The sequence below is a fragment of the Bubalus kerabau genome, chromosome 11, assembly GCF_029407905.1.
Source record: "Bubalus kerabau isolate K-KA32 ecotype Philippines breed swamp buffalo chromosome 11, PCC_UOA_SB_1v2, whole genome shotgun sequence".
Taxonomy (NCBI): Eukaryota; Metazoa; Chordata; class Mammalia; order Artiodactyla; family Bovidae; genus Bubalus; species Bubalus kerabau.
In genome coordinates, this window is record NC_073634.1 from 37521285 (window position 1) to 37593373 (window position 72089).

The 72089-nt window shown below is 37.3% G+C and overlaps 1 long non-coding RNA gene across 1 annotated transcript; it reads right to left on the reverse strand.

Annotated features, from left to right (window-relative positions):
- Positions 1 to 25484: 25484 nt before the first annotated feature.
- Positions 25485 to 33959, reverse strand: LOC129622400 (uncharacterized). The gene is made up of 3 exons (XR_008699961.1): positions 33808 to 33959; positions 26527 to 26654; positions 25485 to 26122 (listed from the first exon to the last, which is right to left on the reverse strand). It is a non-coding gene; the product is annotated as an uncharacterized LOC129622400 (long non-coding RNA).
- Positions 33960 to 72089: the final 38130 nt, after the last annotated feature.

A 72089-nucleotide genomic window follows, 5' to 3' on the forward strand; every position in this document is an offset into this window, starting at 1 on the left:
ATCAGATACTTGTGAAGGCTGTAATAAAAGAATGTGCTGATTTACTTTACAGTAATGATTCAGAATCAATTTTATTTATTGAGTTAATGTCTGGATATTGAGTACTTTCTAGGTGCCAGCCACTGAGCTAGACAATAAGTAAACAGGGTTATGTTTCTGTCTTCATGGACAGGCTAGTGGAGAAGACAGGTGTTAAGTCATTTTAAAATTTGCCTTAGCCAAGGCTTCTGTTTGTTCTCCACTATATTTATTTATTTTTCTTGCCAATGAATTAGTTGGACAAGCAATTGCCAACCTAGGCTACATTCCCCAGCCTGTCTCTCAACTATGTGTGACAAGATAGTTAATGTTTTGTCCAATAGGAAGCAGTAGAAGTAGTGTATATTACACTCTTTGTCTTAGTCTCCCTTCTTTTGCCTTGCCTGTTTTATTTATTTATTTACTTGTGGCTGTGCTGGGTCTTGCTGTGCAGGCTTTTCTCTAGTTGTTGTGAGTAGGGGCTACTCTCTAGCTGCAGTGGGTGGGCTTCTCATTGCGGTGGCTTCTCCTATTGTGGAGCATGGGCTCTAGGCATGCAGCTTCATAATTATGGCATGTGGGCTCAGTAGTGGTTGCTCCCAGGCTCTAGAGCAAAGGTTCAGAAGTTGAAGCACAGGCTTAGATGCTCTGAGGCATGTGGAATCTTCCCAGACCAAGGATTGAACCCATGTCTCTTGCACTGGCAGGCAGATTCTTTACCACTGAGCCACCAGGGAAGCCTGGGTTCATGTTTTTGATATATTTTGTTTGCTTACTAATGGTTTAACTTCTATCCTAATTAATACAAATACACAGGTGTACACTGTGTTAAATATTATGCAGACTAGAACATAGAGCTTCAGGGCAGATAGCAGGTGGCAGCTACATAAGATTAAGTGGTTGGTGATAGCTAGTTGGAGAAAATATATTTAAATTGACATTTGAAGAATAGGAGTCATACTGAGATGAGGAATGGAGTAAGAGGGTGGATGTGCAGAGTTCATGAAATGGAAAGAACTGGAGGAACTTTAGGAATCCCTGCAAGTCCAATACATTTAAAGCACAGAAATAAAGTGCTAGGTTAGTAAGAGCCAAGTTTGGAGAGAGACCATGGACACATTTGATAAGGCATTTACATTTATTCTAAGTGACAGTGGCAAGCAGAGGAATCTCATGGATCTTATTGCTACTTTATAATGTTAAGATATCTTAATATAAAGAGCTCTCTGACTTTTGAACGTTAGAATATGTTTTCATTGGAAACAAAAGGGAAGCAAGAAGATTTGTTAGAGGAGTTTTTCAATCTAGATCAGAAATTTTGGTGACTTTTAAAAAATCTTTATACCAACTTATGTGTGAAAAATCCATATTTGGAAGGCTTGAGTCTTAAAATGCTAGGAAGTATATCGGGGGACTTCTTAAAATCCATTGATTTTGCTTTCTTTTGATCCTTTATAAATGCTACATCCACCTCTAGTTGCTGCTACATGACTTCCCCTGGGTTACTTACCTAACTTTACCAACATTTTAACTTTGCCATTCCAATTTACATTAAATTTCTGGTTTTCCTTATTATTATTATTTCTAAGTCCAGTAGCTCTTTGAGGCCTAAAACTACCATGCACTGAAAATATGCAGGAATAGAAGTGCTCTAGTCTCTTTCTGACCTGGGTTTGATTTCTGGGTCAGGAAGATCTTCTGGAGAAGGAAATGGCAACCCACTCCAGTATTCTTGCCTGGAGAGTCCCATTGACAGAAGAGCCTGGCAGACTACAGTCCCTGGTATTGCGAGAGTCGGACACGACTTAGCGACTAAACCACCACCACAGTCTCTTTCTTATTTTAGAGAATTTAACAGCCATTACTATCAAAAGGGGAAAATAGCTCATTTATTTTATAATTATGTTATAGCTTTCCCTTACGTTTTTCCCCCAATCTAAACCACAGAGTTGAAGAAGGCAATGGCACCCCACTCCAGTACTCTTGCCTGGAGAATCCCATGGATGGAGGAGCCTGGTAGGCTGCAGTCCATGGGGTCGCTGAGGGTCAGACACGACTGAGCGACTTCACTTTCACTTTCACTTTCAAACCACAGAGTAGAAAGCATTCTAATAAAATATGTCCAAAATCTTTGCACTAAGTGTTCCAATGATATTACATTCAATTTTAAGGTCTTCTTAGGCATAGTATCTAGATCCCTGAAAAACTCTGTGGGTGATAATATTTAATTCTGTAATCTATTCAGTTTTACATTAACTATTTTGACTCTGAAGATGATTCATCTTCCCTAATAGCAGATTGATTGTCTGGAAGTTCCAAATTCTCGTATTCAGAGTTTCACATTAAAACTAAGGATATTTTCTCTAGTTCACCAATCTAATTAACATGATCAGTCAGCTGAACAAATCATCACACTAGCAAGTCAATTGTTAGGGTCATTTCAGGTATTTTTAGATTAATGTCTTTAATAACACAGAAACAATGATCCTGATCTTTAGAGAAAGGTAATAAAGAACTGTAACTGAAGAAGAATAGTCCTGTCAGTTCCCCCTTTGCAGTCTATATATGATACGTTTAATCTGGAGTGTCAGCAAATAATTAATGGAACTTTGGCTTCTCAACACCCAGACTAAGCAGAATTTTTCTCCCAATTTTCTCAGATAATTATATTACTAGTATGATGAAACTATTTTTGTAAATATTCTTTTAATGTTTAATTCTGTTGTATGTGAGACAAATTTAAATGGATACTAAACGGTACTAAATGCACAAAGATTGATCTAGAAGTTTAACTCTGTATAGATCTGAACTATTATTTTATCATTTCCTATTATTAGTTCTATGACAAATTTGTACATGATAATTATCTTCATACCAACTGGAGTGGATTAGGTGAGTGAGAGTTATTAAGATAACTAAAATGCACGTTTCAAGATATGCTAAGCAGAGTGAGCCTGAATGTGCATAAATTGCTAAAACTCGGGGTATAAAGATTCTCAATTGACTATTGTTAAAATTTGAACATTTCCCCCTCTGTTCTTTTTTTTTTTCTTTCTTTTTTTTTTTCTTTCTCCCCCTCTGTTCTTCAAGCAAATCTATCAAGGTCCCTATTTCCTATAGCCTCTCTACATATATCTTGTAGCTTATTTATTTTATACATGGTAGTTTGTATCTCTAATCCTTAATTCTATTTTTCCCATTCCACCTTCCTTCTCCCCACTGGAAACTACTAATATCTTCTCTTCACCTGTGAGTCTGTTTCTTTTCTGTTGTATTGTCTAGTTTGTTTTTATTTTTAAATTTCATAATAAGTGAAAATACAGTAGTTGTCTTTCAATTTTATCTCTTATCCTTGTGCTTTGTTATCTCTTATCCTTGTGCTTTGTATAATGTATATTTATGTTAATATAGTGATGCCTGCATATAGTTACTAAAAAGTATAGTGTTTATGCTTTTTATAGTATAGTATAAATAGAGGATATATATCCTATATATATAATAAATATACTATAAATTTATAGTATAAATAGAGAATAGTCTGCTTATTTTTAAAATAAATGAATGAACTAAAATATCGTAAGTTCAGGATGTGAAGAAGAAGAAATAATACCATCAGGGAGAGAAATAGTAGTTTACATTAATTAAGAATCACTATCTTCTCTGAAATCCTCTAATGATTTTGGACCGTTTCCCTCATTTAGGATTTTGTGGGTGTCGTAAAAGTCAGACACTACTTAGTGACTAAATAACAACAAATGGATTTCCTAATATTTTTCTTTACTTTTTATGTTTGTGATCTTGTATTTTTAATGGCTTCCATACCTTTTGAAAGCAAGATATGTATTCTTTTCTTCTGATTAAGGGCTAAACATTTGGATGCTGGCAGTACCACTTAATAACTGAGTATAAGTTATACTGCAGGACAAATGACCTAAAAATTATAGTGGCTCACAACATGAGGCTTATTTCTAGCTCGCACTGAATGTTCGTTGTGGGTGATCTAGGAATATGTTTTATGTAGATTTTGAAAAATAGGGAAAGTATATATGGGAAATCTTTTGCATGCTCTTAAACATTTTGTTCATAGCTGACAATTATTACTTACTTCACATTTCCTTAATCAAGACATATGGTCAAATGTGGTGTCAGTGTGATTGGGAAGTACTATCCACTCTTAGAGACTTAAAGGAGGGAAATAATTGTGTGGAAAAGCCAATACAAGACATCATAAGTAATATGAACTGAAATCAATGACTTAAGTCCTACAATTTGCAGAGTAGCTGTAAGATGTAAATGAAATGACAAACATGAAGACATCTGCCACAATACCTGGTATAATGTGGGTATCAGTAAACATATTATCTCTTCAAAACGTGCTATTCCAAGTAATTTACCTACTTAGGCACTAAAAGTCTGCCACTGTTTCCACTGTTTCCCTACCTATTTCCCATGAAATGATGGGACCAATGCCATGATCTTTGTTTTCTGAGTGTTGAGCTTTAAGCCAACTTTTTCTCTTTTTTCACTTTCGTCAAGAGTCTCTTTAGTTCTTCACTTTCTACCATAAGGGTGATATCATCTGCATATCTGAGGTTATTGATGTTTCTCCTAGCGATCTTGATTCCAGTGTATGCTTCATCCAGCCCAGCGTTTCTCATGATGTACTCTGCACATAAGTGAAATAAGCAGGGTGACAATATACAGCCTTGACGTACTCCTTTTCCTATTTGGAACCAGTCTGTTGTTCCATGTCCAGTTCTAACTGTTGCTTCCTGATGTGCATATAGGTTTCTCAAGGGGCAGGTCAGGTGGTCTGGTATTCCCATCTCTTGAAGAATTTTCCACAGTTTATTGTGATCCACACAGTCAAAGACTTTGGCATAGTCAATAAAGCAGAAATAGATGTTTTACTGGAACTCTCTTGCTTTTTCCATGATCCAGTAGATGTTGGCAATTTGATCTCTGGTTCATCTGCCTTTTCTAAAACCAGCTTGAACAACTGGTAGTTCATGGTTCATGTATTGTTGAAGCTTGGCTTGGAAAATTTTAAGCATTACTTTACTAGTGTGTGAGATGAGTGCAATTGTTCAGTAGTTTGAGCATTCTTTGGCATTGCCTTTCTTGGGGGTTAGAATGAAAACTGATCTTTTCCAGTCCTGTGGCCATTGATGAGTTTTCCAAATTTGCTGGCATATTGAGTGCAGCACTTTCACAGCATCATCTTTCAGGATTTGGAATAGCTCCCCTGGAATTCCATCACTTCCACTAGCTTTGTTCGTAGTGATACTTCCTAAGACCCACTTGTCTTCACATTCCAGGATGTCTGGCTCTAGGTGAGTGGTCACACCATCATGATTATCTGGGTCATGAAGATCTTTTCTGTATAGTTCTTCTGTGTATTCTTGCCACCTCTTCTTAATATCTTCTGCTTCTGTTAGGTCCATACCATTTCTGTCCTTTATTGAGCCCATATTTGCATGAAATGTTCCCTTGGTATCTCTAATTTTCTTGAAGAGATCTATAGTCTTTCCCATTCTATTGTTTTTTTTCTATTGCTTTGCACTGATCACTGAGGAAGGCTTTCTTATCTCTCCTTGCTATTCTTTGGAGCTCTGCATTCAAATGGTTATATCTTTCATTTTCTTCTTTGCTTTTTGCTTCTTTTCTTTTCACAGCTATTTATAAGGTCTCCTCAGACAGCCATTTTGCTTTTGTGCATTTTTCTTCCCCCTGGAGATGGTCTTGATCCCTGTCTCCTGTACTGTCACGAACCTCTGTTCATACTTCATCAGGCACTCTGTCTATCAGATCTAGTCCCTTACAACGATTTCTCACTTCCACTGTATAATCATAAGGAAATTGATTTAGGTCATACCTGAATGGTCTAGTGTTTTTCCCTACTTTCTCGAATTTAAGTCTGAATTTGGCAATAAAGAGTTCATGATCTGAGCCACAGTCACCTCCTGACCTTGTTTTTGCTGACCCTATAGAGAGTGCAAAAGTTGGCTTAAAGCTCAACATTAGAAAATTAAGATCATGGCATCTGGTACCATCACTTCATAGCAAATAGATGGGTAAAGAGTGGAAACAGTGGCTGATTTTATTTCTGGGGGCTCCAAAATCACTGCAGATGGTGACTGCAGCCATGAAATTAAAAGATGCTTACTCCTTAGAAGAAAAGCTATGACCAACCTAGATAGCATATTCAAAAGCAGAGACATTACTTTTCCAACAAAGGTCTGTCTATTCAAGGCTATGGTTTTTCCAGTAGTCATGTATGGATGTGTGAGTTGGACTATAAAGAAAGCTGAGTACTGAAGAATTGATGCCTTTGAACCGTGGTGTTAGAGAAGACTCTTGAGAGTCCCTTGACCAGCAAGGAGATCCAGCCAGTCCATCCTAAAGGAAATCAGTCCTGAATTTCATTGGGAGGACTGATGTTGAAACTGAAACTCCAATACTTTGGCCACTTGATGTGATGTGCTGACTCATTTGAAAAGAGCCTGATGCTGGGAAAGATTGAAGGCAGGAGGAGAAGGGGATGACAGAGGATGAGATGGTTGGATGGCATCACCGGCTCAATGAACATGAGTTTGAGTAAACTCCAGGAGTTGGTGATGGACAGGGAGGCCTGGCATTCTGCCGTCTATGGGGTCACAAAGAGTTGGACAGGACTGAGCGATTGAACTGAACTGAACTGAGTCACTAAAAAACGTTCTGAGTAAAGACCATGATAGTGAAGTTATACCTATTTCATGCTCACAATCCCAAACCCATACACACACACACATACACACATTGTGCATATATATATATATATATATATATATATGAATAAATAAAAGCATTCCTTTGTTTAAAGAGTCATATAAAAATAATTAAGTATTTTATGAGTTTATGCAATCACTTTCCAAGGAGTTACTAACTGCAGTCATATGTATTTCTTAAAAATGCAGAGCCTTAGATATAAAGCTTATATTTTGCTGCTTTATTAGGGAATGAGGCAAAGATTGCTAAGATTTGAGTACTAAATTCACAAAAGCCTACATTTTGCATGGATGCTCTGACATGCCTGACCCTGCAATACCATGGACTGTAGCCCACCGAGCTTCTCTGTCCATGGAATTTTCCAGGCAAGAATACAGGAGTTGGTTGCCATTTCCTATGGCAGGAGATCTTCCAACCCAGGAATCTAACTAGTATCTCTTAGGTCTCCTGCATTGGCAGGTTCTTTACCACTAGCCCCACCTGGGAAGTCCTAGAGCGTTAAATAAAAAGCTTGTATTTTGTTGTTTTATTCAAGAGTGCATCCCAAGGAAGCAGAAGGAAGCAGTAAGGGGAGTTATTGACAAATATTTGGGTTTATTATTAGCTGACTACTGCTTAGAATGAAATTCAAATTATGACTTGATGTCACAGAACTGCCCTCTTTGAAACTGTAAGACTGCTGCTTCATCTAAAGACATCTGTCCCAAAAGTTGGAAAAGGAATAATTTATGCATCTGAACCTCTTCCCTTTAGTCAAAAAATTTTCCCACAAGTACTAATTCTCCTGTCCTTCCATGTTGTTCATCTGCCAGTGTCATTCAGATATTTTGGAATGTTATGCTTCAGCAGCAACAGCAAAACCTCAGTGAAGCAGCTGAGAATCACAGGACAAAAGTTTAAGATGAGATGCTATTGAAATTTGCTCTTTGAAGTTGGTTGATGTAATTTTTTTTTAACATATTAAAAAAATAAGTTTAATGCAGGTGGCTCATTTCATAAAGAATTTCACAGGCACTGAGGACACCAAGCAGCTTGTGTTTACACCACTGTGGACCACCCACCAACCCTGAGCCCCACAGGCACCTGCCCACCTGTCCGGGGACGGGGGGTGGGTGCTCAGGGTAACATGAATCAACTAACACAAAACAAAGCTTTTAGGAAACAGCATGATTTAATGCAAAAGATTCTCTGCAGTGCCAAGAAGTGGGGTCCACGTGGATCGGCTCCTCACCTGCCGTCCAGGTAACTCGGACAGAATCGCTCCACACTCCCTCCGAGGAGCCCACCACTGACCTTGAGTGGAAAATCGCCCAAAAGAAGCGTAGTACAAATAAAAAAGCACGGCTTACAGCCAAGTTATTTTTTGCTTTCTTTACCTGGATTGAGTTTACTCAAACTTGTTGCTACTGTGACAGCTATGCAAAAAAATGACCAAAGGACTCAAAAATTGAGGTTAAAAAGGTCTTAGATAGCATAAATAAGGTTACACTATGATTTGTTCTCCATGAAGACTTTGAGACTAAAACAGGGCACAATTAATACTCACACCTGAGAAACAGACATAAGCCAGGCTCAGTTCAGTTCAGTTCAGTCGCTTAGTTGTGTCCGACTCTTTGCGACCCCATGAATCGCAGCACACCAGCCTCCCTGTCCATCACTAATCCCGAAGTTCACTCAGACTCACATCCATCTAGTCAGTGATGCCATCCAGCCATCTCATCCTCTGTTGTCCCCTTCTCCTCCTGCCCCCAATCCCTCTAGCCTCAGAGTCATTTCCAATGAGTCAACTCTTCCCATGAGGTGGCCAAAGTACTGGAGTTTCAGCTTTAACATCATTCCTTCCAAAGAAATCCCGGGACGGATCTACTTCAGAATGGACTGGTTGGATCTCTTTGCAGTCCAAGGGACTCTCAAGAGTCTTCTTTAACACCACAGTTCAAAAGCATCAATTCTTTGGCACTCAGCTTTCTTCACAGTCCAATTCTCACATCCATACATGACCACTGGAAAAACCATAGCATTGACTAGACAGACCTTTGTTGGCAAAGTAATGTCTCTGCTTTTCAATATGCTATCTAGGTTGGTCATAACTTCCCTTCCAAGGAGTAAGCGTCTTTTAATTTCATGGCTGCAGTCACCATCTGCAGTGATTTTGGAGCCCCCAAAAATAAAGTCTGACACTGTTTCCCCATCTATTTCCCATGAAGTGATGGGATCAGATGCCATGATCTTTGTTTTCTGAATGTTGAGTTTTAAGCCAACTTTTTCACTCTCCTCTTTCACCTTCATCAAGAGGCTTTCCTCTTCACTTTCTGCCATAAGGGTGGTATCATCTGCATATCTGAGGTTATTGACATTTCTCCTGGCAATCTTGATTCCAGCTTGTGCTTCTTCCAGCCCAACATTTCTCATGATGTACTCTGCATAGAAGTTAAATAAGCAGGGTGACAATATACAGCCTTGACATACAGGCTTCACCAAATATAATCTAGTAATTAAGTTATTAAGCCCATTTCCTCTATGTTAATGGCAGTTACCAAAAATGGAATTCTCCATGTATCTTCAAAAAATACAGTCCACTAAGACCACCTGACCTGTCTCTTTAGAAATCTATATGCAGGTCAGGAAGCAACAGTTAGAACTGGACATGGAACAACAGGCTGGTTCCAAATAGGAAAAGGAGTATGTCAAAGCTGCATATTGTCACCCTGCTTATTTAACTTCTATGCAGAGTACATCATGAGAAACGCTGGTCTGGAAGAAGCACAAGCTGGAATCAAGATTGCTGGGAGAAATCAATAACCTCAGATATGCAGATGACATCACCCTTATGGCAGAAAGTGAAGAGGAACTAAAAAGCCTCTTGATGAAAGCAAAAGTGGAGAGTGAAAAAGTTGGCTTAAAGCTCAACATTCAGAAAACGAAGATCATGGCATCCGGTCCCATCCCTTCATGGGAAATAGATGGGGAAACAATGGAAACAGTGTCAGACTTCATTTTTTTGGGCTCCAAAATCACTGCAGATGGTGACTGCAGCCATGAAATTAAAAGACGCTTACTCCTTGGAAGGGAAGTTATGACCAACCTAGATAGCATATTCAAAAGCAGAGATATTACTTTACCAACAAAGGTCCGTCTAGTCAATGCTATGGTTTTTCCTGTAGTCATGTATGGATGTGAGAATTGGACTGTGAAGAAAGCTGAGTGCCAAAGAATTGATGCTTTTGAACTGTGATGTTGGAGAAGACTCTTGAGAGTCCCTTGGACTGCAAAGAGATCCAACCAGTCCATTCTGAAGGAGATCCGTCCTGGGATTTCTTTGGAAGGAATGATGTTAAAGCTGAAACTCCAGTACTTTGGCCACCTCATGGGAAGAGTTGACTCATTGGAAAAGACTCTGATGCTGGAAGGGATTGGGGGCAGGAGGAGAAGGGGACAATAGAGGATGAGATGGCTAGATGGCATCAGTGACTTGATGGACATGAGTCTGAGTGAACTCCGGAGGTTGGGGATGGACAGGGAGGCCTGGCGTGCTGCGATTCATGGGGTCACAAAGAATCAGATACGACTGAGCGACTGAACTGAATTGAAGTGAAGGACAGAAAATAAACCCAATCGCAGCCAACAACTACATCATAACAAGAAGATGGGAAAAGAGATGAAAATCAATGTCTGTGTAAAAAATCAAATAAATATTCCTGAATGGTTATAGTCAACTCTGGATTCCAGTCCAGACCCAGAATCAAATGGGATATGTGGAAATGATGAGAAAACAGTAAAAGCTTAAATAGAGAAAATGTTACCCCAAAATAGATAGTTGAACTCTGAATAGAAAATATTAATAAAAGAGGCATGATAGATCAGAGCTTTTTTTCCTGGGGAATCTAGAAGAGGGAAGTTTAAAAGCCCATGGGACAAAAAGTGGTAGTTTTCGGAAGGCACTGCTTTCGTGTCACTTCGAAGGAGAACAACATATCTCACTCTGTCCTGCATGCCACAGATCAGTTGCCACACTCTCCTCTGATAGCCCCTAAAGCTCTCCTTCTCTCCCAGCTCATCTCCCCACTGGTGACGGGATTCTGTAAATGCCAGAACCTCTTGTCTCACCTCCTTCACTCCCCACCAAGGATAAAGGTCCTATCCCACTTCCTCTTCTCTTCCTTTTTCTACTTTTTTCTTTCATCCTACCCAGTTATATGGGGATCTTTGTTGTACTTTTAGGTGACCAAGACCCTCTGCTAGTGTTCAGTCAGAGCTCTGTGAGAATTGTTCCATTTGTATATGTGTTCTTGATACATTTGTTGAGAGAGATAAACTCCATGTCTTCCTACTCCTCTACCATCTTGCCTTCTCTCCAGTAATGCTATTTAAATAAAAAGCATATTGGTATATATAAAACTTAGCATCTGTTCTACAAAAACAATGTAGTAAAACCAAGTTTTTTATGAACAAAAACTATTTTCTTTCATTAAAAAATTAAACTAAAATTTAGCAAAAATTAAAGTAAGCATAATACAAAATAATTTTTCAATGAAAGTGAAATTTTCATGGGTAAGCTTGCTCGCTCTTAATAAAAAGCAGTGTTGAAAGTTATTTCTGAACCCCAAGAAATATATAAATGCCATGAAAACTGAGACAAACATGAGAAAATAGCTGCATAAAATGAAATATGTTCTTCTAACTATTGCTATTCAATCATAAGCCTTTTTGTTGAAGGTTTCTAAATTCTACCTATGTAGAATCAATCACGAGAGAATATTCTTTCTACAGATCCGATTAGTCTCAAATTGCATCTTGACAGTCTTAGAACTCTTTTCTGTCTTCTTTCTTCTCTTTCAGTGAATTCTCATTCATCCCAATAGACACTGTTAGACCTGATTCATAAAATAATACTTGAATCCAAAATGGTTGAAGATAAAACCAAGCTCAGAATTGGGGAAAGGCAAATCAGAATCTGTCAATCTTCCAGTGAATAAAAATACTGAGAGATAACTGAAGCTAGGAAACCTAAATGATTTTCAGATATATCTATATATCTAAACTGCCAAAACTCATATTGAAACATTTTAATCAAACATTTTAGAAACCATAGCCAGAACCTGTATCCAATAGCACAACTTTGGAAATGAATTAGAGGATTTTCATAAAGCTAATTAAAGAATACAAATTTCTATAAAATAGAGTTCATCATAAAATCATTATTTCACTTTGTAAACTACTCTCACGTTTCTCTAAAGTACAGTATGCTTATTTGGTCAGTCATGTCCAACTCTTTGCAACCCCATGGACTGCAGCCTGCCAGGCTCCTCTGTCCATGGGGATTCTCCAGGCAAGAGTACTGATGTGGGTTGCCATTCCCTCCTCCAGGCTTCCCAAACCAGGGATTGAACCCAGGTTCCTGCATTGCAGGCAGATTTTTTAGTGACTGAACCACCAGGGAAGTCCAAGAATACTGGAGTATCCCTTCTCCATGGGATCTTCCTGACCCAGGAATCGAACTGGGATCTCCTGCACTGCAGGCAGATTCTTTACCAACTAAGCTACCAGGGAAGCATCTGAGGTACAGATGTACTAATACCAGAATATTTTTTCGTACACACAAATTCTCTTTTCTCTCTCTTTATCTTTCTTTCTTCTTCCAGTGCCTTGAGAAGATATTTTATAATTTCGGATCATAATTTTCTGTGAGACAGTTAGACTACATCATTTCCTATTATTATTACAAGATTCTGTGATTCAGTAATTCAACCCTGCTTTTTTTATTGGAGTAAGTTGAAGTGTATGAAAAATAAAATGGACACAAAAACTAGAACACTGATTATCCTAACCAGTTTATTACTCCTTGAGGAATCATTTATTGCACTGCAACCTTAACTTACTAGTATGTTTTCTTCTTTCATGAGAGTCATTACAACTTCTCCCAAATAGAGGAATTCTACCAAAATAGGATTTGTTTTTCTTCCAAATATATTGTGATTCCTGGTGGGTATCCAAGCTTAGACCCCAAAGAGCTCAATACAGAGATTAAAAAGGCACAATTAGATAACTGTGGGTAATTATTTAAAAATCTACCTAAAAAAGAAATAAATATAGACCTGACTGTTAAAGTCGTGTTGTCATAATTATCCAAGATAATTTTTTTTCTTATTCTTGCTTGTTTCTCAATTCATCCATGAATTACTGCCTTTAATTTTAATCCCTGTATGGCAGACTTCATGTTTAGGCATATAGAAAGTTGCTGAATGCTGATCTGGAAAAGTTCCCGATGCTGGGAAAGATTGAGGGCAGAAGAAGAGGACATCACAGGATGAGATGGCTGGATGGCATCATTGATGCAATGGACATGAACTTGAGCAAACTTTGGGAGATGGTGAGGGACAGGGTGGCATGGCGTGCTTCAGTCCATGGATCACAAAGAGTCAGACACAACTTGGTGACTGAACAACAGCAACAAACTTGTTAGAGCTAAGTGAAATTTGGTTTTCCATGAAGAAGTTAATGTCCCTTAAAAAAAAAAACAGAATAATCTTTTTGACTTCTCTAATATTTTAATCCAATTGATCACTTTTGGTATAGTGAAAAGAAATTATCTTCAAATAACTCTAAACTCTGTGCACTAAGATCTATGAATAATTCTAATGCTTATGAACTGTGTGGCATAGGACCCATTATTCAATCTGTCTGGATGCATTCTCCTCATGTGTAAAATAAGTGATCAATCTAAATGATCACTGTAATTTCTCAGCAACCCAAATTTCTGATTTCATGAAAACAAATAGTTATGTCTTTAATCTGCCCAATCTTGGTTCAAATGTATACTTCAGTCAGTTTTTTCAGAATTCTACTGAAGTACAAATTCTTTTTTCTTGAACCAAACTACTGTTTGGTTATGCTATTTGGTATATAAAGAGTAAAAGTAAAATTCCAGTAGATTTTAAAGTAGATATTTCAAGATTTATGTCACATTATTTGTATTAGTAAGCTAGCTAGGTGGACACAATTAGAATTTTAGACTAAAAACAAATATTTGTGGCTTAAAGTTTCATGTGTGAGCACTATTTCACCTTGTAACTAAAAACCAAAATAATAGTAACTTAAAAAAAAAAATAAGGTTTATTTTCTAGGTAAAGATAAGCCCAAAAGGAGATAGTCCAAGAATGTTATTGATATTCATGATTTATGAGAAACCCATGCTCTTTTTAGCTCATAATTATACATTACAGAATATGCTAGAAAGCCATCTATTATATCCATGTCCAGGCTGTGGAATGGATGTAGAACTAAGGCCAAAGTAAATATGTGTGTCAAAGAAGTCTGTCTTCTTTCAGTACTATCTGAGAGTAATTCATAAAATCCTCTTTTATATCTTATAGCTTTGAATTCTGTCATGTAGACATACTAATTATAAGGTAGGCTGAGAATACATATTTTTAGTTTTATTTGTATTAGTAAAAAAATAAGATGAAATATTCATAGGAAAATATTTATTGCACCATCTCATTCATTTACTTTAAATTTCCTGAAATAAAAATACACTTATGTTGGTTTATGTTTTAACTTGCCTAGGATACAGATTGCAGTTATTCAGTCCAGGTGTTGTTATAAAGATATTTTGTAGATATGATTAAAATTCACAGTCAGTTTTCTTTAAGTAAGGGATATTATCCCTGGTAATCACAGTGGATATGATCAGAGTCAATTGAAAGGCCTTAGAAGCAGAACTGAAGCTTTCCAGAAGAAAAAAAATCTGCCTGTGGATTGTAGCTTCAGCTTATGCCATAGACTTCCAGTGTATCCTTCCTGGGTTACAACCACTCATTTATTAGAGTTGAGGAGAAGGATTACATATAAAAGAGAACATGAGCAAATGTTCCCAACTGTGGTGGTACACACAGGACACTGAATTCCCCAAACCCACAGAACTGTATCCCGCAAAGATTGAAATGTAAATTTTAAAAAGGAAATAACAAGGGAGAGAGGAGAATAAAAACTGGAATACAAATTGTAAGAAAGCGGCCTATTTCTCATGATTAATACAACTGCATTGCAAAGGGGGGGGGGGAAGAGAAGAACTAATCTAAGTGAATTTGAAAAACAATGTTTTGCTACCTATCATAAAGCAAACAACAAAATAACTATATATAATTACTGCCTTCGAGTTAGCATTATTTTTTTTTACTCATAGTCATATAAATTAGCAATTCTGAAACTAAATAAACATGGTTGAAGAAATAAGTAAGCATATTGTAAATCATGACAGCAGTGATGCTCAGTGTCAGATAAGGAGAGTTGAGAAGCCAGTATGAACCACATTTTAAAATAAATATATACAGTTAGATACAGAAATAAATATAAATGTGTATGCATGGATCAGTATATATATATCTGTTTTCTAGCTGCATCTTCTGAAAGGGTCAAAAGCAGAAATATCCCTTTTCATGCTACTCCAGTCATACTTCCACCTTCCAGTCACTTGAAATATCCTCTCTTTCTCCCATCCGAGAATCTTTGAATATATTATTCTTTTTACCTGGAGTGTTCTTTGTTCTATTTGTGTGTCCTAAGTTGCTTCAGTTGTGTCCAACTCTTTGCCACCCCATTGTGATGGACAGGGAGGCCTGGCGTGCTGCGATTCATGGGGTCACAAAGAGTTGGACACGACTGAGTGACTGAACTGAACTGAACTGAACTGAGACTGTAGCTCTCCAGACTGCTCTATCCATGAGATTCTCCAAGCAAGAATACTAGAGTGGGTTGCCATGTCCTCCTCCAGGGGAGCTTCCTGACCCAGGAACTGAATCTGCATCTCTTAAGTCTCCTGTGTTGGCATGCAGGATCTTTACCACTAGGGTCACCTGGAAACTGATTGGTCATTCTTCAAATTTATTCACTTACAAATGGAAATCTTTCTTAACCTCCTTGATAAGATCAAATCTCTGTTTAATATACTTACTAAACACCAAGCATGTTTCTGTTAATATAGTTAAAGCAATGCTAAGTTCATAATCTTTTGTCTGATAATATGAATAATGTTCACTTTCCTCAATAATCTATGGGATCTGAGCCATGCCAGCTTTTGCTCAGCCACTAGTACAATCCCTTGTACATCATAAGTCACCAGCTCATATAAGCTGAATGAATGATTTCATTGAGGAGCAAGTACTCAGGCCTCTTTCCAGGCCACGCTCTCCATGTGCATTTCTGGTTCACACTGCATAAGAGGAAGTAGGGTTAGGTGAGTCTGTCAATTGCTAACATGATCTCCTACTATTGAGAATAGTCTCGAAGCAATCCATTTCATAGGCATAAAGATCCCTTGGAGTAGGAAATAGCAACCCACTCTAGTATTCTGGCCTGGAAAATTCCATGGACAGAAGAGCCTGGTGGGCTATAGTCCAGGGGGTCACAAAGAGTCAGACACGACTGAGCACACACATACATACCACTGCAAACTTACTTAGCTTACCAAATCCTGCCTCTGGCTCCTAGGGCATTCTCCAGTACATTCTGTAGTAGGCAGGATAATATATTTCATGTGTTAGACCATTATATTTTATGCAGACCTTTTACTTATAATCACTTCTTTCAGAGGTGAAAGCATGTCAGACAGTTGGAGATTCATCGCTCATCTTTCATATTTGAAATAAGAGTTTTGACCTTGACACCATAATAAGCCTACTGTAATATCTTGGAAGGTCATGACACTTCTCTGTCTCATAGGTTTCATAGTCTTATCTGTTAGAAGAGCTGATTGATTCACACAGTTTGTAGATCTTCACTACAGTATTCTGTGCCAGATGCTAATGAGTGGTAAAGAATTGTTGGTAACTTATTTGTCCCTCAAAACATTGTAATTAGAATGCTATATCACTGACTGTAAAACACTTGCGGCTTTATGAAGAAGTATTCCAGTAATGCAAAGTAGCTCTGAGTTTGTAAAATTTTTATCATTAAAAAAATGAAAGTGCTAGTTTACAGAGTATTGGTAAATATTCTAATTTTAAAAGAAAGATGAATTTTGAAGTAAAAGTATTTCTGTGATATAAAAATTTACTATATTGTTTACTTAATGTGATATCAAATATCTCTCATATGCCCATGATTATAGCAGTTTTTTGTACCAAAAAGGTAGAGCCTATATTTTGCCAGGTACTATTACAGATAGTGGGAATTCATGAGATTTCCCCTCCTGCACTCAGAGCTAACTATAAGCTAATAAACATAAATATATTATATATGCTGATTCAGGTAACCATAGAGTCTTATTAAAGCATGCAAGAGCAGAAAATAGTACAACCTTAGGGGAAATTAAGTTTAAGTTCAAGAAATGCTTTTTGCAAGAAGTTATATCAAGTTGAATCTTAAATAACAAGCCAGATTCTGATCCACAGTTTTTCTGTTTCTCAGATCAACTTGTTTACCCTGATCTACTTTGGGAGAAACTATGTATATAGTAGAAAATTTCCTATTTGTTTGACATTAATTATTATAAAAGAACACTAGAGTGTAGTCTATATTCTCATTGAAGTCTAAATATTGGGGAGGGATGAAATGTAAAACAAAGGAAAGTAGAATATTTAAGTCATGAAAGATAGTTCAGTTCAGTCGCTCAGTCATGTCCGACTCTGCGATCCCATGAATAGCAGCACACCAGGCCTCCTTGTCCATCAACCAACTCCCGGAGTTCACTCAAACTCATGTCCATCGAGTCGGTGATGCCATCCAGCTACCTCATCTTCCGTCGTCCCCTTCTCCTCCTGCCCCCAATCTCTCCCAGCATCAGGGTCTTTTCCAATGAGTCAACTCTTCTCATGAGGTGGCCAAAGTATTGGAGTTTCAGCTTTAGCATCAGTCCTTCCAGTGAACACCCAGGACTGATCTCCCTTAGGATGGACTGGTTGGATCTCCTTGCCATCCAAGGGACTCTCAAGAGTCCTCTCCAACACCACAGTTCAAAAGCATCAATTCATTGGCACTCGGCTTTCTTCACAGTCCAACTCTCACATCCATACATGACCACTGGAAAAACTATAGCCTTGACTAGACAGACCTTTGTTGGCAAAGTAATATCTCTGCTTTTTAATATACTATCTAGGTTGGTCATAACTTTCCTTTCAAGGAGTAAGTGTCTTTTAATTTAATGGCTGCAATCACCATCTGCAGTGATTTGGAAACACCAGAAAATAAAATATGACACTGTTTCCACTGTTTCCCCACCTATTTCCCATGAAGTGATGGGACCAGATGCCATGATCTTAGTTTTCTGAATGCTGAACTTTAAGCCTACTTTGTCACTCTCCTCTTTCACTTTCATCAAGAGGCTTTTTAGTTCCTCTTCACTTTCTGCCATAAGGGTGGTGTCATCTGCATATCTGAGGTTATTAATATTTCTCCCGGCAAGCTTGATTCCAGCCTTTGCTTCTTCCAGCCCAGCGTTTCTCATGATGTACTCTGCATATAAGTTAAATAAGCAGGGTGACAATATACAGCCTTGACGTACTCCTTTTCTCATTCGGAACCAGTCTGTTGTTCCATGTCCAGTTCTAACTGTTGCTTCCTGACCTGCATATAGGTTTCTCAAGAGGCAGGTCAGGTGGTCTGGTATTCCCATCTCTTTCAGAATTTTCCACAGTTTATTGTGATCCACACAGTCAAAGGCTTTGGCATAGTTAATAAGGCAGAAATAGATGTTTTCTGGAACTCTCTTCTTTTTCGATGATCCAGCGGATGTTGGCAATTTGATCTCTGGTTCCTCTGCCTTTTCTAAAACCAACTTGAACATCTAGAAATTCATGGTTCACATATTGCTGAAGCCTGGCCTGGAGAATTTTCAGTGCTACCGCATGAAAGATAACCTGATCAATAATTTCCTGAGCATATAAAAAACTGTGATTACTAGAAGATTTCTATGATTCTTAGGGATTTGTATACCATGTTGAGTAAAAAGAGGAAGGATTCCCAGTGGAAATAAATTAGCGGATAATAAAAAAAGAAATTAATGTGTAAATGTCCATCCCATAGTGAGATGGAATCATATTACATGTTGTAAGTTCTCAAGAATTAATGACCCAGATATTTTATAAACAAAATGTGAAATGTCTCAATAATTTATTATCCTGTTAGGACAAAAAGAGACTATGAAATAAGCACAGAAGATTGTATTGTTCTCTACAGCTTCTCAAAAGGCATTGTTTTGTCATCCTCCTGAATAGAATAGAAAATATCAGTATTTAAATCATACCTCTTTGGCTTCTTATATTCTTGGCATTTGATTCTGTTTATAGGGAATGCTGGTAAAGAATCCACCTGCAATGCGGGAGACCTGGGTTCAATCCCTGGGTTGGAAAGATCCTCTGGAGAAGGGAAAGGCTACCCACTCCAGTATTCTGGCCTGGAGAATTCCACTGACTATACCCTCCATGGGGTGACAGAGTCTGACAAGACTGAGCAACTTTCACTTTCAAGCTTTCACTTTCATAAAGAATGCACTCTTTTAAAAAGAAATTACTCAGGAAAACAAAATAATCACTCTGATTTAACCATTGATGACTTCCCTGGACATAGCTTGTTTTTATTTTTTTTAATTATTTCATTCATTAAGTTAATAATTGTAACTCCCCTATATAAAAACTGGTTTGAAAACTATGAGACCAGATCAGAAGCCAAAAGAGGAAATGGTCATAATAATAATGAAACAATGTCTTGTGATTCATTCCTTACTCCACCCTACCTCCTGGGTTTAGGAAGAGAAACATCACCTGATTCAAGGATCTCCTGCGACTGCTGATTAATCATGGCACTACTTATTGAACCCTAGTATAGTCTCAATACTTTTCAACATAACAGTTTACCATGAGTTGATAAAATTGGTACAAAAGATCAAATTAATGTGTTATTTTTGGTCAAGCTGGAGTTAAAAGGTATGTGCTAGAGAGGAAAATTTCCTCTTGCATAGAAAATTCCACCAATAACTCCAATTAATTACCATAAAATTAATACTTCAAAGGCTCTTGTAATAATTTTGATATTAGATTTAACTCTGGTTTTATAGAACACCCAAAGCATATATATATATATATATATATATATATATATAGTTAGCAAAGGAGATAATTCTCATGGAGTAATGAGAAATAACTAAGTTGTAAATATGTGATACAGATTACCAAAAGTAGATTTAGAGTGGTGGGTTGAGCTAAATTGATCGAGAGATGCATCAACAAACTAGAAGTATGTCTGGGAAGGCATTTAAATCTGAGAAACTTGTGAACAAATCTTTATTTGTTCAAACAAAGCTGTATTTCCAACATGAAAGGCAATCCTGAGAAATGCTTTCATTAAAGAAGTGGCAAAAACTGGTCTTTGGAAGCTTTCCAAGATTGCTACTTAAGATTAAAATTTCAGTCACCTTTGTAGAACCATAATAGAGACTGATTTAGAAATGTAAATCAAATGCAAGACTCCTATCTTTTAAACAGTGATTTCCATCGAGGCTGTACTAAATGTTTTCAAAAAATGTAAATTTTATATTTTTGTGAAAAATATTCCACATTTTCTAAAAAAGTGTATTTGGAAGAATCTCAAGATCAAATATATAAAACAGATTGCTTATTGCTAAGGGAATTTATGCAATGACCTCATATTAGAGAATATGGTGAATGTTAGTTTTTGTCTTTGTTAAAGGGAAAAAAGGAAACTGCTCAAATAACAAACAATACATAGAACTTATTATTCAGAATCTCTAAAAGGCAGGTGAAGAATAAAAAGAAAGGAAAAGACCTACTATATGCCTGGCATCTTGTCTGATATTTTAAATGTATAATCTTGTTTAATTCTAAGTTATAGATATATTTTATAGTAAGCAAGATTCAGATTCCACAGTGCTCTTAATTATGTAAAATCCACTCTTTTAATTTTTTTGGATCATAGATAGCATAGTTACAATTTTTAATTTAGGATCTCCCTGAATTTTAAACAAGATGTGACTCATGGGCACCACATCAGCCACTAACAAAGGATAATTACTATCTTGGTTGCCAATGCCAACATATAGGTACTACTTTACAGAAAGAAGCTGCAAAGAGAAGTCAGAGGAGAGGTCATAAACAGGCAGCAGCTTAGGAAATGGGTGAAGTTTGATGATCATGGATAAGTTGGAAGCTTATGTAATATTTCTGAAAAGTAGTATTCTTTGGTACTAACTTTGCCATATACTAGTTGTTTTCACCGGATGAATTAATTAACCTCTCTGAATCTTAGCGTCCTTATTCATAAAACTCATAAAGTATATAGCCTCAGAGAGTTAGCATAAGAATTAAAGGAGATAATTTTTGAAAAGCTACTACTAGAGTGTTTGCCATGTAAGTAACTGTCACTTTAGATATCCCACTTTTTCTTCACATAGTATAATGAAAGTTAAACTAGTATAATAGGAATATCATTATTTTTTTTAAGATTGGATACCTGAATTCTTGCCTCTGATCAATCACTGATTTCCTGTGTATACAGTTTCATGCATAAAGTAGGAAGACTAGCACTCCCCTTCTATATCCCAAGGGAACATTGTAGGGATTAACAATTTTAAACATCTAGATGTTGTTGTTCAGTTGCAAAGTCATTGAAAAATAGATCAGATTTGTGGTTACCAGAGATGGATAATGGGGGAAGGGAGAACTGAATGAAGAAAGTGAAAATGTAAAAACTTCCAGCTGTAAGATATATAAATACTAGGGATGTGTAATGTATAGCAATGACAAATATAATTAACACTCAAACTGGAAGAAAAAACATTTAAATAGAGAAGTGCTTTAAAAGTATACAGGCCTACACTGATATACTGAGTTAAAACAAAATAATATTTGATTTTATATTTTTACTTTATTTTTCTGCCACACTTATTTAATCAAATACAAAACAAGCTGATCTTCCTGCACACTTTCTATTTCTTAATTCCCAGGAGCAATTCCAAATTATATAGTTGATTCAATTCTATAGCCAGGGCAAAACTTCCAAATAAAAAATGTGAAAAAGAAGAAATAATTTATTTCAAAAGCATTGGAATTTCTCATCATTTGTTAGCAATAAAAATCATGTCCCCCAGATTACCAAGGTATAATTCTGTCTGGCAAATATAGTCCAGAAAAGTAATTTGTAGTAGTATTTTGTCACATTAACTGTCTCCTGCTTTCACCCATGGTAGACATAAGTTGATCTTAATACTCTAGCAGAGTATGAATGAAGCCTCAGAAAACTTCTTATGATGCCCTATTGTTACTGAAACAAACTTTGATCTGCTCACCCAATGAGCAGCAAAGCCAATCTACTGACATTGGTTTGGGGTGAAGGAAAGTACAGCATTTGCGTTTATTGCAAGGTACACAGTATGGGGCTAATCATGGAGACCAGGCAACTTATGCTCAAAAAACCTGAAATTTCCCACTGGTTTTTCAGGAAGGATTTTTAAAGTCAGGGTGAGGGAGAGACTTACAGAGTGTGTAGTCAGCTTTGGCACAATTCTCTGGTTGGTTGATGGTGAGGTAACAGGATGATGATTTGAGAAACTCAATCATCAACATTCGGGTTCCAACCAGTCAGGGATCTATATGTTTGTGGCCAGTGTGCAGTTAACATTTTCCACATAGTGGGTGTTTTAGTATCTGCAACACTACTCAAAGATCTGGCTCTGGATATTATCTGTAGACTTTGAGTAGGAACTAAAAGTACTTAACTTATGTTTTATGACCAAACTGTTATTATATTGTCTTTCTTGACTGTTTTCCTTTGTTTCTGACTTTTCTCACTTTTATGATTGGATTTATTCTTTGGAACTTGGGGAAGGCCTAGAACACTAAGTCTTTCTTACAAACAAAAAGTGGGGTGCACTGGGGCCTGTCACTGGGAAGGTCCCCTAGGATCCTGATTAGTTTCACTATTCACAGCAACTATCTAACAATTGAAATTTGCCCCAGAAATTTAACTTTGTTTTCTAGACTATTGCTGGAGTCATTTAACTCTGGAGTCATAAGTGCTGGAGTCACTTGATAGAATCTTAAGCAAGATGTTTTAGGAGAGAGAATATCAAAGGAAAAGTATAAAAGATGCAATCAACATTTTGTCCCTCCCACCTCCTTCCCAAATCAGTATTACTGAGTCAACTACATATTCTGTATCACCACCCTTGGGAATAGTGTTCAGGAGAAATATCTGATTACCAATGTGAGAGAAATTTTGCTTAAATAATGTTGCTCCTAGAGAGAGGACAAATAAATTATACTTGGTGTCATTGAAAATGAAACTGACAATGAAATATTACAGAGATCCTACATCATCAGTCTTCCCATCTTTCAAACAAGGTATCTCAGAAATGTTCTTGTCTTTGAGGTTCAGTTTGAATACACTATTAAAGGATGCTTTTATTTATTTATTTATTTATTATTATTATTTTTTTTTTTTTTGCACTTTACCCTTCTAGTTCCTTAATGGTGACCAGCAAGTACAGAAAGGTATTTTAAATGGACTTTTGCACAACCAACATTTTGTTGAAAGGGAAAATATTGGGCATACAAGTCATAGGTCTCTACTAAATGCAGATACCTCCAAAGAAGATATCAAATGCAGTGAGTCTTATCCAAGTATGAACAAGGTACCTAGGCAGGCTTTGCCACAATAAATGGGGAAGCAGGAGAACTGGGTCCAGACGGAGAGAAGCAGTGAAACTTAGGGATTAGAACTTGGAAAGGACCTAAAGTGTGATATGAGTGTTGAATTGACTATATATATATCTATATATATATATCTATATTACCCAGTTTGATACTTTGCCCATGGTTAGAATTGCCTGAATTATAATATCCCTAAAGGACTTTTTGTTGAACATATATGATAGTTAGGAAACATTAATAATCACATTACAAATTTTAATCAGAACCAAAGAAATTATACAAGCAACTTTACATCTGCTACAGATTGTTTTTTATGTATTTACCAAAAAGTGATATTACATATGGTCTACTTTTATTCTTCTTTCTATAATTAACCACTGATAATGTTAAATAAACACATGCTTCTAGGCTGAATCTCTGTCATTAAAATAAAAGTAGTCAATAAGTCTTCCTAGGTGGTGCTAGTGGTAAAGAACCCACCTGTCAGTGTAGGAGACATAAGAGATGTGGGTTCAATCCCTGGGTCAGGAATATCTCCTGGAGATGGGAATGGCAACCCACTCCAGTATTCTTGCCTGGAGCATCCCTTGGACAGAGGAGCCTGGCAGGCTCCAGTCCATAAGGTCACAAAGAGTTGGACACAACCAAAGTGATTGAGAACGCAGTCAGCAATAATAATATCATAGATTTAATTTGCTATGAAGCTAATTAAATTGTAAATATTGAATTTAGAAACACTTCCCTGATAATCAAAGAGCCTGGAAAATATGTCAAGAAGGCCACTGTGTATGTGTGTCGGGGCGGAGGTTGGAGGGGGGGGCAGGTGATATTTACGTCTTTTCACATGTAAGTAGTTAAAGGATGACTTCATTATGATGCATCTGTTATCTCTGAGTTACAGAGCAAGAAAAAGATCTGGTTTCTTTTCATAAATGTAAGGACATAACCAGGCAGAGGAATATTCAAAGGGAAAAAACTCAGTAAATGTTCTAAGAAAGGATTAGACATAAGAAATGCCATATAGAAGAAATAAACATGCCTCAAACAGCAAGACCATTTACAATCTCAGGTTTAGAATGAAAAACTATGTAGCAATATTATTAATAAGGCAGAATAAATTTAAGCTCTTTTATGTTTTTTTCTAATACTTTATTCATGGGGAACAAGAAAAGCTAAAAATATAATTTTAGGGTGCTTTACTACACATCCCCTTTTAAGACAAACAGTATCGTTGACTCTGTCTGCATAGTTGATGTGCATTACAGCTAGTTCTAACACATTGATTGATAGAACTGAAGTTTTAAACTTTACTCTATAAGTCTATCTTTTCATGTACTTGTTTGGAAACTAAATATTGAGAAGGCAATGAATACATTTTAATTTCTTTATAGTAATGTATCCCATCTTCTACCTTTCTGCATTACAAAACTGAGGGGGGAAAAAAGAAAATATCATAATATCTTAAAACAATTGTCCCAGCTTGATGCCATATCCTTCTTGTAAAAAGAATATCTTTTGCTGAAAATTTTGTATCAGTTCAGTTCAGTCACTCAGTCGTGTCCAACTCTTTGCAACCCCATGAATCGCAGCACACCAGGCCTCCCTGTCCATCACCAACTCCCGGAGTTCACTCAGACTCACGTCCATCAAGTCAGTGATGCCATCTAGCCATCTCATCCTCTGTCGTCCCCTTCTCCTCCTGCCCCCAATCCCTCCCAGCATCAGAGTCTTTTCCAATGAGTCAACTCTTCCCATGAGGTGGCCAAAGTACTGGAGTTTCAGCTTTAGCATCATTCCTTCCAAACAAACCCCAGGGCTGATCTCCTTCAGAATGGACTGGTTGGATCTCCTTGCCGTTCAAGGGACTCTCAAGAGTCTTCTCCAACACCGCAGTTCAAAAATATCAATTCTTTGGCGCTCAGCTTTCTTAACAGTCCAACTCTTACATCCATACATGACCACTGGAAAAACCATAGCCTTGACTAGACGGACCTTTGTTGGCAAAGTAGTGTCTCTGCTTTTGAATACGCTATCTAGGTTGGTCATAACTTTCCTTCCAAGGAGTAAGCGTCTTTTAATTTCATGGCTGCAGTCACCATCTGCAGTGATTTTGGAGCCCAAAAAAATAAAGTCTGAATGTTGAGCTTTAAGCCAACTTTTTTACTCTCCACTTTCACTTTCATCAAGAGGCTCTTTAGTTCTGCCATAAGGGTGGGTCATCTGCATATCTGAGGTTATTGATATTTCTCCTGGCAATCTTGATTCCAGCTTGTGCTTCTTCCAGCCCAGCATTTCTCATGATGTACTCTGCATATAATTTAAATAAGCAGGGTGACAATATGTAGCCTTGATGTACTCCTTTTCCTATTTGGAACCAGTCTGTGTTCCATGTCCAGTTCTAACTGTTGCTTCATGACCTGCATACAGGTTTCTCAAGAGGCAGGTCAGGTGGTCTGGTATTCCCATCTCTTTCAGAATTTTCCACAGTTTATTGTGACCCACACAGTCAAAGGCATTGGCATAGTCAATAAAGCAGAAATAGATGTTTTTCTGGAACTCTCTTGCTTTTTTGATGATCCAGCAAATATTGGCAATTTGATCTCTGGTTCCTCTGCCTTTTCTAAAACCAGCTTGAACATCTGGAAGTTCACTGTTCACGTATTGCTGAAGCCTGGCTTGGAGAATTTTGAGCATTACTTTATGTGACATGAGTGCAATTGTATAGCCACAGATAAATCTGCCATACCTCTTAGCCTCTTCTCCTCTATAGAAATATTTAGAAGTGCAAGGGTAACTTAACATTAGAAAATATAATAATATAGTTGAGTATATTTGTAGATTAATGTGAAGAATTATGTGATTATCAAAATAAATGCAGAAAAAAATGTTTAAAATTCAGTATCCAGTTCAACATTTACTATATGCTAGTCATTCTTTCAAGCATTGGATATGTACTAATGAACAAGTAGATAAATGCACATTCTTGACAAAAATAAAAATAAAAGAATAAACATAAATCAAACTTACAGCAATTTATGAAAAGGGAAAAACGTCTCTAAACTGCCTAAGAGTTACTTACCAAAAAACTGTTAAAATTACAATAACTAAGCATGAATGCTGCAAGCAATTGTCTTCAAATTCAGGAAAAAGTTGGTGATGCCCGCTAACAGCATTCTATTCTGTAACATACAGAATATTCAAGACAGTCTAAAAAAGATAAAAAGAAGCAAAGTTATTGAAAATAGAAAACAATTTTTAAAACTCTCATTATCATAGATATATCATAGATTACCTAATATGTATATAGAAAATTCAGAAGAAACTACAGATTAATAGTTAAAACTAATAGTCTGATAGGTACAGAAGCAATATACAAAACTCAGTTACATTTTTATGTATCAACAACAAGCATTTAGAATATGAAATTTCAAAGACACAATTTAAATTACATCAAAAATACAAAGTAACTAGAAATAATTCTAACTAAACACTTTCAAGCTCTTATAGACACTATCATAATTTTCATTAAAATATACAAGAGAAAATATGTTGATGAAGATGCATGTTATGTTCAAGTAATCAAAGGAACATATTTTTAAAATTTCCATTGTTCCTAAACTATCCTATATTTTCAAAGCTATTTAAATAGAATCTTAATTTATGCTTTCGGGTGGATATGTGAGCATACCTCACATAAGAATCATTATAAGATGATTCTAAAGTTTATATGGAAAAGAGAGCCAAAAGAGACAAAATTTCCCTGAAGACACAGGACCAGATGGAAATATTTGCCTAATTTAATGCCAATTATTATTATAAACTATGGTCATTAATTTTGTATATGGAATAGGAATAGATAAATAGATTAATGTAACCAAAAGGAGCCCACTGAAAGACTCATATATGTATGGACAGTTGTACTTGATAGGCTTGCTATTGTAGATCTATGGAGAAAGAATAGACATGAGAAGTTGGTTATATACAGGCATGTATATATATATTATAGATACATAAATATATATATTTTATGAAAACTAAAATCAATGTAAAATTTGTAAATCATATCTATTTTCATGTGATAGATGAAAGTCAGTAGGACTTCTTAATAAGACATTGATTATGAAGCATAGTAAAAGATATCAAATGAAGTGAAATAAAAGAAAATGAAGATGAAAAGGCAAGCCATGAATTGGGGACCTTAGTTCCAAATATATCATTGACCATTATTAATTAGTACCAAGAAAATGTGAAGAATTCTGATGAATTTATAAGAAAAAAAAAAATCATAGAAAATGGGCAAAAGAATTAGGCAGGAATACCATATTTTGACAAAAATGCTAAGCACCTGAAATTTCTACCCAATGTAGGTATTCAAATAATGAACATTAATAAAAAGTAAAGATATTTTCAAACTTTAACCCATTGAGAAAACACTGAAGTATATGGTGACATTCATTGTAAGTCTAAAGTGTTTTAACACTCCCTCTCCTATTAAAATGCTCTAGATAAATTCCTGAATATATGTACTAGGAGACTTTCTCAAAAGACTCAAAATATTTTCATATAAACAATAAATGAAAATAAGCCAAATGAATAAATGCAAGGAATACATAAGTTCTGACACACCCAAACAAGGAATATTACACAGCACTGGTAGTGAATAGGCTATAGCTACATATATGGACTTGGATAAGTCTTGGATAAGATTTAATGTGGATTAAAAAAATAACAAAAAAGCACTGAATGCTCCATTAATTTTAATTTCAAAGCAAGCAATTATGCATTGTTTAGTGATACATCAGGTGGTTTATAAAGTAGAACTAAAGCAGGACAGATGTTAAGAACAATTTAACTTAGTGGTATCAGAAGACAATCTCTTTAGTCTCTCTTCTTTTTGAATGTCTTTTGAGCAGAACATTGACAAGTTGTTATTCTGGAATGTTTTCAAGGATTTCTGTAGAGTAGTCAGTTTTGAAAGATAGAGATTGTATCTGCTTCTGGGACAGAGAACAGATTTACTTGCTCCCAAGAGTAATAAAGATAATCTCTGCTAGTAAAGCAAAGATTGGGCAGGTTTTCCATAAAACACCTCAAAATATTGTAGTTTCCTGAGCTGAGTTACTCATTAAAAAGGCAAATGGCACATGCAACTTCTTTCCAAGATCTACGTAACTTCTTTGGGACCCGGGAAGCAAGAAGAGATAATGGGGACAATAAGCTCACGTTGCTGACTATATCATAAATAAAAAGTCCCTTTTTCTTTCCTAATAATCTTCTCTCTTCTTCAAGAATCCACAAAACTGTAGCAAGCTAACATGTTATTTTTAAAGCAGGGGAATATCTTTGACCCTTTACAGTTCTTGAAATGTGGTAACATCTGATAGGGAAAAGAAGAATGCAATTGTGTGTCTCATATATAGAACTTCTGGTTTGCGTGAATATTCTATCTTCAAATATACTGTGTTTTGCATTATAGTTCTTAACAATTGTACATTGCTATATCATAAGGATTTATGTAATTCATTTATTTGACTAATCTCCTATTTTGGACACATCCTATTTTTGCTTTCATATTATATTTAGAGCTTCCAATTCATCCACTAAAGTCTGCAGTAATCTAGCCTATTACATGAGCAGCTATAGAAGTTAATGCCAGTTAATGGGCTGTATTAACACGTAACATAAATATAGTTTAGTGGTGACTCATATTTCAGTAATAAAGGTCAGAGAAGATTGGATACCAGAAAAGTTAAAATTAACTGTCACAAAAACAATCGTCATTGCAAACACAGTTTATTTGGAAAGAAATTCCTGATATAATGAATATATATTGTTTTACTCCTGAGAGGATGATGATAGATGCTTATGGCAAATATGATGTCTATACACATCATTCATATTTTTATCTATCACTTCTTTTGGCACATGGAGTAACCATGTGCCCAAAAAAAAGCAAGAGCAAGACAAATCATCAGAGAAAGGTAGAATTCACTTTCACCTTTTTTCAGTAAGCAATACCCTTTGGACTGTATGTTGACATGTAAGAGAGAGAAGAGTGACAGTTCTATTTTATGGAAAGATTGACAAGCTTCTTAGAGAAGTGCAAGATGCTATTGAATATGCAAAGGCATATACTAATTGTGATCAGGAAATTGTATGAATATAGATAATTTTAGACAATTTTAATAAAATACAGAAATAGAATTGATATAATATGAACAACAGAAGTGTTTTCAAAATAGGTGAACTTTAGGGGCATGAAACAAAAGGCATACAAAGAAACAGAGAAGTTAGCCTTTGAATTTCTCATTTTAATGACACTGGATATTCATCTCACTTAATCTTCTAAATTTTCTTGAAGTAATCACTAGTCTTGCCATTCTATTGTTTTCCTACATTTCTTGGCATTGATCACTGAGGAAGGCTTTCTTATCACCCCTTGCTATTCTTTGGAACTCTGAGTTCAAATGAGTATATCTTTCCTTTTCTCCTTTAGCTTTCACTTATCTTCTCAGCTATTTGTAAGGCCTCCTTAGACAACCATGTTGCCTTTTTGCATTTTTTTTCTTGGGGATGGTCTTGATCACTGCCTCCTGTACAATGTCATGAACCTTCCTTCATAGTTCCTCAGGCACTCTATCAGATATAATCCCTTGAATCTATTTGTCACTTCCACTGTATAATTGCAAGGTATTTTATTTAGGTCATACCTAGATGGTCTAGTGCTTTTTCCTACTTCCTTCAATTTGAGTCTGAATTTGGCAATAGGGAGTTCATGATTTGAGCCACAGTCAGCTCCCAGTCTTGTTTGTGCTGACTGTACAGAGCTTCTCTATATTTGGCTGCAAAGAATATAATCAATCTGATTTCAGTGTTGACCATCTGGTGATGTCCATGTGTACAGTATTATCTTGTGTTGTTGAAAGAAGGTGTTTGCTATGACCAGTGCATTTTCTTGGCAAAACTCTGTTAGTCTTTGCCCTGCTTTATTTTGTACTCTAAGGCCAAATTTGCCTGTTACTCCAGGTATCTCTTGACATTCAACTTTTGCATTCCAGCCCCCTAATACCAGAGGACCTGATCTGCCTCTTGAGAAATTTGCATGCAGGTCTGGAAGCAGCAGTTAGAACTGACATGGAACATCAGGCTGGTTCCAAAATTGGAAAGGAGTATGTCAAGGCTTTATATTGTGACCCTGCTTATTTCACTTGTATGCAGAGTACATCATGAGAAACGCTGGGCTGGAAGAAACACAAGCTGGAATCAAGATTACTAGGAGAAACATCAATAACCTCAGATATGCAGATGATATCACCCTTATGGCAGAAAGTGAAGAAGAACTAAAGAGCTCTTGATGAAAGTGAAAGAAGAGAAAAAGTTGGCTTAAGGTTCAAAATTCAGAAAACAAAGATCATGGCATCTGGTTCCATTCCTTCATGACAAAGAGAAGGAGAAAAAATGGAAAGGTAACAGGATTTATTTTAGGGGGTGGGGGTGGGGGGCTCCAAAATCACTGCAGATGGTGACTGCAGCCATGAAATTAAAAGACACTTACTCCTTGGAAGAAAAGCTATGATCAACCTAGACAGCATATTAAAAAGCAGAGACATTGATTTGTCAACAAAGGTCCATCTAGTAAAAGCTATGGTTCTTTCAGTAGTCATATATGGATATGAGAGTTGTACTATAAAGAAAGCTGAGCACTGAAAAATTGATGCTTTTGAACTGTGGTGTTGGAGAAGACTCTTGAGCGTCCCTTGGACAGAAAGGAGACCAAACTAATCCATCCTAAAGGAAATCCGTCATAAATATTTAATGGAAGGACTGATGCTAAAGCTGAAACTCTAATATTTTGGCCACCTGATGCAAAGAACTGACTCACTGGAAAAGACACTGATGCTGGAAAAGATTGAAGGTGGGAGAAGGGGATGACAGGGGATGAGATGGTTGGATGGCATCACAGACTCAATGGACATGTGTTTGAGTCAATTCCAGGAGTTGGTGATGGACAGGGAGGCCTGTCGTGCTGCAGTTCATGGGGTTGCAAAGAGTCAGATATGACTGATCAACTGAACTGAACGGATGAAAAGGACAACTTTTGGAGTGTTAGTTCTAGAAGGCCTTTTAGGCTGTCATAGAATCGTTCAGCTTCAGCTTCTTCAGCATTGCTGGTCAGGGCATAGACTTGTATTAACTCTGAAATTGAATTGTCTGCCTTGGAAATGAACAGAGGTCATTCTGTCGTTTTTGAGGTTTCATCCAAGTACTGCATTTTGGTCTTTTTTGTTGACTGTGAATGCTACTCCATATCTTCTAAGTGATTTTTGCCCACAGTAGTAGATGTAATGGTCATCTGAATTAAATTTGTGCATTATCGTCCATTTTAGTTGACTGATTCCTAAAATATTGATGTTCACTCTTGCCATCTCCTTTTTGACCACTTTCAATTTACCTTGATTTATGGGCCTAATATTCCAGGTTCCTATGCAATATTGTACCTTACATCATCAGAATTTACTTCCATCACCAGTCATATATACAACTGGGTGTTGTTTTTGCTTTGGCTCTGTCTCTTCATTCTATCTGGAGTTATTTCTCCACTCTTCTCCAGTAGCATATTGGGCACCTACTGACCTGGGGAGTTCATCATTCAGTGTCATATCTTTTTGCCTTTTCATACTGTTCATGGGGTTCTCAAGGCAAGAATACTGAAGTGATTTGCCATTCCTTTCTCCATCAGACCACGTTTTGTCAGAACTCCCCTGATGATCTGTCTGGGTGGCCCTACATGGCCTGGCTCTCAGTTTCATTGAGTTAGACAAGGCTGTGTTCCATGTGATCAGTTTGATTAGTTTTCTGTGATTGTGGTTTTCATTCTGCCTGCCCTCTAAGAGCTATTTGTAAGGCCTCCTCAGACAGCCATTTTGCTTTTTTTCATTTCTTTTCCATGGGGATGATCTTGATCCCTGTCACCTGTACAATGTCACGAACCTCTGTCCATAGTTCATCAGGCACTCTATTAGATCTAGTCCCTGAAATATATTTCTCACTTCCACTGTATAATCATAAGGAATTTGATTTAGGTCACACCTGAATGGTCTAGTGATTTTCCCTAGTTTCTTCAATTTAAGTCTGGATTTGGCAATAAGGAGTTCATGATCTGAATCACAGTCAGCTCCCAGTCTTGTTTTTGCTGACTGTATAGAGCTTCTCCATCTTTGGCTGCAAAGAATGTAATCAATCTGATTTTGGTGTTGACCATCTGGTGATGTCCATGTGTAGAGTCTTCTCTTGTGTTGTTGGAAGAGGGTGTTTGCTATGACCAGTGCGTTCTCTTGGAAAAACTCTATGAGCCTTTGCCCTGCTTCATTCCGTACTCCAAGGCCAAATTTGCCTATTACTCCAGGTGTTTCTTGACTTCCTACTTTTGCATTCTAGTCCCCAATGAAAAGGACATCTTTTGGAGGTGTTAGTTCTAAAAGGTCTTGTACATCTTCATAGAACCTTTCAACTTCAGCTTCTTCAGCATTACTGGATTTGGGCATAGGCTTGGATCACTGTGATATTGAATGGTTTGCCTTGGAAATGAACAGAGATCATTCTGTCATTTTTGAGATTGCATCCAAGTACTCCATTTCAGACTGACTCTTTCATTGACCATGATGGTTACTCCATTTCTTCTAAGGGTTTCCTGCCCACAGTAGTAGATATAATGGTCATCTGAGTTAAATTCACCCATTCCAGTCCACTTTAGTTCACTGATTCCTAGAATGTTGACGTTCACTCTTGCCATCTCCTGTTTGATCACTTCCAATTTGCCTTGATTCATGGACCTAACATTCCAGGTTCCTATGCAATATTGCTCTTTACAGCATCAGACCTTGCTTCTATCACCAGTCACATCCACAACTGGGTATTGTTTTCGCTTTGGCTCCATCCTTACGTTCTTTCTGGAGTTATTTCTCCATTATCTCCAGTAGTATATTGGGCACTTACCAACCTGGGGAGTTCGTCTTTCATTATCCTATCATTTTGCATTTTCATACTGTTCATGGAGTTCTCAAGGCAAGAATACTGAAGTAGTTGCCATTCCCTTCTTCAGTGGAGCACATTCTGTTAGACCTCTCCACCATGACCCATTCATCTTGGGTGGCCCCACACGGCATGGCTTAATTTCATTGAGTTAGACAAGACTGTGGTCCATGTGATCAGATAGGCTAGTTTTCTGTGATTATGGTTTCAGTGTGTCTGCCCTCTGATGCCCTCTTGCAACACCTACCGTCTTACTTGGGTTTCTCTTACCTTGAATGTGGGGTATCTCTTCATGGCACTCCAGCAAAGCGCAGCCTCTGCTCCTTACCTTGGATGAGGTCACCCCTCTGACCATGAACATGGAGTAGCTCCTTTCAGCCCTCCTGCACCCTTGCAGCCACCGCTCATTGGATGTGGAGTTGCTCCTCTCAGCTGCTGTCCCTGATCTCAGACGTGCGATAGCTCTTCTTGGACATTGTACAGGAGACAGGAATCAAGACCATCCCCATGGAAAATAAATGCAAAAAAAAAAAAAAAAAAAAAAAAAAGGCTGTCTGAGGAGGCCTTACAAACAGCTGTGAAAAGAAGAGAAGCGAAAAGCAAAGGAGAAAAGGAAAGATATAAGCATCTGAATGCAGAGTTCCAAAGAATAGCAAGGAGAGAAAAGAAAGATTTCCTCAGTGATCAATGCAAAGAAATAGAAGAAAACAACAAAATGGGAAAGACTAGAGATTTGTTTAAGAAAATTAGAGACACCAAGGGACATTTCATGCAGAGAAGAGCTTGATAAAGGACATAAATGGTATGGACCTAACAGAAGCAGAAGATATTAAGAAGAGGTGGCAAGAATACACAGAAGAAATATACAAAAAAGAGCTTCACAACCCAGGTGTGATCACTCACCTAAAGCCAGACATCCTGGAATGCAAAGTCAAGTGGGCCTTAGAAAGCATCACTACGAACAAAGGCTGTGGAGGTGATGGAATTTCAGTTGAGCTATATCAAATCCTGAAAGATGATGCTGTGAAAGTGCTGTACTCGATATGCCAGCAAATTTGGAAAACTCAGCAGTGGCCACAGGACTGTAAAAGGTCAGTTTTCATTCCAATCCCAAAGAAGTACAATGCCAAAGAATGGTCAAACTACCACACAATTGCACTTATCTCACATGCTAGTAAAGTAATGCTCAAAATTCTCCAAGTAGGCTTCAGCAATATGTGAACTGTGAACTTCCAGATGTTAAAGCTGGTTTTAGAAAAGGCAGAGGAACCAGAGATCAAATTGACAACATCTGCTGGATCATTGAAAAAGCAAGAGAGTTCCAGAAAAACATCTATTTCTGCTTTATTGACTATGCCAAAGCCTTTGACTGTGTGGATCACAATAAACTGTGGAAAATTCTGAAAGAGATGGGGATACCAGACCACCTGACCTGCCTCCTGAGAAACCTGTATGCAGGTCAGGAAGCAACAGTTAGGCCTGGACATGGAACAACAGACTGGTTCCAAATAGGAAAAGGAGTATGTCAAAGCTGTATATTGTCACCCTGCTTATTTAACTTATATGCAGAGTACATCATGAGAAATTCTGGGCTAGAAGAAACACAAGCTGGAATCAAGAATGCTGGGAGAAATATCAGTAACCTCAGATATGCAGATGACACCACCTTTATGGCAGAAAGTGAAGAGGAACTAAAGAGCTTCTTGATGAAAGTCAAAGAGGAGAGTGAACATGTTGGCTTAAAGCTCAGCATTCAGAAAATGAAGATCATGGCATCTGGTCCCATCACTTCATGGGAAATAGACGGGGAAACAGTGGAAACATTGGCAGACTTTATTTTTGGGGGCTCCAAAATCACTGAAGATGGTGATTGCAGCCATGGAATTAAAAGATGCTTACTCCTTGGAAGTAAAGTTATGACCAATGTAGATAGCATATTCAAAAGCAGAGATATTACTTTGCCAACAAAGGTTCATTTGGTCAAGGCTATGTTTTTTTCCAATGGTCATGTATGGATGTGAGAGTTGGACTGTGAAGAAAGCTGAATGCCTAAGAACTGATGCTTTTGAACTGTGGTGTTGGAGAAGAATCTTGAGAGTCCCTTGGACTGTAAGGAGATCCAACCAGTCCATCCTAAAGGAGACCAGTTCTAGGTGTTCCTTGGAAGGACTGATACTGAAACTGAGACTCCAATACTTTGGCCACCTCATATGAAGACTTGACTCATTGGAAAAGACCCTGATACTGGGAGGAATTGGGGGCATGAGGAGAAGGGGATGACAGAGGATGAGATGGCTGGATAGCATCACAGACTCGAGGGACATGAGTTTGGGTCAACTCTGGGAGTCGATGATGGACAGGGAGGCCTGGCGTGCTGCAATTCATCGGGTCGAAAAGAGTTGGACAGGATTGAGGGACTGAACTGAACTGTCCTCTAACAGGTAAGGGTAAGAGGCTTATTGAAGCTTCCTGGTCGGAGAGACTGACTGTGGGGGACACTGGGTCTTGTTCTGATGGGCGGGGCCATGCTCAGTAAATCTTAAATTCTATCTTCTGTTGATAGGTAGGACTTCTTCCCTCCCTGTTGATTGACCTGAGACCAAACTGTGGTGGATAATGCAAGTTCCTTCAAAAGGTCCCCAGTATGCCCTGCCACAAAATTGTCCAAGCCAAGCTTCAACAATAGGTGAACAGTGAACTTGTATGAACCTGCCTTTCTAATTTGGAATATTAGGGTATTAATACTGGATTGTTATGAATATTAAAGGAGACATTTCAAATAAAATGAAGAGTAATATTAAGCTAGTATCAAAGGCTTAAGAATCATAAATCATTACTGAAATTCAGATCAAGTATTACTTGGTAATGGTTACAAGTTTGGGTTGGATTTTCTTGGACAACAAAACCCTGAACTCATAGAATAAATGAACAAACAGTGGTTAACAAACTAGTTGAATTACTGGTTTATATTAAATAATGACTTAGAATTATTCCGTTAGGAAACTGTCTACAACATAACTCATGACCTTGTTTATATGTTTATATGAGATAAATCCAAGTTATCAGTTTATTTTAAAAGTTATATTACATAATGAAAATAACAATGACTGTGAAAGCTGATGTACTTGATTTACATTCCTAATCTCTCACTACCTATTGACTTTTAATTAATTTCTTAGTTTCTTCATTTGTAAAATGGCAATGACAATAATCCCTGCTTTCTAGAATTGTTGTAAGGATTATACTGAATTAAAAAATACTTTTAAAAACAGAGTAGGAACACATCACAGTTGATATGTGTGTGATTGTCAAGTGAATTATTCCTAACACTGTGCTTATAGTTTTTACTCAGTAAAAGATCAAAAACAGAGAGGAGAGTGAGAAAGAACCAGAGAACACACACACACAAGGAGAGAATGAACTAAGCCCCAAGCCAAGAGAATCACAATTCAGGAAATAGAATGTTAAACGTTCATTAATGCAATCAATAACTTAAGAATCTCATTCTTGCTGTTTAGGATAGTAAAGATGGCAATTAAGGGAATATACTATTAAAATTATCTAATTTACAGATAATGCTATTTCCTTTAACTTTGCTAGGTAAGCAAAATTTGGGTATAACAGTTCACTTTATTAGACTCAGCCATTTAATAGAAACCAATACTCAAGATTAAGGGCCCCAGAAATTGGGTATAGAACCCTAGAGGTCACCAGGTCATCCTCTGCAAGATCACTCATGTAAACACTAGAAGAATTACAAAAATTGAAATTTCAAAAATAACTATTTCCTATATAATTATGTAACTGAATTTTATAGGCAAAAATATGATTGGGGGGGCTGTGCCTACCTTTAATTTTAGAGAAGTTTGTGATTTTCTTCAAGTAATTTGAAAGCTCAGGTAATAAAACATTGAAAAATGTTGGCATTTTTTTCCTCCCCACCAACTTCATGACCTAATTTAAATTCAAAAGTTTTTGAGGCATGCAAGATGAGCCATTATTTTGCACATGGGGCTGGAAAATGGACTAGCAGTATCCCTGTTGTATGAGAAAATGAGGTAAATCCAAGTTGCTTTGTGTTTATAAAGAAGCAATGAGCTAAAAAAATCTCACAGTCAGATTCACAGAGAGAACTTTCTGCAAAAAATTTTAAACCTCACTCTTCAGTAAGAAGTCATTTTAGGGAATACTTTTACATTTCCCAACTCTCTTTTTCAACAATGTCTTTTCTTACTATCATTTTTAAAATTCATATGGCAGTTTCTAATATGACCTATTGTCTTTAAATCTTCCCCTGATAGCAGGAGTTTGGATAAATTCATCATCTTAGACTTAAACACCACTATCTTTTATACATTTTAAAAAAGAATATATCAATGGTTATTTGAGAGAGAGAATGTAACTATTGCATTGGAATTTGGCAGATAGTCTCTATTCAAAAACCTTTAAAAAATGAGCAATAGACAGAATTTGAAAGCCCAATAACTGTATCCACATGATGGCATGAAATAATTTTGTGGCCCCAATATACCCTAGATTTACTAGAGAGGAAAAAACACAGTTTACCAGTCTTATTTTTCAATCAGCATTTCCATCAAACTGAAGACAGAAAAGCAAAACAAGTAAACACAACAGCAACCTGTGTTTACTGGATATGGAGTCATTAGGGTATGTTCACACTCATAAGACATTGCATTCATCAGTTCTAGAACCCTACAGAAAGCCTGTGGAGGTATCAGAGCATGCACTTGGTTTATCTCTTTTTTTCCCTGATTTCTTGCTAAACCTCTGCTCACACTTACCATTACCCTTGAGTGATTTAAGCATTCCCCAGGAATAGTGATATCCATAAACTATTGTGATCACCTTTCTGTATAAATATGTCACTATTAAACCAACATAATGTAGAAAAATTACACCTTCATATTGATTTTATTTACCTAATATTCAAAGTAAGAGAGGTAGGAAAATGCATCTGAAGTTATAGTATCCTCTGGTAACATATATTCTAATAGTGCTTTTTACTTTATATAAAATAGAGTTCCCAAATTTTGCTGGCATTTTCTTTACTTTTTTAGGGTGTTTTGGTTTTGCCTGAGAATTAAACTGAGATAAGAAAAATTAATAGGAGAAAAGCATACAAGTTTATATGTTTTACATAAGAACCCTCATATGGGATGAAACCCCAAAGGAATGGCAAAACCTACACGCTATTATATTAGGTTGAATAAGGAGAAACAATTGTGGAAAATTAAACTATATTCAGAGGTTAAAGAAAAATAAGAATTGAAAAGCTCTGTTCATACAGAGAACTCTTGGCTTTGACTTCCCATCAAAGAAAGTTTCCTTTCTCCTGGTACAGAGAGGACATCTTTCATATTGGAGTTTTAATCTCCTATTTTCAGGAAGAAAAGAGGAAGTTAAGATACCCTTCTTGCATCTGCTGTTTTTTTTAAATGTCTTTAAAAATAATCCCGATGCCAAAGTTATGTATTTGGGTTGGTATATTCTGCCACTCCTTATTCTTAGAAGATTCATAAAAATATGGAAGACAAGGCCATGTTTCTAACAAATCTCTCCCAAAATTATAACGAAAAAGCATATTAATTTTCTGACAAGACACATTCAAAATTACATCATGTAGTAGAGATTTTCTTATTTATTCATATGCATATTAAAACTTTTCATCAGTATCTTACATTAGGAGCACATCACTATTCACAATTTTAGTATTTGTAGGTAACTCTTTGAGGTACCACACATCCAATTACTCAATATGCATATACACATCCATCTACCCACACAAATATACATTCACACACACATATACATGCTCTGTGCTTCCTCTGTATTCCCACTGCTAACAGATTGGTTTGGGCTTTCAGCATCTTTCTTTTTTCTGATCAATAAGCTCCTAGATGATAGCTGACCTGAAGACTTTCTCCAACTAGTCCATCCTCTATACCTCTAGTAATATAAGCTTTCTAGAAAACAGTGTTTATGAGGACTTGTTTAATGATTCTTCTTTGGCTGTAAGATAATCCTCAGCACCACAATAGATAAGGCACACAAGATTCTCTGTAACTACTCAAAATTCTGTTAGAAAATTCTCTGTTCAGCATCTCCTGCTTCCCATTCTCCATCCATATGCAGTTTTCTCCAGCTGCAGCAAATTGCTTATTTCTCCATATATGCCCAGTTCTTCTGAACCTATAAGGTTCAGCAGAGGTTAGACAGTCCCTAAGTATTTACCCATAAAATCTCTTATTAGATGTTACTTTCCCAGCTTATATATCACTGCCTCTTATATATGTGTGTGTGTGTGTGTGTGTGTGTATGAATATTATGAATTTTTAATACATAGATTTTCAAATATATAATATATTATATATATGTATGTGTGTGGAGTAGCCATCATGGTCAACAAAAGAGTCCGAAATGCAGTACTTGGATGCAATCTCAAAAACAACAGAATGATCTCCATTCATTTCCAAGGCAAACCATTCAATATCACAGTAATCCAAGTCTATGCCCCAACCAGTAACGCTGAAGAAGCTGAAGTTGAACGGTTCTATGAAGACCTACAAGACCTTTTAGAACTAACACCCCCAAAAGATGTCCTTTTCATTATAGGGGACTGGAATGCAAAAGTAGGAAGTCAAGAAACACCTGGAGTAACAGGCAAATTTGGCCTTGGAATACAGAATGAAGCAGGGCAAAAGCTAATAGAGTTTTGCCAAGAAAATGCACTGGTCATAGCAAACACCCTCTTCCAACAACACAAGAGAAGACTCTACACATGGACATCACCAGATGGTCAACACTGAAATCAGATTGATTATATTCTTTCCAGCCAAAGATGGAGAAGCTCTATACAGTCAGCAAAAACAAGACCAGGAGCTGACTATGGCTCAGATCCTGAACTCCTTATTGCCAAAGTCAGACTTAAATTGAAGAAAGTAGGGAAAACCACGAGACCATTCAGGTATGACCTAAATCAAATCCCTTATGATTATACAGTGGAAGTGAGAAATAGATTTAAGGGCCTAGATCTGATAGATAGAGTGCCTGATGAACTATGGAATGAGGTTCATGACATTCTACAGGAGACAGGAATCAAGACCATCCCCATGCAAAAAAGCAAAATGGCTGTCTGGGGAGGCCTTACAAATAGCCGTGAAAAGAAGAGAAGCAAAAAGCAAAGGAGAAAAGCAAAGATATAAGCATCTGAATGCAGAGTTTCAAAGAATAGCAAGAAGAGATAAGAAAGCCTTCTTCAGCGATCAATGCAAAGAAATAGAGGAAACAACAGAATGGGAAAGACTAGAGATCTCTTCAAGAAAATTAGAGATATCAAGGGAACATTTCATGCAAAGATGAGCTCAATAAAGAAATGGTATGGACCTAACAGAAACAGAAGATATTAAGAAGAGGCGGCAAGAATACACAGAAGAACTGTGCAAAAAAGATCTTCACGACCCAGATAATCATGATGGTGTGATCACTGACCTAGAGCCAGACATCCTGCAATGTGAAGTCAAGTGGGCCTTAGAAAGCATCACTACGAACAAAGCTAATGCAGGTGATGGAATTTCAGTTGAGCTATTTCAAATCCTGAAAGATGATGCTGTGAAAGTGCTGCACTCAATATGCCAGCAAATTTGGAAAACTCAGCAGTGGCCACAGGACTGGAGAAGATCAGTTTTCATTCCAATCTCAAAGAAAGGCAATGCCAAAGAAGGCTCACTACCGCACAACTGCACTCATCTCACACGCTAGTAAAGTAATGCTCAAAATTCTCCAAGCCAGGCTTCAGCAATATGTGAACTGTGAACTTCCTGATATTCAAGCTGGTTTTAGAAAAGGCAGAGGAACCAGAGATCAAATTGCTAACATCTTCTGGATCATGGAAAAAGCAAGAGAGTTCCAGAAAAAAAACATCTATTTCTGCTTTATTGACTATGCCAAAGCCTTTGACTGTGTGGATCACAATAAACTGTGGAAAATTCTTCAAGAGATGGGAATACCAGACCACCTGATCTGCCTCTTGAGAAATTTGTATGCAGGTCAGGAAGCAACAGCTAGAACTGGACATGGAACAACAGACTGGTTCTAAATAGGAAAAGGAGGATGTCAAGGCTGTATATTGTCACCCTGCTTATTTAACTTATATGCAGAGTACATCATGAGAAATGCTGGACTGGAAGAAGCACAAGTTGGAATCAAGATTGCCGGGAGAAATATCAATAACCTCAGATATGCAGATGACACCACCCTTATGGCAGAAAGTGAAGAGGAACCAAAAAGCCTCTTGATGAAAGTGAAAGTGGAGAGTGAAAAAGTTGGCTTTAAAGCTCAACATTCAGAAAACGAAGATCATGGCATCCGGTCCCATCCCTTCATGGGAAATAGATGGGGAAACAATGGAAACAGTGTCAGACTTTATGTTTTTGGGCTCCAAAATCACTGCAAATGGTGACCGCAGCCATGAAATTAAAAGACGCTTACTCCTTGGAAGGAAAGTTATGATCAACCTAGATAGCATATTCAAAAGCAGACACATTACTTTGCCAACAAAGGTCCATCTAGTCAAGGCTATGGTTTTTCCTGTGGTCATATATGGATGTGAGAGTTGGACTGTGAAGAAGGCTGAGTGCCGAAGAATTGGTGCTTTTGAACTGTGGTGTTGGAGAAGACTCTTGAGAGTCCCTTGGACTGCAAGGAGATCCAACCAGTCCATTCTGAAGGAGATCAGCCCTGGGATTTCTTTGGAAGGACTGATGCTGAAGCTGAAACTCCAGTACTTTGGCCACCTCATGTGAAGAGTTGACTCATTGGAAAGGACTCTGATGCTGGGAGGGATTGGGGGCAGGAGGAGAAGGGGACGACAGAGGATGAGATGGCTGGATGGCATCACTGACTCGATGGACGCAAAGAGTCGGACACGATGGAGTGACTGAACTGAACTGACTAAACTGTGTGTGTGTGTATATATATATATATATATATGAATTTTTATGGTGTTTCCTTCTGAGACCCCAAGTAAATTCTGCATAAGAAGTCATATTTGTTTTCAATGTTTAGCACATTTTACAATATATTGTCACCAAGTTCTTACTTGAGACTTCTGTCAAAATGATGCTTCGTGGGAGAGACTGTTAATTTTCCTAAACCACAGCTGCACTGACTTTTTGTTTTTGGTCTGGGTGCACAATATCTGCTGTAAATGAAATAAAACATAACTTTTTAAAAATTGCTTTAAGATTCTCACACACAGAAGAGCAGTTTTATCTTCTGATGCAAAATTTTGGTCTTCAATGACTTCACTAGCAGGGATTTGGTAAAAGATCAAGTTGAAAATGAGGTTTCACAAAGCACTCAGAAAAATTTGAAAAAATTTCTTAGTCCCTAATAAGACCTTAAGTTTGTTCAAAATGACCTGTAGGTTATTTAAAAATATTATTGGGTTTTATAACCAAATATCTTGGGTGGGGGCTAGTTAGCTAGATCTTGAAGGAGAGATAAGTGGTTCTCCTAAATTCTCTTTTACGTAGTACCTGGTGCTACAGTGGAACCCTCTGGGTACCTGACGAAAAGTATTTCAAGAAAATGAATATTGGAAGCACTATACCAGGCAAGATTTGTAATCTTACCATGTTTTCTTCCTAAGTTACAGTTGAAGCTTTCTGCACAAAACACTGAAATTTCTGCTTGATAGCAATACTAATGAAAATGCATTGAAGCATATTTTAGGTGTCAGCTTTCAAAATATAAAATCAAATCCAGTTGACTTTATGGTTCATTTTATTAAAATTCCAGTTGCTATAATGATCTTTTGTTTAATGACTCTGGCAGTGCTGAGGACCTTTCTGCTCAATGTTTAGCCCAGGGTTTGGCAACTTTACCATCATTACCTGACAGTTCATTACAAATGCAGAGTCCAGGTCTTACCTCAGATCTAGTTCAGATAAGAGTCTGCTTTGTAACAGGATCTTCAGTTGATTCAAACGCACAGTTGTTGTTGTTTTTTAATTATTTTATATTGTACTATAGTTGGGCTTCCATGGTGGTTTATACAGGAAAGAATCCACCTGCAGTGCGGGAGGTCTGGGTTCAATCCCCAGACTGAAGATACCCTGGAGCAAGGTATGGCAACCCACTCCAGTATTCTTGCCTGGAAAATTCAATGGAGAGAGGAGCCTGGTTGCCTACAGTCCATGGGGTTGCAAAGAGTCATACACGACTGAGTGACTAAACACAGCATATAGTTGATTTACAATGTTGTGTTAATTTCAGGTGTACAGCAAAGTGACTAAGTTATACAAATACATATATCTATCCTTTTTCAAATTATTTTCCTGTTTAGGTTATTACAGATTACTGAGTGGAGTTCTCTGCTTTATACAGTAGGTCTCTGTTGGTTATCTATTTTAAGGATCAGATTGGATCAGATCAGTCACTCAGTCGTGTCCGACTCTTTTCGACCCCATGAATCGCAGCATGCCAGGCCTCCCTGTCCAACACCAACTCCTGGAGTTCACTGAGACTCACGTCCATCGAGTCAGTGATGCCATCCAGCCATCTCATCCCCTGTCATCACCTTCTCCTCCTGCCCCCAATCCTTCCCAGCATCAGAGACTTTTCCAATGAGTCAACTCTTCGCATGAGGTGGCCAAAGTACTGGACTTTTAGCTTCAGCATCATTCCTTCCAAAGAAATCCCAGGGCTGATCTCCTTCAGAATGGACTGGTTGGATCTCCTTGCAGTCCAAGGGACTCTCAAGAGTTTTCTCCAACACCACAGTTCAAAGGCATAAATTCTTCGGTGCTCAGCCTTCTTCACAGTCCAACTCTCACATCCATACATGACCACAGAAAAAAAACATAGCCTTGACTAGACGGACCTTTGTTGGCAAAGTAATGTCTCTGCTTTTGAATATGCTATCTAGGTTGGTCATAACTTTCCTCCCAAGATGTAAGCATCTTTTAATTTCATAGCTGCAGTCACCATCTGCAGTGATTTTGGAGCCCAGAAAAATAAAGTCTGACACTGTTTCCATTGTTTCCCCATCTATTTCCCATGAAGTGATGGGACCAGATGCCATGATCTTTATTTTCTGAATGCTGAGCTTTAAGCCAAATTTTTCACTCTCCACCTTCACTTTCATCAAGAGGCTTTTTATTTCCTCTTCACTTTCTGCCAGAAGGGTGGTGTCATCTGCATATCTGAGGTTATTGCTATTTCTCCTGGCAATCTTGATTCCAGCTTGTGTTTCTTCCAGTCCAGCATTTCTCATGACGTACTCTGCATATAAGTTAAATAAACAGGGACAATATACAGCCTTGACAAAGTCCTTTTCCTATTTGGAACCAGTCTGTTCTTCCATGTCCAGATCTAACTGTTGCTTCCTGACCTGCATACAAATTTCTCAAGAGGCAGATCAGGTGGTCTGGTATTCCCATCTCTTGAAGAATTTTCCACAGTTTATTGTGATCCATAAAGTCAAAGGCTTTGGCATAGTCAATAAAGCAGACATAGATGCTTTTCTGGAACTCTCTTGCTTTTTCCATGATCCAGCAGATGTTGGCAATTTGATTTCTGGTTCCCCTGCCTTTTCTAAAACCAACTTGAATATCAGGAAGTTCACATTCACATATTGCTGAAGCCTGGCTTGGAGAATTTTGAGCATTACTTTACTAGCTTATGAGATGAGTGAAGTTGTGTGGTACTTTGAGCATTCTTTGACATTGCCTTTCTTTGGGATTGGAATGAAAACTGACCTTCTCCAGTCCTGTGGCCACTGCTGAGTTTTCTAAATGTGCTTGCAAATCGAGTGCAGCACTTTCACAGCATCATCTTTCAGGATTTGGAATAGCTCAACTGGAATTCCATCACCTCCACTAGCTTTGTTCATAGTGATGCTTTCTAAGGCCTACTTGACTTCACATTCCAGGATGTCTGGCTCTAGGTCAGTGATCACACCATCGTGATTATCTGGGTCGTGAAGATCTTTTTTGTACAGTTCTTCTGTGTATTCTTGCCACCTCTTCTTAACATCTTCTGCTTCTGTTAGGTCCATACCATTTCTGTCCTTTATCGAGCCCATCTTTATATGAAATGTTCCTTTGGTATCTCTGATTTTCTTGAACAGATCCCTAGTCTTTCCCATTCTGTTGTTTTCCTCTATTTCTTTGCATTGATCCCTGAAGAAGGCTTTCTTATCTCTTCTTGCTATTCTTTGAAACTCTGCATTCAGATGTTTATATCTTTCCTTTTCTCCTTTGCTTTTCGCTTCTCTTCTTTTTACAGCTATTTGTAAGGCCTCCCCAGACAGCCATTTTGCTTTTTTTGCATTTCTTTTCCATGGGGATGGTCTTGATCCTTGTCTCCTGTACAATACCACGAACCTCATTCCATAGTTCATCAGGCACTCTATCAGATCTAGGCCCTTAAATCTATTTCTCACTTCCACTGTATAATCATAAGGGATTTGATTTAGGTCATACCTGAATGGTCTTGTGGTTTTCCCTACTTTTTTCAATTTAAGTCTGAATTTGGCAATAAGGAGTTCAGGATCTGAGCCACAGTCAGCTCCCGGTCTTGTTTTTGCTGACTGTATAGAGCTTCTCCGTCTTTGGCTGCAAAGAATATAATCAATCTGATTTTGGTGTTGACCATCTGGTGATGTCCATGTGTAGCGTCTTCTCTTGTGTTGTTGGAAGAGGGTGTTTGTTATGACCAATGCATTTTCTTGGCAAAACTCTATTAGTTTTTGCCCTGCTTCATTCCGTATTCCAAGGCCAAATTTGCCTGTTACTCCAGGCATTTAGTATATATATATAACTATATATTATATATATATATATAATATATACTATATATTATATAACCTCTAATTAGAGGTTATATAATACTCTAATACTAGAGTATTAGTATCAAACCTATGAGTATAATAACACAGAGTTCTGGCACCCTGTTTTCACTTTGGGAATGGTGATAGGGAGTACACAGAGTACACAGATTTGTAAGGTCCCAACTTGAATCATAAGGACTTCCCTGGTGGCTCAGAGAGTAAAGCAATGCAGGAGACCTGAATTCGATCCCTGGGTTGGGAAGATCCCTTGGAGAAGGAAATGGCAACCCACTCCAGTACTCTTGCCTGGAAAATCCCATGGAACGAAGAGCCTGGTAGATTACAGTCCATGGGATCACAAAGAATTGGACACGACTGAGTGACTTCACTTATCACTTAACTTGAATCATATTCCTGAAAGCATTTCCTTTTCTATATATTATGTAACAGATCAGATCAGATCAGTCGCTCAGTCGTGTCTGACTCTTTGCAACCCCATGAATCGCAGCAAGCCAGGCCTCCCTGTCCATTACCAACTCCCAGAGTTCACTCAGACTCATGTCCATCAACTCAGTGATGCCATCCAGCCATCTCACCCTCTGTCATCCCCTTCTCCTCCTGCCCCCAATCCCTCCCAGCATCAGAGTCTTTTCCAATGAGTCAACTCTTCGCATGAGGTGGCCAAAGTACTGGAATTTCAGCTTTAGCATCATTCCTTCCAAAGAAATCCCAGGGCTGATCTCCTTCAGAATGGACTGGTTGGATCTCCTTGCAGTCCAAGGGACTCTCAAGACTCTTCTCCAACCTCACTTTAAAACATGATTCAGACATTATCTTTAATTCATATTGAGGCTGGAGAAGGAAATGACAACCCCTCCAGTATTCTTGCGTAGAGAATCCTGTGGACAGAGGAGCCTGGTGGGCTGCTGTCCATAGGGTCACATAGAGTTGGACACGACTGAAGTGACTTAGCATGCATGCATGCATTGGAGAAGGAAATGGAAACCCACTCCAGTATTCTTGCCTGGAGAATCCCAGGGACAGAGGAGCCTGGTGGGCTGCCATCTATGGGGTCGCACAGAGTCGAACAGGACTGAAGCAACTTAGCAGCAGCATATTGAGGAAACCAATAACAGTTTAATTCACTTATCTTTAGCTAGTGACTGATGTTTGCTAACATAGAGGCAAGCTTCAGACTACAGTGTCTACACTGAAATAAATGTGTGTCACCTACCTAGAATGTGGCCCAAAACTTACCTTTAATTCATATGGTTAAGTATACACAATGTAAGAAAGAGAGGCAACCTTTCTGCTGCCATGAATTAAAATCTTCTGGTCCTTGAATCAAAATCTTTCCAGGATTTCTCTCAAGATATTGCAAGTCCGTTGGTTACAAAACCATTGTGACTCATTCATTTCCATTCTCAGAGGTCTTTCTGGATTTGTGGAAATGAAATCCATCTTATTAGGCAGGAATATAAGGCAAAGGGGCAGTGGTGAATTACAACAGAATACATTGCCAGGAGGGAAGTTATCTAGAGTATCCAAAACAGCACACAACATATTCATCTGCACACTTTCACTGTAAGCAAGTCATGACTTCTTCCCACTTGTTTTACCTTTAAAGCAGTCAGGCAAGTTAGATGCTAAGCAGGAGGGACAGGAAGGTTAACAGTGTCACAAAGAAGGCATCTGGCCTCAACATTTCTAAATAGAGCACTCATATTATCTTCTCTACATGAGGCAAAAGAAATCTCTGCCTTCTTGTTCCTCTGCTTACATATCAAGCATTTAAAATAGCCTCTAGTGATGTGAAAGCCCTGGAAAATTCTTGATACAGAGCATAAACTAGATGGTAAATCTTGGCTTTACATATTCTCCAGGTAAAGTGTTTTGCCTCTGCTCTCTTTCATACTGCACCTTGAGGAATATTCTCAATGTTTTCTTGTGTAACAGTTGATATATCAGGGACAAGCAGTGCCTACCTTGCCTACAAATAGTTTACCTGCACAAATGTGAAAGATAATGAGAATTGTCAGTCCTGGACATTGCTGAACAGCAACTGGCTGTGGGACTCCCTCGTTGCCAGTTCTATTGAAATTACCCCCAGTTGGGGAGTCATGCAATTACTAGTCCCCTGATACTTCTAACATTATTCTATGACTGCCATGTAAGTGCCAGGTGAAATTAAAATGATAGTTTAACTCCCTTAATAAGTCCCAGTGTTTTTATTTGTAGTCTAATCCATCATAATTACTTGTTCCCTGTACATTTTTTATTCATTGGAAGATACTTGGAAACTAAATTGGAAAAACCCGAGATCTGTATAAATTGTATTTTATTAGATGTATAGTTAGCAGGAAAAAAAAAAAAAAGACACAAGAAATAGTTACTTTTATTTCTGCCAGGACTTCAGAGCAAGATAATCTATGTATCTATGTACCTATCTACTATCTCTATCATCTGTCTCCATATTTGTCATTAATAGCTATATAATGAGATTGATAAAGAAAGGAAAATAGTTAAAATTAATAAGGAAATGCTAAATGGTACACATCATGTACATGACTACTGGAAAAAAAACCATAGCTTTGACTGTATGGACTTTTGTCAGCAAAGTGATGTCTTTGCTTTTAAATATGCTGTCTAGGTTTGTCACTGCTTTCCTTCCAAAGAGAAAGTATCTTTTAATTTCATGCTTGCAGTCACCATGATTTTGTAGTCCAAGAAAATAAAATTTTTCACTGCTTCAACTCTTTCCCCTTCTATTCACCATGAATGATGGGATCAGATGCCATGCTCTTAGTTTTTTGAATGTTGAGTGTTAAGCCAACACTTTCACTCTCCTCTTTCACTTTCATCAAGAGGATCTTTAGTTCCTCCTCACTTTCTGCCTTTAGAGTGGTATCATCTGCATATCTGAGGTTATTGATATTTCTCCCAGTAATCTTGACAGCTTGTGATTCATCCAGTCTGACATTTGACATGATGTACTTTGCATAGAAGTTAAATAAGCAGGGTGACAATAAACTGCCTTGACATACTCCTTTTGCAATTTGGAACCAGTCCATTGTTCTATGTCGGGTTCTAACTGTTGCTTCTTGACTCCCATTCAAGTTTCTAAGGAGGCAGGTAAGGTGGTCTGGTATTCCCATCTCTTTAAGGATTTTCCAGTTTGTTGTGATCCACACAGTAAAAGACTTCCATGTAGTCAATGAAGCAGAAGTAGATTTTTTTTTTTTTCTGGTACTCCCTTGCTTTCTCCATGATCCAACAAATGTTGGCAATTTGATCTCTGATTCCTCTGCTTCTTCAAAACCAGCTTGTACATCTGGAAGTTATTGGTTCACATGCTGCTGAAGCCTAGCTTGAAGGATTTTGAGTATAGCCTTCCTAGTATAAGAAATGAGAGCAATTGTAGGGTAGTTTGCACGTTTTTTGGCATTGTCTTTCTTTGAGACTGGAATTAAAATTGACCTCTTTACCATTTCACACCAATCAGAATGGCTACTATCCAAGTCTACAAGCAATAAATGCTGGAGAGGGTGTGGAGAAAAGGGAACCCTCTTACACTATTGGTGGGAATGCAAACTAGTACAGCCATTATGGAGAACAGTGTGGGATTCCTTAAAAAACTGGAAATAGACCTGCCATATGACCCAGCAATCCCACTACCGGGCATACACATCAAGGAAACCAGAATTGAAAGAGACACGTGTACCCCAATGTTCATCGCAGCACTGTTTATAATAGCCAGGACATAGAAGCAACCTAGATGTCCATCAGCAGACGAATGGAAAAAAAAGCTGTGGAGCTGTATATGTATACTCCATATACACAATGGAGTATTACTCAGCCATTAAAAAGAATACATTTGAATAAGTTCTAATGAGGTGGATGAAACTGGAGCCTATGATACAGAGTGAAGTAAACCAGGAAGAAAAACACCAATACAGTATCAGTTCAGTTCAGTTTAGTCTCTCAGTCTTGTCCAACTCTTTGCGACCCCATGAATGACAGCACGCCAGGCCTCCCTGTCCATCACCAACTCCCGGAGTTCACTCAGACTCATGTCCATCAAGCCAGTGATGCCATCCAGCCATCTCGTCCTCTGTCGTCCCCTTCTCCTCCTGCGCTCAATCCCTCCCAGCATCAGAGACTTTTCCAATGAGTCAACTCTTCACATGAGGTGGCCAAAGTACTGGAATTTCAGCTTTAGCATCATTCCTTCCAAAGAAATCCCAGGGCTGATCTCCTTCAGAATGGACTGGTTGGATCTCCTTGCAGTCCAAGGGACTCCCAAGAGTCTTCTCCAACACCACAGTTCAAAAGCATCAATTCTTCAGCGCTCAGCCTTCTTCATAGTCCAACTCTCACATCCATACATGACCACAGGAAAAACCATAGTTTTGACTAGACGGACTTCTGTTGACAAAGTAATGTCTCTGCTTTTGAATATGCTCTCTAGGTTGGTCATAACTTTCCTTTCAAGGAGTAAGTGTCTTTTAATTTCATGGCTGCGGTCATCATCTGCAGTGATTTTGGAGCCCCCCAAAATAAAATCTGACACTGTTTCCACTGTTTCCCCATCTATTTCCCATGAAGTGGTGGGACCGGATGCCATGATCTTCGTTTTCTGAATGTTGAGCAATACACTATACTAACACATATATATAGAATTTAGAAAGATATTAATGATAATGCTGTATGTGAGACAGCAAAAGAGACATAGATGTATAGAACAGTCTTTTGGACTCTGTGGGAGATGGCGAGGGTGGGATGATTTGGGAGAATGGTATTGAAACATATATATTATCATATGTGAAATGAATCGCCAGTCCAGGTTGGATGCATGATACAGGATGCTTGGGGCTGGTGCACTGGGATCACCCAGAGGGATGGTACAGGGAGGGAGGTTGGAGGGGGCTTCAGGATGGGGAACACATGTACACCCGTGGCAGATTCATGTCAATGTATGGCAAAACCAATACAATATTGTAAATTAATTAGCATCCAATTAAAATAAATATATTTATACTAAAAAAATAAAATTGACCTCTTTCAGTCCTGTGGCCACTGCTGGATTTTCCAAATTGGCTGACGTATTAAATACAGCACTTTAACAGCATCATTTTTTTTTTCCCCCAGATTTTAAATAGCTCAGCTGGAATTCTGCTACTTCCACTAGCTTTGTTGATTGTAGTGCTTCCCAAGGCCCACTTTACTTCACACTCCAGGATGCTGGGCTCTAAGAGAGTGGCCACACAGTAGTGGTTATCCAGGTTGTTAAGATCTTTTAAAAAATAATTCTGTGTATTCTTGCCACCTCTTCTTTTCTCTTCTGCTTCTGTTAGGTCCTTACCATTTCTGTCCTTTATTGGGTATATACTTGCATGAAATGTTCCCTTGATATGTCCAATTTTCTTGAAGAGCTCTCTAGTCTTTCCCATTGTATTGCTTTCCTCCGTTTCTTTGCATTGTTCATTTAAGAAGCCCTTCTTATCTCTCTTTGCTATTCTCTGGAACTCTGAATTCAGTTGGGTATATCTTCCCCTTTCTCCCTTGGCATTCTTTTGCTTTTCTTCTTTCCTTGGCTATTTGAAATTTATGCTCATTATTGGTACCCTATGTCTTTCCTCTAGGTTTTTGAGACCATCTTGTTTTCTATGATTTTTACAAAGTATAAGGAAGTCCACATTGTGTGCTCTCATGTCTTCTGGATAGTTGTATAATAGATATAAGGATTAATTTATTTTGTTTCAGTTATTTACAGATAGATTTCACTTTTGTGATTTACAAGGTGATAGAATCATAAACCTGAAAATAAATTAGCAGTGTCTTCAGAATCAGATCTTGGGTTTTCTTTGTCTTTTTTCTTCTTTATCGTGGTATGGCTGACAAAAATTGTATAAATTTGGGTTGTACAGCATGGTTTTTTTAATGATGTAGAATGTGATGATTTAATATGTATTTGTTTATATTGTGAAATGATTACCACAGTCAAATTAATTACACATCCTTCCCCTCACATAATTACCAATGTTTCTTTGTGTGTGGTGAGAACACTTACCGTTTACTCTTAGGAAATTTCAAGTATACAATATAGTATAGGCAAATCTCAGAGATATCATGAATTTGGATCTAGATAACTGAATAAAACTAGTCACACAAATTTTTTGGTTTCCAATGCAAATAAAAATTATGTTTCCACTATACCAAAGTTTATTCAAGTGTGTAATAGCATTATGTCTAAAAAAGACAAAATGTGTACTTTAATTAAAAATAATTTATTACTAAAAATCTAATCATCATCTGAGTCTTCAGCAAATAATAATCTTTTTATTGATGGATTGTTTTGACTCCATGTTGATGTCTACAGACTGATCGAGGTGATGGTTGCTAAAGATGGGTGGCTGTGTTAATTTCTTAAAACAACAATGAAGTTTGCCATATCAACTGATTCTTCCTTTCACTTGAACTCTTAGAAGCCATTGTAAGATTATTAAACGGTCTAATTTCAATATGGTTGTGTCCCAGGAAATAGGGAGGCCCAAAGAGTCAGACACGACTGAGTGACTAACACACAGACGCCCACACAAAGAGAGGGAAAGAAACTGGGGAAAGCCCAGTTGGTAGGGCAGTCAGACTTACACAATATTTATCTATTGTTGTTTTATTTGGGCAGTTTGTGGCACCCCAAAACAATTCCAATAGTAACATCATAAATCACTGATCAGAGATTACCACAACAAATATAACAATAATGTAAATGTCTGAAATGTCACAGAAACTATCAAAATGTAGCACAGAAACACAAAGTGAGCAAATGCTATTGGAAAAATGACAGCAATAACTTGCACAATTCAGCATTACCACACACCTTCACACACCTTCAGTTTGTAAAAACCACAATAAAGCAAAGCCCAATGAAATGTAACTTCTTAATTACATCAACAATTATCATTGTTAATTATCTGGTTAATTATAATCACCTGTATCACTAATTATACTCACCAGGCTGTACATTAGATCCCCAGAATTTATTCATCTTATAAATGAAAAATTTGTACCCTTGGACCAATATCTCCCTCATTTCCCCCAGTCACAAGCCACTGACAATCATCATCCTTTCAATTCTTCTTATTCATTTCTAGTATCACAATCAATTCCACAACATTTTCTTTTCAGAGTTAAGAGTTTGAAGATCAGTGCTGCTTTATTCCTCAAAGCTTACAATTAAATAAATAAACAAATTGTGCTTTTAATTATATTTACTATAAATAAAATGTTACAAATATAGTTTAAGACATTATTTTCTTTCCTTTAAAATTAAAATCATCGTCATGACAAAATCATGACTAAAATTCATGGCAATTTATCCATATATACATTTTATTAAAAGGCTGATAAATACATGACTCTTTCTTTCTCCTATTCTGTCAGATTTTTCCTCACTATTTTTATCATACTATACTGATTTATCAGGTTTCAAATAAACAATGTGATAATTATCCCATGATTAGGTCTAGTATTATTTTTCATGTTCCCATTTCAATAAAAAACACTATTTAAGAAAAGGAATACATGTTGAACTCAGGAAATAAACTTAAAAATGCACAAACAGAAGAAATTCTCTAGCTATAGAGTTCACACATTATGGCTTTGAAAATATTTGTACACATTTGTGTGTGTATGCATGTACCTTTCTTTAAAAAAAAAAAGTCAAAGCATTATGTATAAAAATCTACTTTCTTCATTTAGGACTTTATAGGGATTATTTTCCCACATCTAAAACTATTCCTTTATATTTTTTAAGGTGTACTTTATAAAGTGTTCCATTAAAGTGCAGTAATTTATTTTAGCAATTTCCTGTTGTTGGACATTTATATTGTTTCTGACTTACACTATTATAGATAATGATTGTTAAAATTATATTCATATGAGTAGAGCTCACAGTAAATTACAATGAATGAGCAAAGGATATACATCACTTTTATCTTCAATGATTTTGTAAAATCTGAAGACCATCCCCATGGAAAAGAAATTCAAAAAAGCAAAATGACTGTCTGAGGTGGCCTTACAAATAGCTGTGAAAAGAAGAGAAGCCCAAAGCAAAGGAGAAAAGCAAAGATATAAGCATCTGAATGCAGAGTTCCAAAGAATAACAAGGAGAGACAATAAAGCCTTCCTCAGTGATCAATGCAAAGAAATAGAGGAAAACAACAAAATGGGAAATAGAGATCTCTTCAAGAAAATTAGAGATAGCAAGGGAACATTTCATGCAAAGATGGGCTCAATAAAGGACAGAAATGGTATGGACCTAACAGAAGCAGAAGTTATTAAGAAGAGGTGGCAAGAATACACAAAAGAACTGTACAAAAAAAGAGCTTCACGACCAAGATAATCACAATGATGTGATCACTCACCTAAAGCCAGACACCCTGGAATGTGAAGTCAAGTGGGCCTTAGAAAGGCCCACTGTGAACAAAGCTAATGGAGGTGATGAAACCCCAGTTAAGCTATTTCAAATCCTGAAAGATGATGCTGTGAAAGTGCTGCATTCAATATGCCAGCAAATTTGGAAAACTCAGCAGTGGCCACAGGACTGTAAAAGGTCAGTTTTCATTCCAATACCAAAGAAAGGCAATGCCAAAGAATGCTCAAACCATTGCACAATTGCACTCATCTCACATGCTAGTAAAGTAAAGTAATGCTCAAAATTCTCCAAGCCAGGCTTTAGTAGTATATGAACCGCGAACTTCCAGATGTTCAAGCTGATTTTAGAAAAGGCAGAGGAACCAGAGATCAAATTGCCAACATCCACTGGATCATGGAAAATACAAGAGAGTTCCAGAAAAACATCTATTTCTGCTTTATTGACTATGCCAAAGCCTTTGACTGTGTGGATCACAATAAACTGTGGAAAATTCTGAAAGAGACCACCTGACCTGCCTCTGAGAAACCTATATGCAGGTCAGGAAGCAACAGTTAGAACTGGACATGGAACAAGAGACTGTTTCCAAACAGGAAAAGGAGTACGTCAAGGCTGTATATTGTCACCCTGCTTATTTAACTTATATGCAGAGTACTTAATGAGAAATACTGGGCTGGAAGAAGCACAAGCTGGAATCAATATTGCCGGAAGAAATATCAATAACCTCAGATATGTAGATGACACCACCCTTATGGCAGAAAGTGAAGAGGAACTCAAAAGCCTCTTGATGAAAGTGGAAGGGGAGAGTGAAAAAGTTGGCTTAAAGCTAAACATTCAGAAAACGAAGATCATGGCATCTGGTCTCATCACTTCATGGGAAATAGATGGGGAAACAGTGTCAGACTTTATTTTTTTGATCTCCAAAGTCACTGAAGATGGTGATTGCAGCCATGAAATTAAAAGACACTCCTTGGAAGGAAAGTTATGACCAACCTAGATAGCATATTAAAAAGCAGAGACATTACTTAGCCAACAAAGGTCTGTCTTGTCAAGGCTATGGTTTTCCCAGTAGTCATTTATGGATGTGAGAGTTGGAATGTGAAGAAAGCTGAGTGCTGAAGAATTGATGCTTTTGAACTGTGGTGTTGGAGAAGAATCTTGAGCGTCCCTTGGACTGCAAGGAGATCCAACCAGTCCATCCTAAGGGAGATCAGTCCTGGGTGTTCATTGGAAGGACTGATACTGAAGCTGAAACTCCAGTACTTTGGCCACCTCATGCGAAGAGTTGACTCATTGGAAAAGACTCTGATGCTGGGAAGATTTGGGGCAGGAGAAGGGGATGACAGAGGATGAGATGGCTGAATGACATCACTGACTTGATGGACGTGAGTTTGAGTGAACTCCGGGAGTTGGTGATGGACAGGGAGGCCTGGCGTGCTGTGTTTCATGGGGTCAAAATGAGTCGGACATGACTGAGTGATGGATCTGAACTGAATTGATGCTTCTACTTCTCAGAAACTGTTGTTTTTTTGCTCATTTAAATAATGTTTAATAATGTCAGTCTTGTGTCAAAACACATGCTGGGCACTAGGAAAATGGGTGTATTTTAAAATAGGAAAACAGGCACAATCTCAGCAGTGTAGATGAAAGCAGTCTAATAGGGGAGATAGGTGATTAAATCGACTGATTGCACTTTGAAAGCAGAATAAGATTCAGTTCACTTCAGTTGCTCAGTCATGGCCGACTCCTTGCGACTCAATGAAGCACAGCACGCCAGGCCTCCCTGTCCATTACCAAATTTGTATTTACCCAAACTCATGTCCATTGAGTCGATGATGCCATCCAACCATCTCATCATCTGTTGTCCCCTTCTCCTCCTGCCCTCAATCTTTCCCAGCATCAGGGTCTTTTCCAATGAGTCAGTTCTTTGCATCAGGTGGCAAAGGATTGGAGTTTCAGCTTCAACATCAATCCTTCCAATGAACACCCAGGACTGATCTCCTTTAGGATGGACTGGTTGGATCTCCTTGCAGTCCAAGTGATATCAAGAGTCTTCTCCAACACCACAGTTCAAAAGCATCAATACTGCAGTGCTCAGCTTTTTTAACAGTCCAACTCTCATATCCATACATGACTACTGGAAAAACCATAGCCTTGACTAGATGGGCCTTTGTTGACAAAGTAATGTCTCTGCTTTTTAATATGTTGTCAAGGTTGGTCATAACTTTCCTTCCAAGGAGTAAGTGTCTTTTAATTTCATGGGTGCAGTCATCTGCAGTGATTTTGAAGCCCCCAAAAATAACTGTTTCACACTATTTCTCCATATTTGCCATGAAGTGATGGGACCAGATGCCATTATCTTTTTTTTCTGAATCTTGAGCTTTAAGCCAACTTTTTCACTCTCCACTTTCACTTTCATCAAGAGGCTCTTTAGTTCTTCTTCACTTTCTGCCATAAGGGGTGTGGTATCTGCATATCTGAGGTTATTGATATTTCTCCTGGCAATCTTGATTCCAGCGTGTGGTTCATCCAGCCCAGCATTTCTCATGATGTACTCTGAATATAAGTTAAATAAGCAGGGTGACAGTATACAGCCTTGATGTACTACTTTTCCTGTTTGGAACCAGTCTGTTGTCCATGTCCAGTTCTAACTGTTGCTTCCTGACCTGCATACAGATTTCTCAAGAGGCAGGTCAGGTGGTCTGGTATTCCCCTCTCTTTCAGAATTTTCCACAGTTTATTGTGATCCACACAGTCAAAGGCTTTGGCATAGTCAATAAAGCAGAAATAGATGTTTTTCTGGAACTCTTTTGCTTTTTTCGTGATCCAGTGGATGTTGGCAATTTGGTCTGTGGTTCCTCTGCCATTATATAAGAACATTTAAAAGAGAGACTTTATCTAGTTAAAGGACAAGATACATTTTCCTGAAATAATGACAATCAAACCAACATCTGTAGGATGAATAGAAGGGTGGAATAATACATTTAAGTGAGAAAAGTCTACAGAAGAAAGAATTCCAGGAAGAGAAAGTAAGTCATATTTTTGCTAAGACTTAAGGTAGTTTACATAAAGGAAAAAGTGATAGTATTATTAATTGTAAAGTTAGCATTGTCCCACCACTCAGAGAATTGAAGGATTGGGAATAAAATCAATTATAAGGAAGAAAGAAGCAATCTTTTATTTGTATTGTGTATATTTATTTAACCTTAATACACTATACACAAATGTTTCTTTTATATATGTTTCTTTGATTACTGTACAATTTAGTCATTTAAGTTATCTGGGAATGTCCTATGTATATTACTTTTTCATTATAAATTTTAACATAATTTTCATGTTGCCATGTGAGTTACTTATACAAACACATTGACCTTTTGTCATATTTTTATGAATATTTTCCTTCTAGATTACAAAGCAAGATCTTGTCTACTTTTGATATACAAACATTTTACTTCATGCAGTCAAGTCTATCATACTTTTCCTTTATGCTTTGTGACTTAGATGTTATACTTACCATTTCCCTACTAATATTACATAAACAATCTTAGCCTTTCTTGAATTTACTGTCAGAGATAGCTTTCTTTAACCTGCTAAAAGGAATTTACACTTCTCTGAAGGAAATTTAATTTTTGGTTACCTACTCTGCTGTCATTAACCACATGGTCTTTCTTATATTACATATGGATATGTGGCTCAGTGGTAAAGAATTTGCCTGCCAATGCTTACCAATACAAGAAATGTGCGTTTGATCCTTGAACTGGGAAGATTCCCCTCGAGAAGGAAATGGTGACCATTCCATTATTCTTGCCTGGAAATCTAATGGACAGAGGAGCCTGGTGGGCTGCCGTCTATGGGGTTGCATAGAGTCGGACATGACTGAAGCGACTTAGCAGCAGCAGCAGCAGGGTAATCTTTACACCATGTGTTGGCACATACTTCCATGTAGTCATCCACACACAATCTTGGAAGATGTGTGTGAACAGCCTATTAGGTTGTGATGGAAATATACTAAGCTCCCTGCCAGGGTTCTTAGGTGCTTGCTCAAGTCTGTTATCAATATTGTGAACTTCTAGGTGAGTTAGGCATTTGAACTCCTAACTAAAGACGAAACCATGTCTCACTTATATAGGCATTAAATGATTTCTATTTTGCATTTACAATATTTGTCTCATGAGAATGTACCTATATTAAGACAAAATCGTATACTTGAAAAACATGGTGAATGCTTCAAAATAATCATTCACATCAAAGTTTGATTAAAGCTATATGAGAGATATAAGGGAAGCACAGATGAGGAGTACCTGAATCAATCCATGAGAGCTAAGAAAACCTTTAAAGAAGTGCTGATACCTTGGTCGAGGGCTCCAAAAACAGCTAGAGACATTTTTGGAAAATAATGGAATATGATATTTTTTGCAAATATCAGCTACAGACATTTTTGAAAAATAATGGAATATGATCTTTTTTGCAAATATCCTGTTATTAAAGATAAAGTACTGGGTTTCAGAAACACAAAAAATCCCCTATGAGTAAGAGATGCATGGTATGTGCAGAAGCTAGAGAGCTTTGGAGGTCTTTGTATAATAAATATGTTGGCCACCAAATACAATGGAGAATTACTGAAGATTTTTACCTGCCAAGTCACATGATCAGAAGGGCAGAGAAAAAGTTACTTTCAAAAGTGAAAAGGAGCACACAGCTAGAAGACGTTAATGTCTTTGTCACCAAATTTGGAAATGTTGAAGAGCATCCAGGAAAATAAGGGCCTGACTGTTGAAGAATAAGAAAATGCACAATATAAATAGCAATGATTTAATATTTAGATTTAAGCAGAAGGCTGGCTTCTAAAATTGTTATGCAAATTCTGAAGCACTTATGGAAAAAAATAAACAGGTAAGAATATTCAGAAAGACTCTGAAAAAAATCAAAAAATTAAAAGATGTGGTAAAGATGAATGAATACATATATAAGCCAAATGAACAGAAAATAAAGACTAGGGATAACCCAAATGAATATGAAATCTTATATGTAAAAAAGGCATTATCTCAGATGGCTAATAAACATACTGAAAGATGCTCAATATGACTCATTATTAGAGAAATTCAAATAAAAACTGCAATGAGATATCACCTCACACCGGTCAGATGGCCATTATCATCAAAAAGACTACAAACAATAAATGCTGACGAGGATGTGAAGAAAAGGGAACCCTCTTGCACTGTTGGTAGAAATGTAAAAATGGAAGATGGTATGGAGATTTCTTTAAAAAAAAAAAAAAAAACACTAGGAATAAAACTACCATATGACCCAGCATTCCCACTCCTAGGTGTATACCCTGAGGAAACCAAAACTGAAAAAGACATATACCCCAATGTTCATTGCAGCACTGTTTACAATATATAGATCATGGAAGCAACCTAGATGTCCATAGACAGATGAATGGATGAAGAAGTGTGGTACATATACACAATGGAATATTACTCAGCCATAAAAAGGAACACATGTGAGTCAGTTCTAATGAGATGGATGAGTCTAGAGCCTATTATAGAGTGAAGTAAGTCAGAAAGAGAAAGACAAATACTATGGACTCTAGAAAGATGTTAGTGAAGAATTTATTTGCAGGGCAGCAATGGAGAAACAGACATAGAGAACAGACTTGTGGACACAGGGAGAGGGGAGGAGAGGGTGAGATGTATGGAGAGAATAACTTGGAAACTTACATTAACATATGTAAAATAGTCAATGGGAATTTGCTGTGTGGCTCAGGAAACTCAAACAGGGGCTCTGTATCAACCTAGAGGGGTGAGATGGGGAGGGAGATGGGAAGGAGGTGCAAGAGGGAGGGGACATATGTATACCTATAGCTGATTCATGTTGAGATTTGACAGAAAACAACAAAATTTTGTAAAGCAATTATCCTTCAATTAAAAAATTTAAAAAACACATTGTTAAAAAAGACAGTTTCTCATATTAATGGAGTTAATATGAATTGGTAAACTCTGTTGTTACCCAGTAGGGAAAAGAATTTAGATCCATATCTCAAGACATATGTAAACCAAAAATCAATAAAAGTTTTGAGTATAAAAAAATAAAACTATGCATGTGCTTGAGGGAAATATGAATGAATCATTTGATAACCTTACAGTAGGGAAGGATCATGACCCAAAACTTGAAAACCACAACATTACAATCTGACAAATAAACCATAAATACATTTAAAAAAAGAAAAAAAACAACACTTTTGCTTAGCAAAAATTATCACTGAAAATCAAAAATAAAAAGAAAAAATAAGACTGAAAATGTTTATATCACAGAAAAAAATATTACTATTTATATACAGGAAATATATTTGTGTGTGTGTTTATATATATATATATATTCCCAAGAAATCAATAAGAAAAAGACCAATGGCTCATTATATAAAAGAACAGAGTATATACATAGTCCACAAGAAAATTATGTGTATAAACTTTTCTTCAGAAGATTAAAAGGTGTTTAAGTTCCCTACAAATAAGAGAAATGCAAAAAAAAAAAAAAAAAAATCCCAAAAGTTGACCACAAAATTTATTTGTAGGACAATGGAGAAAAGATACTTTCATAACCCGCTGGCAAGAATGTGAAGATGAAACAGCTCCTCAAAATTTGGCAACATCTCTTGAAATTACAACTGTATCATCCTTTGATTCTACAATCCCACTTTGGGGAATCTATTCTATAGATATACTTGAACATGGGCAAAATAACAGATGTATAAATTTAATCATCTGGCATCTTTTTCAGTGTATCAACCTTGCATTTTCTAGAGTTTGAAAGCAAGCTAAAATTTAAGAGCACAGCTACATTTTAAAATATTATGCAGCATTTAAAAAATGAGGAAACACTCTCCATCTTGAGAATAGATAAGTTCTAGAATATATTCTTGAAGAAAAAGGTTTAGTATAGGAGATCCAACCAGTCCATTCTGAGGGAGATCAGCCCTGAGATTTCTTTGGAAGGAATGATGCTGAAGCTGAAACTCCAGTACTTTGGCCACCTCATGCGAAGAGTTGACTCATTGGAAAAGACTCTGATGCTGGGAGGGATTGGGGGCAAGAGGAGAAGGGGACGACAGAGGATGAGATGGCTGGATGGCATCACTGACTCGATGGATGTGAGTCTGAGTGAACTCCAGGAGTTGGTGATGGACAGGGAGGCCTGGCGTGCTGCGATTCATGGGGTCGCAAAGAGTCGGATACGACTGAGCGACTGAACTGAACTGATAGTATATGAGAAAATAGGGAAGAGAATATATATTAATATTTCTTAGAATTTACATAAAGAAACACTGGGAAACTACATGGGAAACTAAAAACGGCTGTGTAGGGAGTAAGTGTGATAGAATAAACCATATTAGAACAAGACTTATATACCTTTTTATATTGCTTTGATTTTTACATGAACTATCTATTCAGAGATATGCAGATGACACCACCCTTATGGTAGAAAGTTAAGAGGAACTCAAAAGCCTCTTGATGAAAGTGAAAGTGGAGAGTTAAAAAGTTGGCTTAAAGCTCTACATTCAGAAAATGAAGATCATGGCATCCGGTCCCATCACTTCATGGGAAATAGATGGGGAAACGGTGGAAACAGTGTCAGATTTGATTTTTCTGGGCTCCAAAATCACTGCAGATGGTGACTGCAGCCATGAAATTAAAAGACACTTACTCCTTGGAAGGAAAGTTATGACCAACCTAGATCGCATATTCAAAAGCAGACACATTACTTTGCCAACAAAGGTCCATCTAGTCAAGGCTACAGTTTTTCCAGTGGTCACGTATGGATGTGAGAATTGGACTGTGAAGAAGGCTGAGCACCGAAGAATTGATGCCTTTGAACTGTGGTGTTGGAGAAGACTCTTGAGAGTCCCTTGGACTGCAAGGAGATCCAACCAGTCCATTCTGAAGGAGATCAGCCCTGGGATTTCTTTGGAAGGAATGATGCTAAAGCTGAAACTCCTGTACTTTGGCCACCTCATGCGAAGAGTTGACTCATTGGAAAAGACTCTGATGCTGGGAGGGATTGGGGGCAAGAGGAGAAGGGGATGACAGAGGATGAGATGGCTGGATGGCATCACTGACTCGATGGACGTGAGTCTGAGTGAACTCCGGGAGTTGGTGATGGACAGGGAGGCCTGGCGTGCTGCAATTCATGGGGTCGCAAAGAATCAGACACGACTGAGCAACTGATCTGATCTGATCTGATCTATTCAGAGTATACAATTAATCCACAGTAAAATATGGCCCAAATAAAAATACTATAACATATACATGTATAATGTTTAGCCTCCCCTGGTAGCTCAGTGGTAAAGAATCTGCCTCCCAATGCCTGCCATTGGATCATCTTGGGTTCAGTCTCGAGTCGGGAAGATCTCTGGAAAAGAAACAGGCAACTCACTCCAGAATTCTTGCCTGGGAAATCTCATGGACAGAGAAGCCCTATGGGCTACAGTCAATGCAGGAGGTTGCAAAAGAGTCAGATACAACTTAGCAACTAAACAATGACAAATATAATGTTTACAAAATCTATAGACAACTGAAGCAAATTAACAACGTGTAAAACAGAAAGAAGATCCATATCTTATTTTCTTAAGTATTTACCTTTGTAAGTGCTTCATGATAGAATAGCTTCAGACATTCACTACAATCATAAAATATTAAATGTAACTAGTTTCTTGAGCATGGATGGGTGGTAAAACATAATAATATATAACATAACAGTGGTAACATAGCTTTGGAGGTTGCATGGGGTATACATTGAAAATATCTGTTCACCTTCTGCATGTCACTAATTTGAGGTTCCAGAAAGATAATCCACTTGCATATTATTAATATAGTAGAGATGGAAAGTGTCAGTAGTTGTGTGCTTTTATTAAAAATAGTGTTTAACTTTTATTGTTTCTCTGGGAAGTTTATTTTGGTTTATTTTTAAAAGCTTTATGAGAATTGTAAAGCTCCATATAGAAAACCAACCGAGGCTAAAATCAATAGCATCATCAGTCACTTGCTACTTCTCAGGCCCTGTGTGTTCTGCTATAGCATTCAAAGTGTTCCTGTGAGAAATGGGGCTTTAACCTTGGAAGTTAGAGCAATTGAATACTAAAATATATTTGACTACTTTAGAAGTCTTTCAAAAGCCTTTAAGATTCTTCTGGTAACAAAACTATTTACTCATACAAACTTTAACTCTGAAATGAATGGAAATGACAGACTTGGATAGAAACCACCGGGAAAATGTACAATCAAAAGTGCTAACCTATGAATCACAGACAACCACAAAGCAACAAACAAGAAAACCACCATGTCTATGGTTTTTATGAGGGAGGGGTGATGGATGATTCAGAAACACATTCTACCTAATATTATCTCAGATTTGGGTGGTGAAAGGGATGAATGCTCAAAATAGAAGAGATTAAATTCTTCAAATTATCAATATGACAGAGGAAGGAAGGAGGAGGTGGGAATTCTTTAGTACATATTCAAATGATTCATAGAGCTTTCTAGCACAAATAGAGCTAATTGTAGGAAAAGATCAAAGTTATAATCCAGTAGACTTGTTGTCTTTCACTTGGCCTTCACATTATTGTTCTTTTAAAAATAAATCTTTTAAAAACCATGGGGTAGCAATATTAAGGACTTTGGCAAAAAAAAAAAAAAAAAATCAGTAATTTAGAGTTTAAGTTTTCAGTAAGTAATGGACCAGCTGAAGGATTCTATGACAGCTGCAACTTGCTGTCTCATACAGGATAAGAGGTTCCAATCAGCAATTAGATTTGTCTGTATCAATTCCTTGGACCAAGGTCTTGTTGTTGTTTTATTTTTTGCTTCTTGGCCAATAAAGAATCAAACAGCAAAATTTCTTGGAACATCATAAATAAATTAGTAGTTTTAAATCACTACTTCTATCGTTTGCTTTAATTTTTAACTGTTAATAAAAAAGATTTTTGTGTGTAGTCATTAAGTGAGGATTTAAAATGAAATCAATGACACTGTACAATGACAGATGGAACTTCTGTCGTTTACAGTGAGAGAAAGCTGAGCGCTCTTGGTGCACTCAATTTTAATTTAGTGGTTATAAAGAAATAATTTCAAAAGTTGGTTTGAAAAGTACTCATTTCTTTTTATGAAGTGAATACAAAACTACATTGCTTGGAGATTTTTTTTTTTTTTTTTTTTTTTTTTACAAATTAAGGCATCTGTAATTCATATTGAATAAATTGAACTCCACTCAGAGTAATTTTATGTAAAACTTTCTCTATATAGACAATGCACCCCACCACATTTTTCATTCTCTCTGCCATTGAGCTCTGATTTTTTAGTTCATGTCATATATTACCATTAGTCTTTGTAGGTTTATTCATGTGTTTACCTGTTTATTGTCTCTCTCTATAGACTAAGAGCTGCAATATGGCAGAGATCACTTATGCTTCCTTTATGACTGAGGATTTGGCATAGGGTAAGTGCTCAGGTTTTAGAAACTGAGAAGCAAAGTTTTTATCTTCTGTTTGGAATCAAGGTGTGAGATCAAATAACTGATGCTTTGAGACAAGATTCCTAAGAAGTTTTGGTCACCAGAATTTTTATTTCTCTGTTGCTTGACAATTTTAAGCACATTTTCTGCTATTAGGGATTTTCAGAGTAAATACATACACTTGCCTGGCACTTGGAACAGGATATAGTACACCAAACCTAAGGAGTCTTTTTAGGATCTCCAATACTTTTTCCAAGCTTATTATTTCTGTCACGTGAGTGTATGTTCCTAGGTTCTTTGTCTCATCACAACAAAGATTTGGAGCAACGGACATTAAAGCCCTTGGCGCGTCACAGCTCTCGGGTCTTGGACAAACCGTGCTACAGCTCTTAGGCAAATCAGTGTTACAGCTCCATTTTATTTAGAAGATAGCAGGAGAATCCAAGACTCGAAGAGAAGAGAGTGGAGGAGTGCTTGGGGAGGGAGAGAGAGAGTGAGAGTGAGAGGGAGAGAGAGAGTGAGAGTTAGAGAGAGAGAGAGAGAGAGAAAGAGCGCATGCACGTGGGAGAGAGAGTCCGTGAGAAAGCGCTTTGGCTCCTCCTTTTACATGTTTTTTCCTCCACCTGGGCCTGCCCTATGCAAATTGGGCTTAGCCAGGAGTGCTGTTTGTTCTGCCTGAAGTCTTCACTCTGGTCCTCGGACCTTCCTTTGACCTTCCTTGTCTTTTAGCCACCGCCATTTTGGACTCCTTTTCCCTATTCTACCTACCTAACATTTCTCAATGTCTAAGTTTATTATAGAATAATAACCACTAGAACATATGATAACTCTCATAACAATTATCATCCTGCCAACTCTACTCTTTTTGTTTGTTTTTAATTCTGAGATACCACTTGCCCAGGAGAAGTTACAAATGTATTTTCCTGCTGGAAAAACGTACTCTTTTTTTAGGTCTGATTGCTGTTAATATATAACCACTATTTTAAAACCCTGTGTATACAACTTTATAAAAACCATAGTTGTTACCATGGCTCTGTTGGCTTACTTTCAGAATTACACAGATGAGTAAATGAAAGCTCTGAGAGGTTAAATACCTTGCCCAAATTTTCAGCTGGTGCTTGATGGAGCTAACATTCAAAACCAGGTCATCAAATTGTGAACAAGGCTTATGCACTTAACCACTTACCTTACTGCTATTTATAGATCCAACAAATATCTCAGTTTTGTCTCTGCAATAGGTAAAGGTAATGGGCTTAGGAGTTGTACTATAACCCAGGATTTAACAAGTAAGAGGGGTGAACTGACCTCATTTTGTGAAAAGTGTATAGCAAAAAGGCCACAAATGAGTATTTAGGGGGGAAAAAAAGTTGGAAAAAAAAAAAAAAAAAGACTCTCTCCTTGCCTTGTATGTTCATCCCCATTATATTCCTGACCTTAATGACATTTCTACCCAGAAAAGAGCATTCTTGATTCAAATTGAGAAGAGATACAATAGCCTTGGTGTCCTTTGGCCAACAATATGATGCTGTGGACCCAGGGAAGTAACAACCTCATTAAGCCTAATTACAATGAAATTCACGGACACATAACTGTCTAACAAGGACCTTGGCCATCCTTTCAATCAGTTCTTAAGGCACTGAATGTTGGTTAACTACTTCCTAGGTGAAAGGATGTTTTAGATAGGAAATTACCACTGAATTATTTAGCCTAAGTGTAGGAGACACCATTTTGGTCATGAGAAAGTCATTTCCTAGGCAGGTTGATAAGAAGTCTAGGGGTCCCCAAGGAGAAAGGGGTCTGGAATTCTCAAGGAGGAAAAAAGGACACTTTTTTTTCCCCTCTACATTCCTTAGGATTTTGTATCCTGCCTGAGGACAGTCTCTGGATTAAACCTTCTGGCTAATCCTGTTACCTTAAAATGTAAATTATGGGAGTTCAGTTCAGTTCAGTCCAGTCGCTCAGTCCTGTCTAACTCTTTGCGACCCCATGAATCACAGCAGGCCAGGCCTCCCTGTCTATCACCTGCAGCCAAAGATGGAGAAGCTCTATACAGTCAGCAAAAACAAGACAGGGAGCTGACTGTGGCTCAGATCATGAACTCCTTATTGCCAAATTGACTTAAATTGAAGAAAGTAGGGAAACCCACTAGACCATTCAGGTATGACCTAAATAAAATCCCTATGATTATACAGTGGAAGTGGGAAATAGATTTAAGGGACTAGGTCAGATAGACAGAGTGCCTGATGAACTATGGACAGAGGTTCATGACATTGTACAGGAGACAGGGATCAAGACCATCCCCATGGAAAAGAAATGCAAAAAAAGCAAAACGGCTGTCTGAGGAGGCCTTACAAATAGCTGTGAAAAGAAGAGAAGCAAAAAGCAAAGGAGAAAAGCAAAGATATAAGCATTTGAATGCAGAGTTCCAAAGAACAGCAAGGAGAGTAAAGAAGCCTTCCTCAGAGATCAATGCAAAGAAATAGAGGAAAACAACAGAATGGGAAAGACTAGAGATCTCTTCAAGAAAATTAGGGATACCAAGGGAACATTTCATGCAAACACGGGCTTGATAAAGGACAAAAATGATATGGACCTAACAGAAGCAGAAGATATTAAGAAGAGGTGTCAAGAATACACAGAAGAACTATACAAAAAAGATTTTCACGACCCAGATTATCACGATGGTGTGATCACTCACCTAGAGCCGGACATCCTTGAATGTGAAGTCAAGTGGGCCTTAGAAAGCATCACTATGAACAAAGCTAGTGGAGGTGATGGAATTCCAGTTGAGCTATTTCAAATCCTGCAAGATGATGCTGTGAAAGTGCTGCACTCAATATGCCAGCAAATTGGAAATTATGGGAGTAGGTCTGGTCTTTACAAGGATTATATAACAATAATGTATCCTGCCTGAGGACAGTCTCTGGATTAAACCCTCTGGCTAATCCTCTTATCCTAAATGTAAATTATGGGAGTATGTCTGGTGAGGTCTTTACAACCTCCAGACATTTTTTGATTCATTGGAGAGTATATAACTCCATTGCTAACGCTAGCAAGCAGGTACTCTTTCTACCCGCTTCTGATGTCTATTTCAGAAGCTTTCTCTATCTCCTTTATACTTTAATAAAACTTTATTACACAAAAGCTCTGAGCGATCAAGCCTCGTCTCTGGCCCTGGATTGAATTCTTCTCCTCCGGAGGCCAAGAATCCCAGCATCTTTGCGTGATTCAGCAACAACCTTTCAGTCACATGATCCTTTCTCTATGCCAGCCTGTTTCATTTGGAATTCATATAATCAACCATTAGTGAGCCCCTGCTACATACAAAGAACTGAATAACTTTTACACAGCTCAAAGAAACAAAGATAAATATGTTATTCTTAAATTATTTTAAACTATGGTTTGATAGAAAATGTAATTCATTTTCAGAGTAATAATTTGAATGCTACAGATGGAATAAACTCTCTCCCCTCCAAAATTTCTCTATCTCACCATCCTTGTCAGTGTCATTCTTGAAGTACAGTTAACAATTACTTTTCAATTCCCCTCCCTCAAAATACTTTTGCATATAAGTGTTGTGTATATATATGTGTATATTCATAATATACTTATTTTATGTACATAAGACCATAATTTAATAATATTCTACATCTTACTTAATGTAATAACAATAAAACTTGAAATACTTCAAAAAAGTATGGAGAGAATAAAGTAAAAAAAGAGCAATCCAGTGCATGGGTATAGCAAAAATGCCTAATTAATTTCTGTTGAAGGATATTTATGTCTTTTACTGCAACACTGCAGTGAATATTCCCATTTATATCTTTGTGCTTTCATCCAAAACTATCTATGTTGAATTTATGTTAATGGAATGGCTGGGTCAGAGAGTATCTGTGTTTTAATTCAAACCATTTAGTTATTACTAAGCTGTCTAACAAATAGATTTTACCATTTAAGTTATTTACGTGCAAGAATGGTTGGCAAGCAACTATATAAATATCTTTTTAATAATCGAAATAAAACATGTGTATCATTAAAAATACTTAATAATAAAAGCTCACAATTAAAACAAACCTTTTGTTTTGTATACCCTGTTCTGTTCCAAAATAGGGTTAAATTTAACTTATCTCTGTTAAATTCTTCTAGCTTTGATATTGTGATTTAGAGTATGAAATATTTATTTGGTCATTGTCTTGTTTCTGGCACAGAGCTATTAAAATCCTTGGAATTTCCTATGTGAAGAGAGAAGTAAAAGTGTCTTTTGTTTTGTTAATGAGGTGGCTTTTGGATAACTCCTAAGAATGTGGGCTTGTTGCCACAGGAGCCAACTCTATGTTTAGAAGGTTGAGTTGTAACTTTTAGTCCCATCCCTGATCTCTGGGGAGGAGATAAGGGGCTAGAGGTTGAATCAGTCACCAATGTTCAATGAGTTAATCAATCATGTATATGTAATGAACCCTCCTTAAAAACGTCTAAAATGAAGGGATTCAAAGCACTTCTGGGTTGGTAAACACCAGAAGGTACAGGGAAAGCAACTTGCCTAGAGATAAGGAGGAAGCTCTGAGCCCTTTCCCCACACTTTGCCCCATATACCTCTCCGATCTGGTTGTCCCTGAGTTAAATCTTTTAAAATAAACCTGTAATCTAGTAAGCAAAATATTTCTCTGAGTTTTGTGAGCTAGTCTAGCAAATTAATCAAACCCAAGGAGGAGGTCAAGAAGACTCTGATCTATAGCCAATTGGTCAGAAGTACAGGTAATAAATACCCTGGGCTTTCAGTTGGCATCCTGAGTTATAGGGGGTCACTGGAACCTTCAAACTATAGTCAGTTGGTCAGAAGAACAGATGACAGCTTAGGCTTGTGACTGATGTCTAAAGTTGGGGTGGAGGTGCAGCTGGAATTAGAGGCAATATTGTAGGGTCAAACTCAACCTGTGAAATCTGATGCTGTCTCTGAAATACAGTGTCAGAACTGAGTTGAATTCTTGGACACTATGTTGGTGTCTGACAACTGCTTGTAGGTAATGGGAGATCCCCCGCTCCCCAACCATGAATTGGAATCGGGACTTCCACATCTCTAAATGATGTTTTATGAAGACTATTGATTAATATATTTTAGATATTACATAATCCACACCTATTATGACAAATGGGAATTTGTCATACTTTCTTAGTCACTCATGATTGCCAGCTTCCTTCTCTTCAACATGGTTGTTCACCACAGTTACATATTGTAATATCATGTTCTGCAGTGATTTTATATAGTATATAAACCTTATTTCTAATTTCATTAAATATATTTTCTCTTGAATACTCCTTTATTAGGCTGAAAACACTTCTGCCTTCTTAAGGAATGGGTCCATTCCCTTGTTGAATATTTTAATTCTTTCCAGTCTTGCTTATTTATTGTGAATAAAGTTCTGTAGAGGAGCAAAATTTGCCACCCCAAAGTGTTGCTGAAATCTGGCCTCTGTACACCACCAAATTGAATCACAGAGACAGTTTTGAGTAAAGTAGAAAAGAATAACTTTATTGCAGGATACTAAACAAGGAGTCCAGGAAAGTGGAAGTGAAAATCACTCAGTCGCCTGCAATACAGAAGACCCATTTTCGACTCTTTGAGACCCCATGGACTGTAGCCCTCCAGACTCCTCATTATTTTGTATTATATATTTGATATTTTTTTTTTCTATTATCTTTATCCCTTATTTTGGAACTCACACTTGTGATTTTGGACTTAAGAACTGATGCTCTCTCTGTTTATAAAAATGCATATCTTTATATCTTTTACTTTTCCCGAGAGTGACTCATACGAGGACAACACTAAAATTCTCTGTCTTGTTCCATTTTCTTCTATATGCCCTTATGATCACATTCTCAATATAAACATAATTATTAAAAGAGTATATGTGATTCAAATGGTATGGGTTAGGCACTTGATAAATTATTAGTTAAATTTGTGAACAAAGATATATATTCATATTTTAAAATCTTTCATATTTTGCATGTGCATGAAATCCTATTTGTCTTTAAAATACTTCCTACATAACATTTAAGTACATTCATCAAATGTCATGTGTGCTATATATGAGAGACTGAGACAAAGAAAATGTGTATAATTAAATATATATACACATACATGCCACTAAAGGACAATACCAATAGGTATAATTTTCCTGTGCTTTGATTTGCATTCTTACTTTCTAAGTAAGCAACAGCTAATCTGATAGACTGCACTATAAGCTCGTGTGTGTGTGTGTGTGTGCATCAGTCGCTGAGTTGTGTCCAACTCTGCGACCCCAGACTGCAGCTTGCCAGGCTCCTCTGTCCATGGAGTTCTCCAGGCAAGAATACTGGAGTGAGTTGCCATTCCCTTCTCCAGGGGATCTTCGCAGCCCAGGGATCGAATCCAGGTCTTCTACATTGCCAGCAGATTCTTTACTGTCTGAGACACCAGGGAAGCCCACTATAAGCTCTTAGCCAATAAGAATCAGTACCCCATATTGAAATATTCTCCACCAACAAGTGCTTTACCATGATATCTTATTTCAATGTATATGTATTAAGTATTTAATTTATTCCATTGTATTCAGTATTAAATGTTTTAGCAAGGGTTTTGACCCATCAACATTGATAAAACACTTAAGAAGAAACACAGGGAGACTACCATTCTATAATTTTTTTTTTCATTCTATAATCTTAAATGTAAATTTTATAACATCTTCAGGTGGAGAAAAACTAGGAGGTACAAATTAGTAGCTAAATAGAGATTGTGGGAAAACATTTGACTTTATAAAGGCAACTATAAACTTCTATG